The 72,089-nt window shown below is 34.9% G+C and overlaps 3 protein-coding genes and 1 long non-coding RNA gene across 12 annotated transcripts; 3 read left to right on the forward strand and 1 right to left on the reverse strand.

Annotated features, from left to right (window-relative positions):
- Window positions 1-7,461: 7,461 nt before the first annotated feature.
- Window positions 7,462-8,868, forward strand: LOC108341132 (uncharacterized). The gene is made up of 2 exons (XM_017578787.2): window positions 7,462-7,755; window positions 8,025-8,868. The coding sequence occupies exons 1-2, from the start codon at window positions 7,544-7,546 to the stop codon at window positions 8,437-8,439; spliced, it is 627 nt and encodes a 208-aa protein (XP_017434276.1). The 5' UTR covers window positions 7,462-7,543; the 3' UTR covers window positions 8,440-8,868.
- Window positions 8,869-9,834: 966 nt separating this feature from the next.
- Window positions 9,835-28,163, reverse strand: LOC108343823 (alpha-glucan water dikinase, chloroplastic). Of its 4 annotated transcripts, none has more exons than XM_017582229.2 (34): window positions 28,006-28,163; window positions 27,593-27,857; window positions 26,882-26,923; window positions 26,671-26,780; window positions 26,457-26,535; window positions 26,235-26,326; window positions 25,980-26,133; window positions 24,513-24,734; window positions 24,056-24,394; window positions 23,863-23,970; window positions 23,645-23,743; window positions 23,419-23,556; window positions 23,220-23,308; window positions 21,324-21,458; window positions 20,913-21,075; window positions 20,731-20,820; window positions 20,456-20,641; window positions 19,543-19,605; window positions 19,391-19,453; window positions 19,241-19,300; window positions 18,939-19,091; window positions 18,737-18,820; window positions 15,806-15,982; window positions 15,621-15,727; window positions 15,279-15,492; window positions 14,162-14,265; window positions 13,877-14,015; window positions 13,655-13,780; window positions 12,970-13,080; window positions 12,260-12,358; window positions 11,505-11,678; window positions 11,296-11,388; window positions 10,998-11,113; window positions 9,835-10,378 (listed from the first exon to the last, which is right to left on the reverse strand). In XM_017582229.2, the coding sequence occupies exons 2-34, from the start codon at window positions 27,827-27,829 to the stop codon at window positions 10,174-10,176; spliced, it is 4,371 nt and encodes a 1,456-aa protein (XP_017437718.1). In that variant the 5' UTR covers window positions 27,830-27,857; window positions 28,006-28,163; the 3' UTR covers window positions 9,835-10,173. The 4 variants fall into 4 exon arrangements, with proteins under 4 accessions (XP_017437718.1, XP_052731324.1, XP_017437709.1 ...); XM_052875364.1 differs by having other exon boundaries at window positions 26,671-26,798; XM_017582220.2 differs by lacking the exon at window positions 28,006-28,163 and having other exon boundaries at window positions 27,593-27,918.
- Window positions 28,164-43,350: 15,187 nt separating this feature from the next.
- LOC128194831 (uncharacterized) lies at window positions 43,351-44,016 on the forward strand. Its single transcript, XM_052871225.1, has one exon. It carries the CDS (start codon window positions 43,351-43,353, stop codon window positions 44,014-44,016), a length of 666 nt encoding a protein of 221 aa, XP_052727185.1.
- Window positions 44,017-52,504: 8,488 nt separating this feature from the next.
- LOC108325302 (uncharacterized) lies at window positions 52,505-61,031 on the forward strand. Of its 6 annotated transcripts, XR_008246482.1 has the most exons (5): window positions 52,505-52,605; window positions 52,686-52,818; window positions 53,118-53,173; window positions 53,847-53,982; window positions 54,229-55,099. It is a non-coding gene; the product is annotated as an uncharacterized LOC108325302 (long non-coding RNA). The 6 variants fall into 6 exon arrangements; XR_008246483.1 differs by lacking the exons at window positions 52,505-52,605; window positions 54,229-55,099 and adding an exon at window positions 60,830-61,031 and having other exon boundaries at window positions 52,612-52,818; XR_008246485.1 differs by lacking the exons at window positions 52,505-52,605; window positions 54,229-55,099 and adding an exon at window positions 57,352-57,766 and having other exon boundaries at window positions 52,612-52,818.
- Window positions 61,032-72,089: the final 11,058 nt, after the last annotated feature.

Below are 72,089 nucleotides of genomic sequence, written 5' to 3' on the forward strand. Positions count from 1 at the left end.
CGACACATGTGGCAACGATTATTTGTAAAATTGTTGCATAAAATAGATACGACAACGATTGTTAAAATAACTAAGGCCATATGTCCTTCCCAGAAGAAAAAAAACGTGGCAATTTTAAAATTTTGATTTTTGCCTCGGGAAGTAGATACGATAGTAATTATTAAAATAACCGAGATCAAATGTCCTTTCCAAAAAAAAAACTTCTAACCCTTTTGCCTCGGTTGTCTATGGAACCGCTGCTGAAATAGATACGACAACAATTATTCAAATAACCAAAGGCGTATGTCCTTCTCAGAAAAAAAAATTAAAAATAGCGAAATTTTTGAAAAATTTTGAAAATTTTGGCGCAGCTTTTAGCCTCAGTTCTTGATTAACCCATTCCAAAAGTAGTATATGCTTTGGTTATTTTACAATTGAGGCCTATAAGTTCGTATAATTTTCAAAAATGTCAGTGCATCATTATATGCTTCGATTTCTTGAAGACTGATGCATATTACACGAGTTAATAAGCCAAATCTCTACTAGTGAATATTGAAAGAGCCATTTTTCTCAACTAAGCTTATACAATTATTTAGGATACTTTCCACCTTTAGGTTGAAAAATCTAAGTTGTTTAATACATGTCTCATTGTTATTAGGTTATAAAGCTAACACTTTTGGGCAAATTCTAATGACACATTCCAACTTCAGGTTGCCAAAGAACATGAAACTTATTATTTTTTTGAATCGAATTATGACTGAAAGATCCCTGTCATGCATACTTCAGAAGCTCAAGCTATTAGGACATGGAAGAATGATTATCTATTAGGAGTACAAGTTCGGCTGAAGAATATGTCTTGTAAAACCATGAACACGATTCTTGACAAGTTTCGCTTTAGAGAGGTATTACTATTGGATTTCTATTTATTATAGAATGTGAAAGCCTTTACTATCTTATATGCTAGATTTTGTTTGTGTATGTGTGTACAAGTTTCTAATTGTCATAAGATATTCTTTGACTTTACTTAATTATTCATTATAGTGAAAGGAGTGTTCATTTATGGTCTTTGCTCAATTTAGCACCATTTCCTATAAATGATTTATGTATAGTAGCTAACCCTGAATGTTGCTGATAAATGTCTTAACAAAACATAGTGCCTAACTAATTTTCTTTGAAAAGATAAAAGTTTTAACTAAAGTTGAAGGTCATAGATGTTAGAAGATCTACACAAACACAACAATGAAAGCATCAACAGAAAAGAAGATGACAAACACATTACATACAAATTTATCATTATATTATTACATACGAAATTATCTATGGATAGTTACGTACAAATTTATTGATAAATAATTACATACAGATAACTATATACAATAACTTATCGATAAATCTGTATGTAATATTATACAAATAAATTCATATATATATATATATATATATATATATATATATATATAACCTAATATTTGTTACGATCAATTTACCTATAAATTTTTTTTCATTGATAAAACTTTATTATCTATGAATGTTGTGAGTTACTTACAAATTTTACTATAAGTAATGAGTATTTTTATTGTGGATGTTCTAACTTTACTTATTATGAGAATATGTGAATGATACTCATAATCCTTTTGAATATGCAGTTTGATCTTTGCAGTCGCGCTAGTGCAGATATGGGATACTAACGCGGCTAATACGTTGCGGTTTGTAGAAAACCGAAGCATATGAAAACGCGGTGGCACTTTTGCAATTTTAGCGAACTTATAGACCTCGGTTCAAATATATTATTACATACAAAATTATCTATAGATAGTTACATACAAATTTATTGATAAATAATTACATACAGATAACTATATACAATAACTTATCGATAAATCTGTATGTAATATTATACAAATAAATTCACATATATATATATATATAACCTAATATTTGTTACGATCAATTTACCTATAAATTTTTTTCCGTTGATAAAACTTTATTATCTATGAATGTTGTGAGTTACTTACAAATTTTACTATAAGTAATGAGTATTTTTATTGTGGATGTTCTAACTTTACTTATTATGAGAATATGTGAATGATAGTCATAATCCTTTTGAATATGCAGATTGATCTTTGCAGTTGCGCTAGTGCAGAATTGGGATACTAACGCAGCTAATACGTTGCGGTTTGTAGAAAACCGAAGCATATGAAAACGCGGTGGCACTTTTGCAATTTTAGCGAACTTATAGTACCTGAACTATCAAGCGAAATTGTTTCTAGTCCCTCTTTTAGACTAAGCTACATTTTGGTCCTCCTCCTTAAGGAAACCTTAATTTTTCGTCCTCCAAAACCAACAAAGTTAAAAATCAGCTGAGGTGGCTAACGGTGGTGTGTCACGTCATTTTTTTTCTAGGTCAATCTCCCTCCCTCTCCCTCCGTTTTCTCACTCCTACTCGCTTTGCTGAGTCTTCTTCTGACTCAGTCCAATTCGGCACCACAAGCCAGAGAGAAACTGGCCACCCTCAATGGCACCACGACGTCCATGACAACGTCCGATCTGACGTCTGTCGCATGCTCCATTCTCGCGCCGAGGTCATTTTCTTTTTTTGTCAAATGAAAATCAACGTCAACGTCCAATTAATTGATTTGTAATGCACGAGTTTGTGGTTTGCGTAGGTTTTGTTTCAAGTTCCGCTCGAAGTGAACATGGTTCTGATTTGTTTCAACGGAGACAGAGGTTATAGATACAACATCGACGCGCATCGATTTGAACAGTTTCTCAAAAATAGCTTTCCAACTCACAGACCTTCGTGTCTGGTGATTGGAGAGCTACTTGATATTGAGCATCACATGGTCTATAATGCATTTCATGTAAGCCACATTTATATGCCTTGTATTCTATTTAGGCTCATTGTTGCTTCATTATCCCTATTTTCTTGGTGATTGAATTTTATTGAAAGTGAAATTGCAGCTCCCAAGCTTTATCGTGGTGGCTACTGTTTAACTGTGTACATATTTTTATATTGGAGAAAAAATAGTCAAGATTGGATTCCCAACCTAGGAAGGTCGAGAGAGGAAGAAACATTGAGCTTTTGTTTAGATGACCTTAAATACCCTTATAAATAAGGTTTAATTGCTTCCTTTGTCCCCAGTTTGGTTGAATTGTGTCAAATTCATCCTCATTTTTAAAAAAGTTTCATTGTCGTCCTCACGTGGTATAAAAGTGTCAATTGAATCCAAACATAGAAAAAATTTGTGTCAAAGTAGTCATTTTTCCTATATCTCTGTGTCTTCCTTTCATATGTCACTTCTCTGGAGCTATGAAAAGCCTTAAATTGGATAAGGTAAAATGAATATCTGTACTTGATTGTATGAAAGGAAGACACAGAGATATAGGAAAAATGACTACTTTGACACAAATTTTTTCTATGTTTGGATTCAATTGACACTTTTACACCACGTGAGGACGACAATGAAACTTTTACACCACGTGAGGACGACAATGAAACTTTTTTAAAAATGAGGATGAATTTGACACAATTCAACCAAACTGGGGACAAAGGAAGCAATTAAACCTATAAATAAAGACCAGTCAGCTTTGTTTGAGAATCAAACTGTACTTTAGAAATCTTATGGATCGATTAGACTGTTATACTTTGGTATTGTTCTTGAAGCATATTTTACAGTTGGATCTCTTGTTTCATGTTATTGTTTGTTTCTTTGTACAGGTACAAACTGCTAGATATGAACACTAATAATTTAAAATCTAATTTTCACTGTAGGCTGGGCAGCCTAAACTGATAGCACTTGAGAAAGCACTGAAAGAAGCAATGGTTCCTACAGGAAAAACGAGGTAATTTTGTGGTCCTTTCTTTTTCTTTGCCACTTTCTTTTGTTTTATTGTATATGCCACTTGCTAAAGCTTACCACAACTTGTAGACTGGGTTTAGAAGAGAGGTACCTTTGTTTTAAATTGAATTCCTTCGAGTCGTGCAAGCCCCCTCCTACAACGAAATTTGCTCCATCATCCAAGCCCCTCCGTCGGTCCACCACTCCAACAACAAAGAGTTACACCACCACTACGTCCTATCTCACCTCCTCCAACCTGACTCCAACAGTGTTCGTGAAGCCCTCGCCAAGTCCAAACCTACCAGTAAACGCACGCGTCTCGCCTACTTCGACCACAGCGAAACCACCTCTGACTTTTGTCTCCACGTCCTCCTTACCATCCTCCACGACCTTCGCAGGTGCCACTCTCGAATCTGTATGTTTCGCCACGCCACTGCTGGGTGAGCCGTTATTTCTGTCACCGTAATTACCGCTTCGTGATCTTCGCGAACGTCGTGGAAGGCGCCGTGATGCCACTAAGGGTGGCCGGTTTCTCTCTTGAAGGCTTGCGGCGTCGAATTGGACTGAGTCAGGAGAAGACTCAGCAAAGCGAGTAGGAGTGAGAAAACAGAGGGAGAGGGAGGGGGATTGACCAGTGTGAGAAAAAAAATTGACGTGACACACCACCGGTAGCCACTTCAACTGATTTATTGTCGTTAGTTTTGGAAGACGAAAAATTAAGATTTCCTTAAAGAGAAGGAACAAAATGTAGCTTAGTTTGAAAGAGGAACTAAAAACAAATTCGTTTGATAATTTAGGAACTAAAAATATATTTAACCCATATAAAAATGATGTAACAACTTACATTTATGAATGAATTCAATAATTTTTTTATTCAAAAAGCCATTTTAATTTTAATTTATTTTACGCTATTATTAATTGATTTCTTTTATAAATGTTTTAGAAAATTAAAGTTCATCACAAAAATTATTTAAAGTTAAAAAAAAAAAAATCACCATCCCATGTTGTCAGACCTCATTAAAAACGCACCCCAAAACCCTTTTTAGTGGAAGCCAAGTGTCGAGAAGAGAGTTAGAATTTCAGAGAGTGGAAAATAGGTGGCTGCAAGGAATTGGACGTTCGGTTTTTGGTTGGTAGAAGTAAAATCTGAGTTTCAAAAGTTTACGCAATTCTCTGCATGCAACCATCTTCCTCTCTGATTTCTGAAACTCCATTTTCTCCTCCTTCTCTCTAAAAGCTCTTCCTTCTCTCTACAAAATCTCACTCTTTCTCTTCTCCGATCACCACTCAGGCACCGCTGAAGCACTCCCGACGTCAAGAGCTTCCGTGTAAACTGATTGGTATATGATTCTAAGCTGGTGAGTCTCTTTTTCTCTAGTACGTTCGGTTACGTCTTGCATGCAACTCTTTGGTTCTGGTCGTCTGAGTGGGTGGTAGTAGTTTGAGTGTTTCTGGTTTTTCTCTGTAGTTCAGTATCCCTAACAACGTGATCGTCGAACGTTAGTTCTGTGGTAGAGGGAAGTTTTATTCTGCTTCGTTTGAGCATTCATCTACGTGTCGAGGTAAAGGAAGCTTATATAATTTGATTGTATGTTAGTTTCTACGTTCGTTTTTAATGAATGCATGTTTGTTGAGTTGATGAATGTATATGAAGTATGATTGTTGATATGTTTTGACTATATGAAGTATGATTATTTACTATGATATGGATGTTTGATTTTATGAAAATAGATGTTGAGAAATGAATTGATATAAAGAATTCTAGTATGAAATTTCCCTATGAAAGTGTACGTTCATCACTGAACGGTCCTTGACCGTTCGGTTTTTCTAGTGAACTTGGTTGGAATTGAATTCTTTCATTTGGGAAGAATTCTAGTTGAGGACGAGCGTCTTCTTTTTGTAATACTATGCATAAGCGTTCGACCAAGGGTAGTCGTTCCTTGGTATTCGGTTATAAACTTAAGTATATCTATATGTATTTGCATATTTTCGTTTGTTCTTAAACAATACTTAAAATGGTATCTATTACATTCATCAACCCTTTTCTCTATAAGTTTAGTAGTGTTTGGTCTTATACCAAGTGCTCGTACTAAGCAAGTGCTTGGTCTTACACCAGGTACTCGTTCTAGTTTCTGTAAGCTAACTTCATAATAAGAGCGTTCGTTCAAGCCCAATAGGGTTCGCTCATCATGGTATTCAGTCTTTGACTGGCATTCTGATTTTCTTGATGTTTAACTCATTCAAAAGTTAAGTATATAAATTGATGTTCGGTCTCTTCACCAGATCCAATTATGTACCCTTATTTGATATCCCTCAATGTCTGTCTAAATTGGTTCTGGCCTAGAGTTTTAGTACTCGACCTAGGCTTATTGGTATTCGGTTTAACTCGTAAGTCAGTTCATCCAATTGGCTCACTTAGTATATAAACGTTTGGTTCTAATCGTCCTCGAGAAATATTATGTTAATCACCCCTTTCTTAAACCAATGATTCTCTCTCTCTCTCGGTTTTGATCCGCTTGGAACTGGAGACCTTTGGTCTCACTCCAAGCGTTCGATCTTGTTCAGAGTCGAAGTTAACGTTCGGCATTTGGTATCTTCAGAGACGTTTATTCAAATTGATCTTATTAAGGTCTTATTAATGAAAGATGATGAAATATGATGTGTACGAAATGAATGGCATTATGAACGAGCATTCCGGGGAGGAATAGCTCATGAATGAATATTCGAAATTTGGTAAAGTATGAATGTGGGCATGCTAAGTTGGCAGTTCATCCTGATATTTCGTGATTACTCGTTCTCACGTAAAGAAGGGTAAGTCATGAGTGGGAATGGCATGAGGTCCTAGTCCTTATGGTTAATTTGGACAGATAGGACTAACCTCGGGTGGCAGCTGTTGAGGGTATCCCAGTTACTACATCACCCGGCTGCACAAACGTCGTAGCTACACAGAATTCATACAGTCTGGACAGTTAGAGTCTAGTATTAGGCTTTGCATGTAAGAATGAATGAAATGATCTTGTTTATGTGAATTGTGTGAAATACATGTTAATGATTAAATTGAATTATATAAGCTTACCCTATTTTCCTGTCTTCTCCGTTTTGTACGTTCGGTATGTGTCCTTCTATTGCAATGATCATCCGTGTGGATGTGAGCAGAAGGAGAAGCCCTGTAGGAAGAAGCGCTGGAAGAAGAAGAAAATTTGATAGAGGTAGAAGTTAAGACCGAACAGTAGAACCGTTCAATCAGTTATAGGTCTCTTTGTAGTGACCGTTCGGTCATCTTTTGGGCTACTTCTTTTGTAGGCCGTTCGGTATAAGTCCTTTGTAAACCGTTCGGCCTAATTTCAACTTTGGTGCAGTTTTTAATTTTCTCGTTATTATGTAAGGTCGTTCGGCCATAATTGTACGTCATCTCTTTTGTAAGACTGATTTGTAATATTATTAATTTGTGATGTTCCCATTATATGATTTTGACACTATATTTTTGAGATGTTACAAATGTTATTTACCGTGGTAAAGAAAAATGGAGTTTGCTTACATGTATAATTTGACACGGAAATCTGCTCAGATTACGCAAAAAAGTAAAAGAGAAAGGGAACAAAATAGGTAATGATTAATGACTAAAACCCCACCCCACTCCTGCTTCCACTCATTTTCTGTGTGCTGTGTGCTCCTTCTGCCTATTTAAAATTGGCACATAATTTGGAAAGAGAAGACAGGCAGTGATGGAAACAGCAGCGCTGCACTTTCTTTACTATTTGTTCATAGCAGTTTGTTGGTGCAGTGGTAACATACTGCAGGCAATTGAATTACCCAAGTACACACTAATACTCTCCGAATCAGATTTTCAGATTAGACTCTACGATGAATCCACATGGCTATCATCCCGTGTTTCTGGAACTTCCTTCGACCAGTCCTACAGAATTGGATTTCAGAGGTTTTATCTTTTATTTCCCATTTCACAAATTCCATTGCTTTATTAATTCTACTCTGCATCTTAAAATCTCTTTTTGTTGATGTTTTTTTTTTTCTGCAAAACATGTGCAAGAGTATTTGCTTTCACCGCATCTTCACTCTTCTCCTTCCTTTTCAGATTAACTTTCATTCAAAAATAGATTTTGTGTACGTATGCTGCTGATAATGATGTGCTGATGGCTATAATAACATAATCCTTTTGTTAATAAGTGATTGTAAATGATGCACCAGGTTATACCAGTATATCCATGGCGCGAATTCAAATTCTTCAAAAATTGCATTTACTGCTCCAGCCTTAACGAGTGTGCCGTCTTCATCGTCACCCTCTGGGAATGCCTATATTGTAAGAATATTCATATCAACTCGCTTTCATGGGAAACCTCCGCTGCCCAATCCTGAACTGAAGCTGCGGATAGAGAAGTGGAAAAGTCAGTGCATAGCAGTTAGGAAGTTCAGTGGGTATGCGAATGATGATAATGTTAACAAAGAAATCGAAGCTCTTGTAACTACCCTAAACAAGCAATCCATAACAATACAAGATACCAACTCCTATATCATTGCCAACTACAATTCTTCCTCTCATAATACTACTCAACGCTTAAATGAAGTGTGGATAAATGTGTCGGGAATTGGGACGCAGTGCTGAGTGTTGTTCTTCGTTGAATTGCAGTATCTTCTTTTTTTTGTCATTGTGCTTGGAATGCAGTGGCGGACCTATGTGTACACCTAAAATTATTATTAAGTATCTGAAAAAAGTTAATTTTAGCCTCTAATTTTATATATTTGACTTGTCTCACTGATTTCAGGTCTTAGCCAGTGTTGAAATGGCTTGTCTCAATGATATCATGTGTGAAATGTCTTACTGTTTCGGCGTTTGAGGAGGGTTTAATGTAAATAAAAGTAAATTATAAAACATTTGATGGTTTACTTAGTATATAGAAATAGTTCATATTGAATGGTTTAGGATAAGAATTATTTGTTACTAATTGCTGTTTAGCCAGCATTTGGATGATGCTAAATAATTATTTGAATTCATTCAGATAACCACCATAATTCAATTCTTTGAATGGGATCATTCTGTGTCGCTTGTATTTTGAACAGTTTATTTTGTCCAATTCACATTTTATAACAAATTAGCCTAAAATAGTTATGGCCCAAGTTTGAAGTGAAAAATCTATTGCCAAAACAATGTCAAGGTAAAGATGTCGTTATGGGAGATAACGTTGGAAGGAGAAGCATTTTCAGCTTGTCTAACATCCGCACAACGCGCTTATAATAAAAACTAATACATATTATCAAGGTCAGGTGGGGAGATTTTAGCAGAAGATTTTGAAAAACAAAATACTGCTAACGAGTTTTGGAAAATATCTCGAAATTCAATAGTCTTTGATAGAAGAAACAATTACAGACTATGAACATGTGTGGCAATGAGTCAACCATTAACACATTGATAACTTCAAATGATGTGGACTAAGTTGTTTTAATTTTTTTTTCATTTTCAAGTGCTTATGCCAGTAGCTAAAGACAATGAGATGGATGGAGGTACAGATCTTAAGAATAAGAGTATAATTTTGTATGCACAAAAACCTGTGAACACATCTCTTTGCTGACGAAGTGAAAATAATTACTATTTCACTTGGTTGTCATAGCTTTAAAGAATCTGCGATTTCGCAATTATTCTCTTTAAAGAATAAGAATATGGAAATGTTTTTCGCCATGCCAAAAATGCTCATAATGCTCACTTTCTCTTTTTGGTATTCAGCCTTCACAGGTAAAAAGAAAAATTAACTTCTAAAGAAGCATGATCATAAAAGAATAAAAAGATATGAAAGAGGATAGAGGAGGAAGAGATAGAAAAACAGAGGTCAAGAAAAGATAAGATGTCCTGAAAGCCAACCTTCAGGTTGTCCCTAAAAGGGAGTCATTTCTTTTAAGATCGTCCTCGAAACTTCATATAGAGTACTAGCATCAAATACAGTGAAACAAACAGTCGAACTATCGAATAGTATAGTAAAGTAATGATTTTAACTAATGCAGAATATAAAGAAGGTACTTCGAATATTATTAACCTGATCCCGGTCCATACACCCCTCAAGTAAAAACACAAACTTGATTTAGAAGTAGCTTTAGATATAATTTATGGTGAGGAAAAAGAAAGCTATTTAAATTTTTCTTAATTTACATTATTCTGTGTTTATACACTTATAAATTATTCCTTAAAATTGAATATATCACGTGTATTAAATCTATGAAGCCAATTTTTGTAATCCGCATGTTTAAATGTTGAACTGGCAGATGGTGGCATGGGCACATTTGAAACGCCATATTGCACGGGGATGAAGAAAGTAGAGGTGGTTTAGATGATATGGGTGGTAGAAGTCTACATTTGTGGTCTGGTCTGGACAACATAGAGTTTTCCATCCTTTATGACACCTTCAATGTCCTGAGGAGAGCCATATAACCCTTCAATTTCATTTCCTGCGCGGGCGATGCTTGACAAGATTGACTGGCGAAAATTTCCATCAAGGATCAGTTGGTCTGATGAGTAATCAAGCACCACCGTCTCCTCTTCATCCATTGGCACACTGTTCAGAAGGGAAATTCAGTAAATCAATGTCAGAAAGCATGAAATGGAATTGGAAAATAATTACTTCAAGGGGTTCACAGGACAAATCTAATCTCCCAAATATCAATGCACGTACTAATTTCTTATATCCTAAGGGTTGGCATTATTTATGAAAACAGAAAGACCAGAAAATGAGATACATTAATCAGTATAGCCAATTATACTCTCTTATCCATACACATATCATTTGCTAGCCAGGCAAGTTATGTAAAGCTAGACAAATTCCATGTTCAATTGAAAATGACTTGTGTACATTGGATATAATTCTTGCCGCAATTTCATACCACAAGGGGAAAACAGTTAAAATGATTGGCATCGCGTTAAGATAATAAAACATGGATACAGTTCAATGCCATCATTTCATTAGCTATGACCCTGTTTCATAGAATAAAATTAAAAGGTAAATAAATTAAGTTATTCTAAAAGTTCAATTTTTTTATCAGGAAAAAGATTAATTTTATCTTATGCCCAAGTTAATTTTAACTGACAAGGTTAATTCGTTCTACTTTCTCATAAAAGTTAATCCAAACAAAGTTTATAAGGAAGACGATCATCGATGAAGAGTTGTCAAAGTTCACCTGTCATAAAGACCTGCACCAGCATAACCTTCTAGGTCTTCACCATTGGAATCAGATCGAAAAATAATTGACCGTCTTATAAATAGGCCAACAGGTTTGCTAGGATAACCCATGATCTAAGGAAGCCCAAAAAATTAGCAAAATAAGAAAAAACTCCAAAAACAAATGCCGTACTGGTAAAGATAAATTCATATGTTCATTATGATGTTCTTATATTTGACATAATCAATAAAAGAATGATAACTTGGGCATTAACCATACAAAATACTACAAAAATAAAACGATCTTGCAGAAGTACCTGAGGAGAGTTCAAATCACTCTTTTTGCAGACAAAACTCAAAGCACGACCTGGATAAGCTCCAACTAGTGTTTCTCCAAGTCCCTTTACCACCTATATCAAAACAGTACCACAGTTAAAATAGCTTCTTTCCCATATCGATCCAATAGTGAATACGTTTCCTTAAATGGGCGGAAGAATAGGGGAAAACATGACATCATTATACATACCTCAGCATATATCTCTGACGAATCCCCAGAGGACGGATTAGTCGTGTGGATGACAAAAGCATAATCAGCATTTACCACTTCCTGAACAAGGACAGCCATGGAAAGATACTCGTGGTCCAATTTAACTTTTCGTGTGCTGAAGTATGCCCTTTCATTCCACTTGGAGCCCCACACCTTTTTAATGAATCAAACAAATAAATGATATTGATTCGTGACCACTAAAATAGTACTATACACAAATATGAAGATTTTTTCACTAAAATTCGAAATAGATCTAATCTACATATCTAACATGTATATGTAGGAATATATTTATTTTGACTGTACATTGCAAGCATGTCCAGGTGTAACAACTTGGGGAGATTTTCAAAAATAAAGGACAAACAAGGAAAATCGGTGGATAGTAGACTGTGAATAAATTTTTAACCCACACAATGCATCCTATTAAGTATTTCTATATCCTGAATATCCAGGAGCCAACAAATTCATGATTGAGAAAAAAAAAAAACATAAAAAGATAACGTTAAATGATTAAGGGGAAAAGCATAGAACATATGTTTTCCAGAAGGCATCATTTGCAGAGTATGTGATAGAGAACTTAAATATTGGTCTCCAATAACATCTGAAAAATATTTCAAATTTATGTTGACCATAGTAAAATTGGGCAGTGGTAAAATACAAAAAAAAAAAAAAAAAAATCTCTCGCATAAGATATATCAAACCTAGTTCATGCAAACAAGGAGAGAAGTCTTAACCTTTTTTATAGCCTTCCAAGCTTGTTCCCATCGCTGTTCACCTTCATCACCCGGCCAAGGCATTCCAGAACTCTTCATTTTAGTTTTCAACTCCTCAACCTGTGAATATAGTTAATGTATAAATTCATTGGCTTCATCGATAAGACTCCACATCATTTACATGGAATAGTTCAAAAACTGCAGGATAGCCGAAGAACTTTAGACTAGATATCAACTTTTGCTATTCCACCAGGATTAACAGTAATATTTGCAAAATGAGAGATTTGCAAGAAATATTTGGAAGGGGTGAGAGGGGTATATGGGGTGTCATAACAGAAAAATTTAGACTCATGTTCATTAGAATGATTGTCGGAATCTCAATTCAAGTCCAGCTACTAGAGAGGGATAATTTAAAACTTAATTAAGCAGTTTTCTTCAACCAGTCAAGTACATAATAAATAGGGACCAATAATCGTACAGTTTGACATACAAGAAATACCAAAATGCTACACTAGATTACACGGAAACCCTGTGTAATATTAACATATCACATAACCATCAAGACCAAACCTTGTCCTGTTAAGTGGTGTTAGTTAAATAAATCAAATCATGCCACTAGGCTCTATATTCAGAGTAGTGGCCTTTTAATAGTATAAGCAACAATAAGAATCAAGATAAATAAATGTTTATTGTATCATGTAAAAGTTAAGCCAGTACTAAAAGAAACATACCAACGGGGGTGGTGCATTCAACTCTAAAACTGTTTCGCGAATCTCCTTGAGAACACTGAAGTCCCCCTCAATTAGCTTCTTTTTCAAAATATTGACCCTCTCAGCCACTGCCTGTTGGTTAATATGCAGTCCAAGATTTCATTAGACTACAGGAAAGGCTAGCATAAAGTAAATGAAAAATGAGATAAGTCATAGATGTCAACCATGAAGGTAAACAATCTTTGAGATTTTAATCCTATGGAATACTATGCTTTAGTATAAGATTTTGCCTCTTCCATAACCTCAATTTTACTCCTAGGTTAAAAACAACCACTAATGCAACATGAAGTGGGGGAACTCCATTTTTTAAAGGGTAGTGCACTTGAAATGTATTAAGGTTCAGTTATTATAAATTGTTATGAAAATTCAATTTAGCACCTTAAAAGTTCACAGTCAAATATATGCACTCATTAAGATTTAAGTTACCAACCTTTTTGTATACAAATTGAAAACTGCAATGGATCGAATACAATAGGTTTAGCAATTCAAAAAGCCAAAATCAGAAGCCAATGTGTGTGTATTCCAAATTCCAATTCAAATTACTAAAAGATCACACTAGTTGATATACATGGAAAATCCACGATAATCCCAAAATACTTCATTAAGCAACATGAAAAATATGGACAAAAAAGATAATATATAGAACCTGATTTGATTTATCAGAAAGAACATGTTCAAAAACTCCAAATGGTATGGCAACTGAGGTAGGAATTCCAATCCAAGAAGCTACTTTCCCCTTTAAATATGCAATATTACGAGATTTAGCTCCAACCTGGGAACATAACCTTGAGCAAGTTATTCTGGAGGAAACATGTATTAGAAAAATGCATATGTATACCGACACATGTAGGTCATTTTGAAAACTAACCATTTCTCCAGTGAATTCTTCAGATGAGACAGCATATCTACCACTAAACTTCTTTCTCGCCAGAGATATGGGAGACACAGAACCAATATCTTTCAGGTGAGTTGATTGGTCATCAGTAAACTCCCCCTCCTTGACCTGACTGTAAGAAATGCCACAAAATAAAGAAAAATCGCATAAGAAAGGAAATAAAACACGGCAATTCAGGTTGGGAGGTGAAGTAAATTTTTTAACAGGAAGGCATTTTAACATCTTTAGGACTTCAATCTAAAGCAGAAACAATGTTACCTATAAACTACATCAGCAGATGTAGGCTTTAAGCGCAAAAGCTTTCCTTTATTTTCTTGGAGGTTAGCAAGGATATTGGGATCAAAGCATGTAGCGAAACAAACCTGGAAAACTCAAAACTTCAGCATTTTACAGTCATTGCATTTCAAAATCTTCTCAGCAATAAATAGCTTATCATAAGCATGATAAATATGACATAACAACCACAATAACCTTATCCCACGTGATGAAATTGATTAAATGGCTCACAACTGCTGTGTTTGGTTAAAAGACCATAAGATAAATATGATAACTAATTTTTCTATTTTATGTCTCACATTAACAGGCATTGCACTCTATAACAGGTTAGCTGAATAAGCATGTCAAGTCTTTTAATCAAATCTTCATAATTGGTCAAGTCTAAATTTGCAATTCATATCAATCCTGGTAGAAACCCAAGCCACAAAAGAAAAGATGGATAAAATTACTGAAATGAGAAAGGATTTGTAAACTCTCTTTCACTAACCAGATGCTAAGACTTCATATAGAAGGCATTCTCTGCCCAAGCAACAGCCAAAAACTGCTAACATTCAGATTCCCGGATTCTACCCCTCCTTAAGTTTAATAACTGGGTCTCACAATGTGTGTGAATATCCTCGTTAGCCTAGTAAGGAGTAACTGACTCCCGACAACGTGAATACAAATTCCAGCACTCTCCCAATCAGTAAGTTCTCCTGGTCATTTACATTTTGACCTTTTATATATAAACCTTCCAAATCCTGGACTTTTGATCCAACTGTCCTTGAATTTCCCAGAAAAACCTTTTGTTTACATTATTAACACTACAATATCATCGTCTCTGAATGATTGGATGCTGAATTTAATGAGAATCAAATTTTGAATCAGCTGAGAACGAAGGTAAGTAGTTTTCAATATAAATACTGTTGTTGGAGTATGCTAATTTACTGAGGGAGCATGCACTCAAATGTCATCATAGTTAGAGAGTGACTGTGCGCTATTTGACTATAGATACACTAATCTAGTGCCAAATTGAACATGAAACACACAGGTTCACCATTTAATAATACCATCCTTAAATATAAGCAAAATAGTCTGGTTATCCAAAGTAAGATGATACCTTGCTGTTTCTTGCTCGAACAGAAACATGAGATAGGACATCAGGCATATCTGGTGTCAGGACAGCAACTGTACCATCTGGAATTTCTTCCTCTCCTTTTACACTCTTGGCTATCAAAATTGTTGGTCGCTCGTATGATTTGTTTTGAACAGCAAGCAACTCATTTACAACCTCAACATATCCAACAGTTTCAACTGGGCTAATAACTTGCCAGCTGTTTGAGACAATTATAATTAGATTAGAAGGTTATAATTATCCAAACAACAGAATGATTATGTAAGGTCTAGCCTGTTGACTATATTATAATGAAGATGAAATCAGGAACAAGCATGATCAGTTTACCTTCCAAGATTAGCTGTCTTTCGGAGCACAGGATCCAGTCGATTTAGAAGAGTAGACAAAGAGGCCGCAGATCCAGCTCGGATAATTTCTTCAGTAAATATTTCCACCTGCAGCGGGAGATTTTCAAGAGACAAACAAAGGCAAAATAGAGAGATAGAGAACAAAAGAAACCAAAAAATACATACAGCCCATTGGTCCACACCAAGCAGTGATCCAAGGTATTCTGCCGATGGTTGCAGAATTTCCTGGTATAATTGAGCCTTGTTTGTGAGTGCAAGGCGGGTTCTGTCAAGGACTGATTTAGCATACAATGCCCAATGAGTGTCATTACTCTCGCACATGCTTAAGGCAAGATCCCATCCCTTCAAAATAAAACAAAGAAATATTAATGGATATTTTCCTTTATCTTCATATACATATTCTTTTCCTCATATCCAAATGAAATAAATTACTTGTGTTTACCCATATATTACCATCAATAAAAGAGATTCATTCATTCAATTCCATTCCTTCATTAATATATTGCTTGTTGTGAGTGTGTGAGAGGGTGATTTAGTTATGTATCAACCTCAGGTACGTAACAATTGGTCCGACCTACCGCATAGTCAAGGGAGGAAATTGCTGGATCGAAGGAGGAGAGGGTAAGGCCAGCCGGAGCGACAAAGAAGAGTGAGAAACATCATGGAGGGGAGGATGAGTGCAGTCGAAGTCAAACTGGAGCACGTGGGGTTAAATCAAGAGAGCATGCAACTGTCCATAGGCGTAGTGGAGGCAAAGGTGGAGGCAATCTGCAAGGATTTACAAGAGTTGATGAGAATGATGGGAGGACGAACCCATCATCTAGATGGGAAGTCAGAAGGGAGTTAGGATTCTGTCAATGGAAAAGGAAACAATGAGGGCGAGAAGGATGGAGGACCAAATGGTGGTGGACCAAATGGTAGTGGTCCGAACGGTGGTGGAGGAGGTGGACCGAACGGTGGTGGAAAGGGTGGACCGCACGGCGTTGGGCACCAAGAGGAACCTTTGAATTGGAGAAGGGTAGAGCTACCCGTTTTCGAAGGGAGTGATCCACTGAATTGGATCAATAGAGCAAATAAATTCTTCGAGTTACAAGGGGTGTCTGAGGAGGAAAAGTTGCGTCTAGCATACATCAGTATGGAGGGTAGTGTCGGATTCTGGTTCAGATTCTGGAGGGAGCAAACTGACGACCGAACGTGGATGGACTGAAGGAGGCAATAGTGGTAAGGTTCGGAGGCAGCAATCAGGGACCAATCTTTGAGAGACTGGCGGCCATTAAACAGTCAGGCTCAGTGGAGGAATACATCCGGGAGTTTGAAATCTTGGTGGGACAGACAAGGGGAGTGACCAAAGCACAGCTGATAGGATACTTCATGGTAGGCTTACATGATGAAATTCGGAAGCAAGTACAACTGCTTGATCCGCGAGAGTTGATGATAGCTATGAGGATGGTGAGGGGCATGGAGGAGATCCAAGGGGGTGTGAAGGCTGGGAGCGGAAGTATGATCAAGAATCAATCTGGTGAAAAACCGAACGGTGTGGATACGTGGCAGGAGCTCAGTCACCCTAACCAGAGCCGAACGGTAACTGCCATGGAGAGCCGAGCGGACATCACGGAGAATGTGGGGGACCGGACGAAAGCAAAGAAATGTGAGGGATCTACCCTATAGGAATATGAAAAAACGGAGGAAAAAAGGAAGGTGCTTTAGATGCAGCGAGAAGTTCGGTCCTGCTCACCGTTGTCCGGACAGGAGCTTGAGAGTCCCGATATTGGCGGAAGATGAGGAGGGATGGCCACCACCCGAGCCTCCAGACCTAAATTGATGAGGAGCCATGAGATCAAGCTCCCCGTTTCCAACCTTGAGAACAAGGTTGTTTTGCAGCGGGGTGTAATGTTAGGGTATAAGGTGGGAGGTAATGAGAACGAGAAGAAAGGTAGGAGGGAAGTGAGGCCATACGGTATTGACCGTAAAGGCCGAACGGTGGCAGACATGTAGAGGTAAGGCCGGACGGTGGACAAGGGGGATGGTCAGACTGAACGGTGGATAAGGGGGAGCTACCAGGCCGAACGGTGGGAGGCAGGGAGCAACCAAACTGAACGATAGAAGGAAGGGAGCAAGCTGACCGAACAGTAGAAAGGAGGGAGCAGGAGGGCCGAACGGTTGGGAGCAGCACCAAACGGTAGAAAGGAAGGAGCAGGAGGGCCGAATGGTTGGGAACAACAGGGAAGCATCCTAACTGACACAGCAGTTAGGATGGGCGGGAAATTAATTAGAGTGTAAGGTCATACCTCAAGATATTATTACGTATAAGTTAAATATAGTAAATAAGGATATTATTACGTATAAATAGTAAATAAGGATAAAGATATTTGTATCAAATAATTATAATAAATAGGATTATTCGTATCAGATAATTATAATAAATAGGAGTAATTTTTATTATTCATTACCTCTTCGGCAGAGAATTAATTAGTATTAATAAAGGGGAAACCTAGGGTTTAAGGCATGCTTTTGATTATTGAGTTTTGTAAAGGAGGTTATACTCCACGATAATTGACGGAGGTTATGCTCCCAATGATTGGTTGACTGAAGGAGGTTATGCTCCCAGTTATTGTTTACTTGTGTTTATCCAGATATTACCATCAATAAAAGAGATTCATTAGTTCAATTCCATTCTTTCCTTAATATATTGCTTGTTGTGAGTGTGTGAGAGGGTGATTTAGTTACGTATCGACCTCAGGTACGTAACACCAGCTCTCAGCAAACTTACACAAATGCAAATTATTTTTGCTATAATCAATTAAAAATATAATTGATTTTTGAAATAATTTTGTTTTCTCAGTTATTTCAAACAAATCCAAAATAATGAGGTAATGAGATGAATTTGTAATTTTATACCAATAATACTACTTTGTCGATGCAATTAAATTCAGTTTGCATTGAAAACATTTTAAAGCAATGCACAACCCAAGTCTTCGTTGTTAGTGAAAACATTTTCAGATGACATACCACATCTACAGGCTTTAAAAGCCTGAGTCTGCGTTTTGAAATAACCCAACTAGTGAGTACGAAACAAAAATGGACAACTCACTATACCTTCAAACAGTAGATAAGATCTTCATTGTCATCCGATGAAAGTGCAAGATTTTCAAGAACCAAGGAGATGAAGTACATTATCTTCTGCAAAGTCCACACACCAGTGTATAACAGAATTTGATTTTAAAAAAATATGTATCAATACAAAAAAATTCAGTAAGCAATATTTAAAAACAATTAGACCCTCAAAACAGGGAATTACCTCAGGTGCAGCATTGTTTAATTCCTCATAACCCCTTTCCACTGCTGTTCTAACGGTAGAATCAAGAGCAAGATCCAAAAATATAAGATCTTTCAGACGACTTTGGGATTTACTAAGTGATGGTTGGAGTTCCTGGCGAGCCTCAAGCAATCCCTATTGAATAGAAGCAAACATATATTAATAGGACTGGCGCTTTGTATTTCACATCACATCAAATCAATATCAATTTAACATTATTCATTAATTAAATATTCTCACTTTTTCCTCTTCTCATACATAAATTATATAATTTCAATGTATACCTCAAGAAGTGGTTCAACATTCTTATCTTCAACGTGCTCCATGACAAACTCTAGTAACCCCTGTTTGTGGTAGATCAAATAAATATTTGTTATATTTCAGAAGACATAACATCATCACAAACGGATTTATAAAGAATTAATAAACATTACTGGAAAACCAGCAGGCAAACCCGGCACTGGATTTATCTGCACCCCAACCATGAAGCCCTGACCCTGAGAAACAATTAAGTGTAAATTAATTGCATGAAAATCTCAAGATATAAGAAAAGGATGAGCAACAGAGATCTTAGCTGTCTTGTTACCTCAGATTTGTAGCCCATACAATTTGCAATAGCAGATTCAAGATCTGCACCTGAATGAACTGCCTGCATATAATGTAATCAAACCAAAATCAACATAGGACAAAATATAATCCACAAGGTAAGCCAAATATGTCAAGGGTACTATACTATGGTGGGAAATACAGGAATGGACAATTTTCTAAGACCACCAAAGAGGTAACTAAAGGTGGAACAAATCTTCAAATCAGTAGCAGTATTAGATTAATACAGAATGTGAGGTAGAAGCCCAATGAACCTTTCCCTCGACTTCTGAAAAGCCCTTGCAGCTTATCATTGGCAACAACAAACAAACCTTATCTGAAAAAAATGAACTCCACTTCTGATAGGCAAGGGAAAAAGGAGGGGGCTCTTGCAAGTATACTACAGGAAAAAAAATAAAAGCAGAAGCAGTTAACTGGCTAACAGTTAGCTGTTATCTGATATGAGATGACGACTTTTTGTAAAATTCTATATATTGTCATGTTAAGGAGAGCTAGGGCAGTCTTTTCGAATTGCTGTTTGTGACAGGGAGAACCTTGTAAAGAAAGGAAAAAGTAGTTTTCCTTTTTAAGCTTTGGTTTTTACAATGTAAAATGAATAATACAGTACAAGACTTTATCGTTGCTTCTTTTTCTGCCTTGTCCTTTCATCACTGTTTCTAGGTTCCTAACAACTTTATTTACTTATGTTATCATGTATACACAGAGATAGCAACTATTCTATCACGATCACTCCCAATTTATAAGCGGAACCATATTAGCACGACAATAAGAATTTATAGCAAAAATAATTGAATAGAAACCAAGATAATTTTCATTTAATGTACATTCACTAATTGAAAAAAAAAAAAGGAATCAGAAAAACACATAATTAAGACCGTATATATAAATACAACCTTCAAAGTCCTCATGTAGTTTCCCAGATCACGCAGAAGACCTTCCTTCTGATCTCTCCTAAAATTTGGTTCAGAATGAATGGCTCGGTCATAGCTCAGAAGCCGTTCTTTTGTTATTCCGTTGTCATTCAATGTTTTCCAGTAAACACCAATATCAAAGTCACTATTTATATAATCAATTAGTGCCTGAAGAGAACCAAAACAATAAAGGTAAGGAAGATAAGGCAAACCATAAGGAATTACAAACAGAACTACAACTACATTTAATACATTACCTGACAGATCACAACATCATCAGGGCTAGTATTATTGTGTAACTTCTGGTGCCATTCCTCCATCATTCCACCTTTGCAATCATTATTTCTCTGTAATAGAAATTTTGCATAAGATTAATCCATATGCAGCAAAGAGGGAAATATGCAGATGCTATAGAAAAGAAAATAAAAATCAAATATACCTGAATAACAAGTATTTCATCCCGAATCCTTTGTCCAACATCTCCTTCACCTCCACGACCAACAGTAGACAAGATCATCCTCACAATTTCTCTATACTGTGGATAACTTGTATAAACATCCTGGAGCAAGTCTGTAAGCCTATCCTGTGCTTTACTTATCTCACTGTTCCAATCAGTAAGCAATACTTACTAGAAGAAGACGATCAAGCATATAAACAGGACAGACATAATCATAAACTATATAGAAAATGAACAAGACGGTTTACAAAAGAAAGACAATAAACTAGCCAAATCTAAAGCAGAAAGTTAATTGTGATTCATAATCCTTGTTTCCCAGAATGGTTAACATTATTCATTATCCAGAGAAGTTCACAAAACAAGTGATGATAACGATTTCATAAGGAAATCTACCGTGGTTTCACATTGTAATTTTTGTTCCATATGAGCTGCCTTGTAGCCATGAATCTCATCCACACCAAAATTCCCGCAAGACCCAGTCGACCAGCACTTCTAGCTTCATCTATCAAGTCCGATGCAATGTTAAATCTGAAGGGGAAAAAAGGATGAGTGAGCATCTCATAACCAATAGAACAAAGTAACAACCTAATAAATATTTTGTATTTGTTCAGTTAAATGCATCAAGGTTCGTTTTGAAAAAGGGAAATTAAAAACGAAAGATTCCAAGCTTTTACACACACTATTCAACACATCCATATTATTAAGTGAAATTTATGTGTCTCGCTATTCATTGGAACCTACATGAGTTTCATCTACTACTAGTATATTGAGAAGAGTGTGCCAGAAAGAACGTTGTTAAAACTTCTCTAAGTAAAATGTTATTATCTACTAGTATCAATAAGCAATGATACATGACTGAACCCCAAAACAGACAGAGCCTTTGACAGGGAACTTAAAAGTATGAACAGTCAACAAACGAAAAAATCCAATGAGAGAAAAACAGAAAGGGGAGAAAATCTAGTTCTGTTCAAACTAAAATCCACTAAAGAAACATAGGATACTTTGTTTTGTAAATGCCTGATTATTTCTTTTCATGTATTTCATTAATATTGAGAAGAACTATCTTAGCTTTGTTCTAAAGTCAAAAGAAGGGGAAAAACAAAGGTAAAGGTAGTAGGTAAGTTCATATTAAGCTGAATATACAGACGTCCTAGTTTTCTTCCCAAAAGAAGCATGTGATATCCCAGACCCTAGTGAGTATATCGGTGAACCCACAGTAAGTGGTCAGGGAATAAAGGTGCCAATAAGTTGAATATGCAAAATAAACAAACAAGCAAAAGTTAAATATTAGTCCGAGAATATCAAAAAGTAATCGTCAGGACAATTTATCATCTGACAATTAACAACTTTTTCTACGAATCTATGACACCACAAAAGATGCATTTAGGGACAAGACTTTCAATCATTCACCAATAGTTCCATGTAACAAAATGGTAACGCCGTCCCCTCTGACATTCATACCTTTGATATTGGCTAACTGATCTTTTACAACGCACACATATCAAAAGGTGATGACATTAATTTGGAGCTGCACTTTGAAATTGAAATCTATGACACTATATTTTTAGAAAATAACCCACATTAAAAAGCCTTATATGGAGGTGGTGATAAGATGAACCAAATATATAGTTTTTTTACTAACAAAATATAAAATTTCTGAATGCTGTCAGAAAATAGGTTACCTACTTATCCATTAAAATTCCATTGCATATAAATGGTATCAAATTAAAAATGATATATCCGAAATTATGTTAGAAAGGTTTTGGTTATACATATCTCTCACCTATACAGTCACGTAAATCAAATTAAGGTACCCAGTCAACCAAATCCAATCCAATAAAAATAAAGTTATTTCACTTAAACCTCTTTTCTTCTTCCATTCATAGTTTGATAGATGTCTAACACTTTCAACATAGCAATTCTTTAGTATTAATATGGTTCACAACATGACAGATCTAAGATTAATCTGTCATGGATACAAAAAATAACATAAAATGCATAAATAGTATTTTCAAGAACCCAATAACTCAACGAAACCTTTGGTATTACATGCTCAAACACAAAGACATAGCATATCGCATTGGTAGCTGGTGATAAGAAGCTCAAATTGCCGTTAAGAATACAACTATCAGTGGAGGACCCTTGGCCAGTCTATAAGCCACATGCTTTGCCACAATAGTAACAGAAAATAAGGTTTGCTAAGATCCCGTACAAAACCCTATTTCTAGTTCTAAATGACAGATAACAATAATTCAATAAAGTAGTAAAAGTTTTTAAGGGATTACTGACCGATGCATGAAGGACTTTTGTGCCTCACTTTCCTTTTCTGCTATTTTATCCAACAAGAACTTGGCTGTACCATTGCCATCACCAAAATCCTTTTAATGGAAAAAAAAAAAAGATATATTGTTGATCATGATAGCATGGTGACATAGGCCAACATAATTGGAGAAAGAAGAAATACAAACACAATTTCAGAAAGTGAAACCTTTCGTATCTGCTTTTTTCCAGTAAATTCAATATAAAAATTTGATCCATTGTTCTTTATCCAGTTTCCTTCCGATAAAATGACAAATGGTATTCCTTTAAAAGTATCATCATCAACCTCTATATCCAAGGACTGGACCTGAAAATTAAATTAATGTTATTAAACTTTTAAATTAAAATCCAAAGGTCTAAAGACTTAAAATACTTCGGATTGATATTGTAGACACCTCAAAGGAAGGATGAGACAAAGAACCAGCTTTGAAAGGTGTTTCAGCAGCCTCAGTCAGAGCAACAGATCCAGTGGGCAGAGCATTTCTAGGTGGTAACTAAGATTGCCAATGAGTTTATTGTAAATAAAATGCCTTAAAAAATATGATGAAACAAACAACACAATTTTAACACCCAGGTGCACCTTAATCTGGTATATAGTACAATAAACACTCACCAACCACTCTTCAGATGTTCTAGATAAGGCCCAGTGAAGTGTAAGAGGTTTCTTTGAGTCTGTAGCCAGGTGAACCTTAATCTTACCAGCATCTTCGGTAACGAGAACCTTAAAGATATGAAAGACTATCAAAATCGGATGGTCAATAAAAGACCTACCAGCTCAAAACATCAATTTGGCAAAATTATCTCACCAAAAGATCATTATCATCAAGCTTATATATTGTCTTGTTCAAAATAGGACCACTTTCATATTCTTCCCTTGCCTCGGCATACTGTTCAATTACTGTCAAGACCTTTGGAACATCTTTAAATTGTTCAACTATATTTTCATCAACAATTCGGTTGATAATCTGCCTCAAATCTTTCTTTTTCCTCTGTATTCTTTCAGCACGGAAGTATTTTTTTGTTTTCAACTGCTTGGCAACTTTAGTTTGTACTTCTCCTTTGATAATCTTCTTTCGTATCTCATCCAAAGAAGCACCCTTCTCAACCTCCGCTGACAACTCTTTTCTTGCTTCCTCAAATTCCATCTGACAATTAAGCAGAGTGCCAAAAAGTTCTGTTAGATAAAATGAATTACAATTTCACAACCTACGTAATTAATATTCAACAGAAAAGTAGAAATTAGAGAGGATGTCACAGAGTTACAAGTTGTTGTTCCTGAGAGTAGTTGGGCTTCCCAGCTTTTTCCCAACGAATATAAGCTTGAATTTGTACAAATTCATCAGGGATAGTCTTTGTTTCAGAAACAGAAGGCTCCTTCACTTCAGCAGCTTTAGTATTCTTAGTTAACCTTGCACGAAGATCTTGTACAGAAGTACCCCTAGATACTTCCTCCAATAGTTCTTGCCGAGCTGCTTCATATTCCGCCTAACATAAATGAGGATGAAGTTATATACTAATCATGTATGTGAAGGAAAAATGCAGTAGTTCAGAGGAGAGCAGTAAAATATGACAGGCTAATGTTGAATTCCAGCAAAAGTAGAAGGCTGTCACTAAATCCATTTTCCATATAATCTTAGATTATCCAAAAATGAACTATACAGAACAAATTGCGATCTTAAACTTACAAACCAAAAGGAAGGAATCATAATTGTCATTCTTTTTACAAAAACACAAGAATCAAATCCAGTAAAAGTAACCCCCACCCACCTCCTCCACTTCCTCTTTACTTTTCAATTCTGGCAATTTCACGTAGAGAATTCTTGTTCAAGAGAATAATTTAAGGAGCATGTAAAGCAGTGCTTTTTATAACAGCCATGAACAATCAAATAATAACAAATTTGGATAGAAGATCTAACTCCCAGAGCCTGTTGTACAAGGGACTTTTCCTTTTAACTTCCCCCCATATAACCCCCATTTTATGGCAGAATAACCACCACTAACAAAATGTTCACCATGACCTAAGTCCTAATAACTGGCTAATCATTACAAAACCAAATGATGAATATAATAAACAATATTTTAACACAATTATCAGTTTATTTAGAGTGGTTAGCATATTGTAGAGCATGGATATCCAAAGAATAGTTTAAAAATAATAAAAAATATCAAATATCTTGTATGCAAAAGTGTTCTTCCAGAGACACTCTATGGTGTAGTGAGGTGCCTATCCAACAGGCACAAGAAAATAATCTTAGCTATGTATCATGTTATAGAAGAAAGAGATGATGCTTTTGGTAGTTTATTCTCAATCACAAGTGCAAAAATGCTCTTTCTTCTGAATAATATTTCATGTAAATAAAGACAAAATCCAGAGAGTGGGTCGCGTAGTAACCCAATGTGATAGAATCAACTTAAATGAGGAATAGGAGTGGGAATGTGAATAAACCTGCACAATACATGAGCATAGGATTTATACGAGATTGCAAAAACTAATCTTTTTCAGTGATTGTTATGGCAAGCATAACCAAGAACGTTTACCATGGATACATTCAGAAGAACATTCTTCGAATGAAAAGCAGAAAATTAATATAACACAATTGGAGAGCAAACAAACTAAAGGGAGAACTAGGAAATTATAAAAAAGAATCAGCTGAAAGCAACAAAGTAGGCAGCAAACTTCAAAAACTTGCAGCTAAATGCAAGATATGAAAGACCATTTTTATTACTGACCTTCTCTTGCTCTGGAGTGTACATCTGCTTACCCTTTCGTTCCCACCTAAGATATGCTTGAATCTGTACAAGGTCTTCAGGAACTGAAACTTCTTGAGATAGCTTATTTTTTACTGGTAACTTAATGTGAAAGTTCTCACCATTATTTTTAAACCTACATTTAGAAGAAAAAAAACAAAAATAACTATGTCTAAGTTTACCGTGAAACTATTATTCAATAAAGGCGATAAAAAATCAAGGCTATGAAAAACACACCACTTATTTTTGGCGTCATCAAGTATGAGGAATTCAATGGATTGCGCTGCAGGATCGTAAATTTCTATTTTAAGGAAGGATTCCGAGTCAGCCTAATAAGAGAAAAGCAAGAAAAAAATTTAGTCAAACGATATGGAAATCTATATTTAAAGATGTCAACTCAGTTTACCAACATTCCGATAAAACTTTTTTTTTATGTTGCAGTTAATGTTGAAAACTTACTTTCACGAAAGGAGTTCTAAGAGCTTTGTTCTTGTAAACTTTAGTTCCTTCCGGGCGACGAGAAGGAAGTACCCACTTCCTGAAAAAAAAATAAAAAACGGGGGGAAACAAATCTCCTTCAAATTACAAGATATATTAAAGACTATTATTAACTAACCCAAACACCTAAAATGCTTGAGGAATATCAAAATAACTTAACTAGTACAGAACATACCCTGGCTGATCACACACAACTCCCCAATGTAAAAGCAGAGAGCCACTACTATATGAAACTTTAATATCTACTTGTGTTGCAGCTCCTGGTTGTGAAGAACTAACACTAACCTGCTCCATTGAATACCACTATCATTAACTAATAATGTTTTACTACAATTTCATATTTACCATCCATGAACACAATTCAATATTACGGGCCACATGAATACCTGCAAGTCAATGTTTCCATCAAGGTTGAACCTCCCAGAAAGCTGTTCAATGACCAAAAAAGGCAGTCAACACAACACTCAAATTCCAGTTAATAAAAACAGACAAGAAAAGGAACACATTGAATATTATTGATTAAATTTTATACGCTCACAAAAACGCGTAATGTTGATTTATGCCCAAATTAACAGTTACATGACAAGCTACTGTCTCTTGTCATGTTCATGTATGAGCATTCAATCCAATGCCTCAAGAAAATAAACGCAATTTCTTAACGTTCTGATAGAGACATTATAAAGAGCGAACATTTCCATGAAAGTTACTGTTTCTTTATGATTACATTTTTTACAAAGCTTCATTCATGATTAACTATCCAGTAATTTTTTTCTCAGCAGCATTAAATAATTTAAATAATAATAATAATAATAATAGAAGGAGAGACTCCAAGAGTTACTCTTCCCTATCAACCTTTACGTTTTCTAAATTTAGCATTTAACCACTAATTTAACAAAATGAATCCTCCCTTTTACTTTTTATTCTTAATATAATTTTGATCCTTAAAAAATGAAGAGTGTAAAGAGTAAGAACTATTTTAGAATGATTAGTTCTCCCTTCAATATAAATAATAACAATAATAAATATATGATGATGATAATATAATAATAATGATCAGATTGAAACGACGTAATGATGTTATGGTGATTGGAGCATACCTCAGAAGCCGGATTCGTGGTTAACACAGCGCGTGGAATAGCGTCGACGTGGCGGTGCTTTCCCATGGCTAATTTGCATTTCCTCACACACAGCCTGTTCCCGCGAAAATTTGTACGAAGCGCGAGATTCTTCTTTACTCTGTTCACACTAACCGGGAAGGAACTTACCTTACTTTGATGTTCCGCAACCGTTTGCGTTTGGCAAAGCACCGTTTGGTGGAAGATACTTTGGCTCATCTTCACGGATCCACTCCTTATTATTCCTCTACACAAATCCAAGGAAAGCGTTAACATCCGTCAATCATTCAAATTCACAATGAGCAATAGTCGCGATGCCAGAAACTGTGAATAAATAGGAACGAGAAAGAGAAAGGCAAATTTGGAAGGAAACGGAGAAAGAAAAGAAAAGAAACCTTCGTCTTCTTCAATCGGTGGAAGGTGAGAGTGGCTTCGGTTGAGATTCGAGAAGAGTGTGAGATTGGAATCACGTAAAATTAGAAAGAAAATCTTCACTGTGATGATAGAGAGAGCTTGGAAGTGTGTGTATGGTATCGGTTGGTTCACTTGGAACGCCGAGAGAAGTAATATCAAGGGGAATGGACACGTGGCAAAGTGATATTGGACGGGATGGGGCTGGAGAAGTTGTCACGTGCTTCATCGCATGATGACATAGTGTTTGTGAGAGAAACCCGTGGGGCCCGTGAGAGCTGATACTTTCTTCTTTATGATATTCATAACTCCTTTCTTTCTTATTTGCCCCTGCTTTTCAATTTAATTCCAATAGTACCGTGATTCACACGGTTAGAATTGTCCGCATCAAGAGGAATTCCAAATTAAGTAAGCCTCTTGTTTGTCAACAGATGAATTTGTGTAACCTTATTGTGATTTTACTATTATTGAAGTTACTTCAAAATGCTTAGTTCCCATTGGTTTATTCAGCGACAAGTTATGAGGATTTAACGTTCGCACAATTGGCACCCATGGATTCACCACGCAAGAAGTGGAAAAGGTTAGTTTTTCTTTTTTCTGTCCAATCAATTAAATTCATTTTAGAAACTAAAATTATCTTATATGTATTGATACGTGTAAGCGACATAGGCAAGTAAAAATAAGATTTTGCATTGCTGTCCATTGAAAACATGATACGTTGAACCACTTGTAAGGCTCTGTCTTGAATTGTTCAGACCTAAACCAATTTTTTATACAGACTTAAATAATATTAATTTAAATATTTATATTGATCTTCCAATTTTTTTAACTGCTAGTCATTTTATCTATTTATAACCAGACATGTAACATTTTACTTTTTAACGAATAGTTCCTTTTAACATATATTATGACTTTGTTAGCTTTATAAAACATTAAGTAATTCTCATTGTGAAAAATAGTTCCTGGTGTAATAATGGTTGCAGATAATGTCAATAATATATTACAAAAAAAATGCTATAAGAATATATATATATATATATATATATATATATATATATGTGTGTGTGTGTGTTTTGATAGGGATTTTGTGGGACCAAGACACTAATCTCTCTAACGTGATTTCGATGCTTGAATTGTGTGTTCCGCTTGTCTGCTTTCAGTCTGAGCCACTCGGTTGTCACAGTATTGGTCGTTCAATGGACTTCAATCTTGACCGAGGGGGGAGGTACCTACAAAGACACTCTGTCGCTCAAGTTAGTCATATGTTAAAGGAGTTTTTGCTCATAAATGAATGTTTTGTATTTATTCTAATTGAGTATTGTGAACTCAGTCGAACGTATCTGGCTGTTAGCACTGACCTTATATTTATAAGTCACCTCATGGATCCTAAACTCATCCAGGCCCAATAAAATAAAAACATACTTTAGATTTGGCATTAGATTCGGTCAGTTGCTCATAAACAACTTATCAATATCTTTAATCAGATATATTTGATTATTTTATCCTCTGTTGTATCGGATATAGTGTATATCGAACGATTACTAATTGTTAAATGTCCGGTCACTACCACAATAATGGTCAACCAGGCCATCATCCACTACATCAACTAAGGTCAACCGCGTTAAATGGTGTTGGGCCATAATTGGGCCAACACTTAAGGTATTATTGGGCCAATAGTCTAGTAGAAGATAAAATAATCAAAGATATCTGAATAAAGATATTGATAAGTTGTTTATGAGTAACCGGTCGAATCTAATGCTGAATTTAAAGGTAAGTCTGTTTTTATTTTTATTGGGCCTGTACCTGTTTAGGGTCCATGAGGTGACTTATAAATATAAGGTCAGGGCCAATAGCCAGGTACATTCGACTGAGTTCACAATACTCAATTACAATAAATACAAAACATTCATTTGTGAGTAAAAGATCCTTCAACAAACGCCTAACTTGAGCGTCGGAGTGCCTTTGCAGGTACCTCCCCCCCCTCGGTCAAGATTGAAGTCCACCGAACAGTCAATACTGATGGCAACCGAGTGGCCTAGACTAGAAGCAAACAAGCAGAGCACACAACTCAAGCATTAAAGTCACGTCAGAAAGGTTAGTGTCTCGGTCCCACAAAATCCCTACCAAAACATTTTGGCGCCCACCGTGGGGCCGAGAGAAGTTGAAGAAACCCAATGGTGACCACGAGGAGCATGGAGGAACAACAGAACACTAGATATTTGATAGCACAAATGCAAGCACATATACAAGCACAAGCACGAACCATACAGGCACAGGCGCAAGCATAGCAAGAACTGCAGCTGAAGCACGCAGAGGAGATTACGGCACTAAGAGCAGAACGAGGCTGTGCCGAACGGTCAGCTCAACACTCGGTCTCCATGGCCGAATGGGGTAACAACCATCAGAATGAAAACGATGGAAGTCGTAATCGACAGCCATCTCAGCACACCAACCCGAAAGGTAGAGGAAGGAGAGAACCATCGCCTCTGCAAACCGTTCGACCCTCTAGTTTACTCCCTTTTACGGCGACCATCATGCAAACTCCAATGCTAGAGAAGAATCCTCCTATATTAGAGAAGTATGATGGCTCGACAAATCTCGACAATTCATCTCAGGATCTTCACCAATGCAATGGCGTTCTACACGAACAACGATCCGGTCATATGCAGAGCTTTTTCCTTATCACTCAAGGACGAGGCGTTGAGTGGTATAACACTCTTCCTCCAAACACAGAGGACTGCTTTGCCACCATGGAACCCTCTTTAGAAGGAAATACGCCTCTAATCAGAAACAGGAGATAACACTGGCAAAATTAGTTAGTACTAAACAGGAGAAGGATGAAACCTTGAAGGCCTTCATGAAAAGGTACAACGAAACCGCACGGCGAGTTAAAGATGTTAATCACACTTTTATCATCAACAATTTGCCTTCATGTTTAAGACTGGGATATTTTGCTGAAAGGCTATATACTCGACCACCAAAACCTATGGATGAACTTCAAGAAAGGATCGCTAAGTTTATTCGTATTGAGGACATGAGAAACTCGAGGAAGAAACAACAAGAAGTCTCTACAAGTGGAAGCAAGAAAGAAGGCAAACAGTCATTCAACAATAACGACAAGAATGAAGGTACGTTTCACAAGGATTTCATCCGAACACCTAAGTATAATCATTACACCCCCATCAACGCACCAGGGTAAAAGTTCTTGAGGAAGCTCTTAATACCGAACTTCTTACAATCCGAAAGAAGTCTTCTCCAAAAGACGCTGACGAAAGGAAAAGCTGTCGGTTTCATCTAAACCGAGGACATATTATAGAGGAATGCGATGTGTTGAAAGATGAAATAGAAAGGCTCATCCGAGGTGACCATCTGCATAAATTTGTAGAAGAAGAAGGAACTCGAATAAGAAGTCCTCCCAGAGGAAAATCTCAGTGCAGGGAAACCGAATGATTCTATCAAAAAGTCGAACGAAGGCATAGACATAGTCGCAGCAGTAGTCGCAGCCACAGTCACAACCCTGACCGTAGAGTTCTTCGGCATATCAACTATAAGATATAATAAAAAGTCCTTCCTAACATGTGGAATGTGACAAATCTCAAGTTTACTTTAGTTGAACATTACTATCATGTTTATTTCACTTTCCTTAGACATAGACTTTTGTTGTTTAAATTCTTTTGTTTGGATAAACGCTTACGACATCATGATCACATTTTATCACATGTAGTCGGCCAATCAGCCTTACTAGGTCGTCCACAAAATTCAGGGAACGTTCCAAAGCAAACTCTTAGGTTCAAAACCGAACGGTGAAGACCGTCCCCCATGGATTATAAATCGAGTGGTAAAGATAGTCCCCCATGGACTATAAATTGAACGGTAAAGACAGTCCCCCATGGACTATAAACCGAATGGTAAAGACAGTCCCCCATGGTCTATAAAACGAGTGGTAAAGACAGTCTCTCATGGACTATAAAACGAGTGGTAAAGACAGTCCCCCATGGACTATAAACCGAGCGGTAAAGACAGTCCCCTATGGACTATAAACCGAGCGGTAAAGACAGTCCCCCATGGACTATAAACCGAACGGTAAAGACAGTCCCTCATGTACTATAAACCGAACGGTAAAGACAATCTCCCATGGACTATAAACCGAACAGTAAAGATAGTCCCCCATGGAATATAAAACGAGTGGTAAAGACAGTCTCCCATGGACTATAAAACGAGTGGTAAAGACAATCCCCCATGGACTATAAACCAAACGGTAAAGACAGTCCCCTATAAACTATAAACAGAGTAGTAAAGATAGTCTCCCATGGACTAAAAACTGAGCGGTGTAGACAGTCCCCCATGGACTATAAACCGAGCAAGGGAGGCTAGTCCCCTATGGACTATCATCTAAACGGTAAAGGCGGTCCCCAGATGAAGGCTCACTCACAAGTATTCAACCATTCAGCTTCTCAGGTATTCGCCCATACGACCTCATAGGTATTCGGCCACTCTATCACACAGGTATTCGGTCATTCGGTCTCACAGGTATTCGGTCATTCGGCTTCGACTGCTCGGCCTTCCATGGCCTCAAGTGTTCAAACATTCGGTCATCCGGCTTCATAACCTAAATTATTTAATGTTAATTTGATTGACTACATTTTCTTAATCACATGCGGATTCGAATTGTTTTTCCTCTTTAGTACAGGTGACAACATCCTACATAAAAATCGTCTAGCCTCTCTCAAAGCTCATAAGTCCTACAATTAATCATGGCTAAAATCCGAACGATTAACTCGGACTTGGGGGGCATGTATCGGATATAGTGTATACTAAATGGTTACTAATTGTTAACCGTTCGGTCACTACCATAATAATGGTCAACCAGGCCATCATCCACTGCATCAACTAAGGTCAACCGCGTTAAATGGTGTTGGACCATAATTGGACCAGCACTTAAGGTATTATTAGGCCAGTAGTCCAGTTGAGAATAAAATAATCAAAGATATCTGATTAAAGATATTGATAAGTTGTTTATGAGCAACCGATCAAATCTAATGTCGAATATAAAGGTAAGTTTGTTTTTATTTTATTAGGCCTGTATCAGTTTAAGATCCATGAAGTGACTTATAAATATAAGGTCAGGGCCAACAGCCAGGTACATTCGACTAAGTTCACAATACTCAATTACAATAAATACAAAACATTCATTTGTGAGCAAAAGCTCCTTTAACATACGTCTAACTTGAGTGTCGGAGTGCCTTTATAGGTACCTCCCCCCTCGGTCAAGATTGAAGTCCACCGAACATCCAATACTGAAGACAACCGAGTGGCCCAGACTGAAAGAACATACAAACGAAGCACACAACTCAAGTGTCGAAGCACATCAGAAAAATTAGTGTCTCGATCCTACAAAATCCCTACCGAAAGAATATATATTTTCTATAACGTTTTCATTGCATTGTTGTTTTTTTCATTCGATAACTTTTTCAATATTTGCCGCTCTGAAAATACACCATCACCATCTTCATTTGCACCGTAACTAAAAACAAATTGAAGATTAAAATAATATTTGTATAATCCATGTTAATACAAGCCAAACACAATTTGATAACATATAATTAATCAAACCTAACACCTGAGTCTCATAATATGAAATCTGTTACATATCTAAGTTTTTTCACGCCAGCATTGTAAGTCGAACAATTGATAGAAAGAAATATGTTTAAATTATAATCGATATAAAGTGACTTTTAAAATATGAGATCCAAGTTATATTTGAAAGGGGGAACCATTTTGAAAGCACGTTTTAGATTGAGGTCCAAAGTTAGCATCTGGAAGGGGTAATGACTAGGAAAAGGCAAAAGCAAAAACTGAAACATATGTATGTGGTCATTTCTGTAGCAGACAGCGGACAAAGTAAGGGGAGAATGGGTGATGTTTGTTTCTTCTTCTTCTGCATGCATTTATGTGGTGGATCTAGATTAGTGTTTTTTTGTTTTCAAAGGGGAAGATGCTAGCTTAGTAGTCTTCAAAAACAAACTTTTCTTCTTTTATTATAATTCTGATTCATGTAGAAAGTTTTTTTTTTTATATATAAATAAATCGATTTTAATTGATATAAAATAAAAGTAATAATAATAACCGATGTAAATGTCATTTTTTAGGACTGGTGACAATCTATAAACATCAAATTATTAACATGAGAAAAATATTTCACTATTTTTTTGTTTGTTTATATATATATATATATATATATATATATATATATATATATATATATGTGTGTGTGTGTGTGTGTGTAATCAATTGGAAATACTATTTCGTATTTAAAATATATTTTTTAAAAGAACATTTTAATTATATAGATTTTTAATTGATTAATTATAATATTTAATTAAATGAATTAAAAGGACTTTTGTTAATTTTTATCGTTACATTTAAGTTGTTGTATTGTAATTAATAATTCAAATTTAACTTTATATTAATCTAAATTTCAATATTATTACATATATATAACTCTTAAATAATATTATAAAAATATTTTTTTAAAATTATTTTCTATTTTTTATTTTTAATTAAAAATTTGGCGCAGCAGACTAAAGAAAGTCATAGTTTCATTTACTATATTTGTGAATCATAAATAGGAATTACAAATGTTATATTTCAATACTATAGATGTACATTCAAAAGGGAAGAAAAAATATTAATTTATTTCACCTGTTAATCTATATTTTTGAAATATTTTTAGTCAAAATTATAATCTAATTTTTAAGATTTTACTAAATTTTGAATTTTTACACTCAATTCTACATATTTTGTATAGCTCAAAACTCAATAATCGAATTCGGAGTGTTTCAAACCAAAAAAAAAACATAATTAAAGTTGAAGGATTGATAAACTTCTTGACATTTGTTTGTCTACAACCTAGTTTTTAAGTTAGAAAATTATTTCTTAATAATGTTTGATTATATTAAACCTAACATTATTTAATTATTTTTAAAATTTAGATCAAACTTCTAATGTTACAAAGATAATTATAATTAAAATTAAAAGCAAATTATTTCTTCGTAGGAAGTTATAAGACTCTTTAATCTCCCCTTTAAGATATCCAGTTCTTAATTTTTATTATTATTATTATTTCTATCGGTCTCATCACATCACATGACCTATAAGTAATATCATTTCCGTAGTTTCATTCATGTGACGAACCCAATTTTGTAAATCCAAGAGTTGCTTTTCTAGATTCTGAAATGCTCCTTGTATGTAAGATACACTTGGAATCATACTCTTTTATCTCGTTGATCATTAACACATCAACGGTTTCCAACAACAGCCCCACTTAAATATCTTGGACACCTTATTTAACCACGGTTTCTTCATTATAAATTTTTTATTTAATATTCACTTATATCTTGATATTATAATTTATTGTTTTTTTCGTTTCTGTAATAATTAAATATCATATTATCGCCGTAGAACTTTCATCTATGATATAAATCAATTAATTTAAAAAATCAGAAGAAGAAAAAATAGTACATGAGGATCTTAAAAGTGGACAAATCAATTACTAAAACATGCATTATCACGGACAACTTGTCCAAGCAAATAGATTTAGGTGTTTGAAAGAGTAAAGTAGGGTTTAAAATCCACAACTTTCACAAGCAAGGAGCTGTAAAACAAAGTAAAGTTGATTAAAAAAATAGAAAACTAAAGCCCAAAAATCTTTACAGCACTCTCAAACTTTATTATTAATCAAAGTTTACTAAAATTAAAAAATTAAAAATTAAAATTTATTAAAGGGAAAAATATACTTTTTATATTTTCTCTTATTATGAAAATTTATTATACTTTTATATCCTTTAAATTATATTTTGTTCCTTTCAATTATATTTTGGTTAGAGTAAAATATCAAACACTATGAAGATAAGATGATGAGAAGCGTGAATTTGATGAGCAATCAATACATCCAAAAATCTAATCTGTTGGTGATGAGACTTTCATATATCTTTTTGCTATGTTTATGGTTCTTTATGATTCAAACTCAAATTAAAAATTAGTATGTTTTATGCGAGTGCATATAATTTTTTTTTTATAAAAGTATGCCTTAAAATAAATAATAAAAAAAATGGACTCTAATAACACAAATGTATACATTAATGAATAATGAAAATAGATCTTTATAGCGATAAATTTGAAGTCAAGAAAAATGATAGAAAAATGTGTTGTAATATTTTTGGGAAAGCAAAATGATTCGAAGATGATTTGTTGTGGTTCCTATGAAAAGGAAAGGTAAAAATGAAAGGCGAGAGACACTTGCCTAAACGCAGAAGCAAAGGCACAACTCATTTGCTTTATATTTGTCGAGAAATGGCTGACTACATCATATGATATGGATCACTATGCTCAGTAAGTCACCAAAGATATCATTGGCGGTTAGATTTATCCACTCACAATAGTGTGGCAATGGTATGGCTCATCCCTTTCAATATATACCATTTCATCTAAAACAGTAGAGAAGGCTAGAAATAGAAGCAAGCAACAATAACTTCCTTTCAAATTTTCATTTGCTTGGTTAGAGTATTTAAGAAATTATTTCCATTATAACTTTTCATTATATATGTTTAAATGTCATTTCTTAATTTTAATTATCTTTAAATTATATAAATTTTGTAATACTATATTATATTATATGACTCTTTCATCATTTGTATTGGGGATTACGTAATCAAAACATTTAAATGTGTACATTTGTAGTCCATGCAAATGAAATGATATTGCTCCCCCAGACGTCTCTTGTTAGGAGCTTCTCATCTACCTTCGATATAAGTCCCAATCTTTAACAATTCCTGGCTGTTAAAGAGATTAGATTAGTGTCTTCCACTGGTTGGATGTGATTTTTGCCTTATATTTTGGGTCAAAATCTTTAACCTTTATCTTTCGTTGGGGAAGGGAACGGGTAACTGGAAGCTTGCGATATAACATTTCCATGCAATTTTTTTATCAACTTGAACTGTGATAATATATACTGCCAATGACAGGAACTTCATTGTTGAGTAAAGTGTAAACACTATGACCCCAATGCATTAAGTGTAAACATTATGGCTCCCAATGCATTAAGAGAAGGTTGTCCCAACAATATATTAGAAGAGGTGTTGACGTCTCCTACCAAGTACCTTATGGTTCTTGTGTTGTTCATTACTGTTTCGGTTATTTGGGGCTAAGTTACCAAATGCTTCCACAATTTGTCTTCTTGTCTCCTTGCCGTCTTGTCTCGCTCCAAACTCCGTTGTTCACTCCTGCTGTCCGGAGAACCTATCAAAGATTCTCCGATGCCAAAGTCAATACGGAAACTGTTGGCGATTTGATGAAACAGTAATGAATGCATAGTAAATGCAACCTATCTACCACTTACCTCTGACCTCTATTTATAGTTTTTGCTATGGGCTTGGGATTAGTGAAAAGTTAATCACGGTCCAATTCCAGTCCAATAGCTCTAATCCTAATTTACCTTAATCTTTGCCCTAACGACCTGATGTACCGCTCGGCCGGTCTTGATCCGCCGCCCGTACGGTAAACCAACATTACTCACCAGAGTGGAAGAACAGACGGTCAAGTTACACAACGCGTGAGTTGAGTCTCTAATGCTGTCGGGAATGAGAGATGGAAGAAACACCAGTGGTTGTTTAAGTCTCGGGACTGTTTTAGAACCGGCCGGTCCATATGGTACAATTACCTTCACCAAACGGGATTTACAAATATATGTATCATTGGGTATCGACCATTTCCACTACGAATCCAACAATTTATTGATATAAGGGCGCATAATCTCATTAAGATTTTGTAGTTTTTTTTTTAATTTTCAATAAAGGACATCGATCGAGTTTCTCTAGTCTATCAACGTTTTCTTAACGTTGAACTTTTTTATTTTCATTGTGATCATCATTGGATCATCTTGTTTGGAGTCAATGGCATGGAAAATCAACATTGGTGGCATGCATCTTCTCCTGGGGGCCAACACCACATTTACATATTGCATTACTCACAAGTGCTTCTTTCAAGTTGTTGTTGAGGATCCATATCCAACAAACCCTTTTGATATTGTGTTATCACTCCCTATATAAGGGCAGTTTAGGATCAGACTGTTGATCCTCTCACTTTGCACCTTTATATCAACTGTGACAGTTGTCAATCAGTAATATGTAGTCGATAATATTTACCGATAAAAACTAAAATCCTTTAGTAATTACCAACATATATATTTGTTGGTAATATCATGTATCAGGTATGGGACATTACTGACAGATTTTTCCGTTAGTAAAATTCATCCATAAATGTAATATTTGTTTACGATGTAATGAGCTATATTCTATGCAATCGACCAGACCTATCAAGCATACAATATCATATCTAGACAGACATATAATAAAAGTGCAGTGAGTTGTATTATATTCTATGCACTCAATCATACCTTCTAATCTTACAATATATCTAGACAAACATACAATAAAAGTGCAATTTTGTATATATAGGGCACCGAGACAGATTTGCTAATACCAAACCATTCAGAAAAATATCAATTATAATACCAAGCAATCCAAACAAACATCAATTACAATATGTGTATAAGTAATGTATCAACACATAATAAAAAACACATAATAAGTACGTAAAAAGAAATCCTAATAATCTACATAATCATCAAAATTATTGCCTTTTTTCTTGAGGGTCTTCTTAAGGGCGTTGTTCTTGCTCTTGCGATTATGGTTGAACTAGGGTAAGTTGGACCAGAGTAGGTTGCTATTGGGACAATGTTGGACTGGACTAAGGTTGTTGAAGGCAAGTTTGGCATTCATAGGCAAGAATTTAACGACCAAATTTTGTAAATTTTCAAACTTGTAGCTTAAATCATCATAAGTCTGATCACGTGCTTCTAACTTTGTGTGAGGTATGTAATATCCTCTTTAACACTAGTGGAAGAAGATGATTGATGCTTAAGGGTACATCTTCTAACAGTGTAATTTGCAGCAAGTTGTCATTCCTTATATAGTCTTCCTTTACTTTTTTTTTCCACTGAGAACCTCAAGCTAGCATTGTGTCATAATGATGTCATCTAATGACCCTTTCTCATATATGACATGTCAGAGTCTAGTTTCAAATCTTTGTTGTTAAAGAAAAAGAATGTGAAATTAGTTAAATATGCTACAATTTTAAGTTTAAAGGAAATAATAGTAAAAAGATTTGCTTACATGTGTTATTTGAGATCTTTCATCGACAAACTATCAGATCCCTTGCAAAGATGAGTTTATTGAAATACCTCATCAACAAAAGTAGACTGTCCCAACTCCTACGCCTGTAACAAAATATGAGGTTACATATATACATAAATTTTAAAAGACTTAAGTTATATCATAATATGAAAACAAAAGAAACTAAGGTTTATACCATACGAATGATGTGCTTATGAGTGGTAATGGAACCACCAGTGTGTAGGGTCCCACCCTTTTTCTGAAGCAATATTCTTTTAGGTTATAGCACAGTTATTGCAATAGTAAAGAGAACTCCAATGTACTTGCAAATTATTCCAGATATCTTCCCCAACCCAATAAGGGTGTTCTCGTGCAATCCTAGCATCTCTAAACATCTTAGCTAGCCAACAAGATGCTTTGGTGTGAATTTTTTTTTTTAATTTGAGCTTCATGCTCCGGTCTCCACTGAACCTTCATTTATAACATTCAATCAAATAAATAATCATCTTGATGACATGATATCCATGGTATTTAAAGCATAATAGTAGTGGACATTTATTTTGCATTTGACTTAATATACATGAATAGGAAATGAGAATAAATTGGTGACGTTTCATCTTAAATCCCTACCAAAAAGGATCTTTATCTTCTAGAGGTATTGCTCCTCATGCTGGTGAAGCCTTTAAAAATTGTTTCTTAATATATGGTTTGGGAAGCAACTCTTAAAGGAAGAAACCTAAATATGAATGCAAAAAAAGTCATAAAAAAACCCAAGGTAAAATTAGTCATCTAATACAAATTAGTTTTTAAGATGATATCATATATTAACCTCGACCCTAAGGTTCAATCATCGATCAATCATAATGAGGACGGTCAACTTTATCATTTGAATCATAAGCATTTGATGTATTATTGTTCTAAACATTGACCTAATCAGCATTGGACCTATTGATCCAATTGGTATTGGGCCTAATACCACACAATCTCCTTATCATCGCAAAGCGTAAGACTAAAATTTCTTTAGCCAAATCCAAACATTGACTCAATCAACATTGAGCTTATTGATCCAATTAACATTGGGCCTATTGACCCAATAGTATTGGGCTTATTGACCCAAATAGTATTGGGCCTAACACCACACAATCTCCTTAGCCTTAGCATCGTAGAGCGTAATGCTAAAAGTTCTTAGGTGAACTACTTATTCACCATCGAATGCATTAATAGGTCACCCATTTTCTTGTTCATTGTCTTAAAAATTCAGTAATGAATAACTCGGAAGATTATCCTTAAGCATCTTAAGAGGTCATCAATTCACCTTTTGAGAGATTAATGCTTTATTTTAAAGGATTTAGAGGACTTTGAATTTTTCACACCATTTATGTTAAAGACTAGTACTTTGTGTCTTAAAAGATCGCTGTTTTCCTTACAAGAGACTAGAGCTCCATTTTCTTTTTAGTAGATTAGATCTTCTTTCTCCTTTTAAGAGACTAGAGCTCATATTTTTTGGTGCCTTAAGAGATCCTTTTTTAGGAGATCCGAGTATTTTGCTTTGGAAGTCTTTTTAAGGGTTAGCTCTTTTAGTCATCTATCACCCTTGGGAAACTAAACTTTTTTATCACCATTCATAAAAGTAGTGTTCTATTATAGTTTTTACTAAGGAGGTTAAAACTCACTTTATTGAGGAAACCAAGGCTTCACTTTATTGGGTGAACAAGGCTCAACTTTATTAGAAGACCAAGGCTCCACTTTATTAGGTGACTGAGGCTTCATTTTTGTCTTTGAGGAGTCTGGTTGCTCTTTTTATTTTTTAAGAGATTGGTTGCTCCTTTTGTCTTTTTGGAGACTTGGTTCCTTTCATCTTTTACTTTTAGGACATTTAGCATACTTACTACTAATACATTTATTATAAAAGGAAAGCACATCATGTTTTATGTAAGGCCAAAAGAAATGATCATGTAATATATCCAATGTCTTTTGAATCTCAAAATGTCCCATTAACACCTACCCACTCCCCCTCTTCATGAGCTTCTTTGACAAATAATTCTCTCAATAAACCTTTAGGCACACACAACTTAATTCCCTTAAAAAGAAAGTCATCTTACTTATAAAAATCATTAGAAGATCCTTTTTCACAATCTTTATAAATTTTGCCAAAATCATGATCATCATAATACAATTCCTTAAATATTTCATAACCAAGCACTTTAGTTTCAACCATGAACAATAAGACATGTCCCTAGATAAGGCATCAACTATAACATTTGTCTTGCCTTGCTTATCTTAATAACATAAGGAAATTGTTCAATAGGGGAATGTCTCTTATTGAACTTGCCTTGACTCTTAATGTATTTAAGGAATTCATGATCACTATGAATTACAAATTTCTTTGGAAGCAAATAATGGTTCCAAGTGTGCAAGGCTATCGCTAGGACATATAGTTTTTTGTCATAAGTAAAATAGTTTCTCATTGCCCCTTTTAACTCTTTACTAAAATAGGCTATAGGATGTCTTTCTTGCAAGAGAACACTTTTTATGCCAACATTTGAAGCATTATACTTTATCTCAAAAGATTTTTCAAATTTTGGTAAAGATAAGATAGGTTCATGTGTGAGTTTGTGTTTAAGACTATCAAAAGCCTATTGTTGTTCCTTTCCCCACTTAAACCATCAAAGGTTACCTTCCTATCATATTGTCAAGGTCTTCCCAACAACAAATGACTCGCCTTTATAAGTACCACATCACATACTTCCTCATTGACATATTTACCTATAAAGAAGGAAATCTCCACTCCCAATTTTTCCCTATTTTTCTTAGATTAAAAGTTATTTTTAAGTTCTTTTAGTTTCTAATTTTCTAGAATTAGGTTAGTTTAGAATTTTTTCTTTAATTTTAGGATTTTGTACATATAGTGTTAATTTTGTGTTTTAGATGATAAATAGTATTTTTAAATAAATAGTATTTTGCTCTTTACTTTAAATGTCAAATTAAAAATGTTTTTAATACAGTCAAATTAAAAATGTTTTTAATACAATTTTGTTGTTATAAGCTTCCATTTTCTCTTTTTGCTAATTTATCCTTTTCCATTTTTCTTTCTTTTTGCAGGAAGGCCCCTGGTCAAAGGGGCCAAAATCTAGTCAAACTGGATTGGGCTGATGATGTTGGCCTGAATTAAAAGTCCAGTATTGTTTTGAGGGTGTTGCTCCCTCCACCACCACGCCTTTCTCCCTCCACCTCCCCTTTACTATTTTGCCCCTCAGTAAAATTTTATTTTTAGGGTTATTATTTTTTAATTTTACTCATTCATAGCCTATTTCACTAATAACCTATCTAGTCCCTTGCATGAGTAAAATACTTTTCTTTCATTTTAACATTATACTTATTCCTCTCTGTGGTGTGAGATACTACAAGTTGCAAAGGTTGGTGGTGGTGGAAAGAATTATCAAGCAATCTTTCTCTTGTGGTGGTATAGAGTTGCTCTCGTAGTGTAGTGCGTGAAGTGGTGCAATACGTGAAGTGGTGCAGTGCGTTTGTGGTGCTTCCTCCAGGTGCGTAGTACAATAAACCCTCGCATAAAACCTTAAACTAAAAACGAAACCTTTAACGGAAGACATCCTTCAACGGATGTCAACATCCGTTTAAGGTAAAACGGATGTCGACATCCGTTTTACCTTAAACGGATGTTGACATCCGTTGAAGGATGTCCTCCGTTAAAGGTTTCGTTTTTATTTTGGGTTTGTTTTATTATTTTATTAGATATTTTAATAATTTAATTTAAATATTTTGATTTATTATTTTTGAATATATTTTTAATGTATTTTAATAACGTATATTTATATTAGTTTATGTTTAAATTTTTAATTTTGGATGTTATATATAATTAGTTTTTAAATGTAATAATTTTGTAAAATATATATTTTTTATACATGATTTTTGTATCTTTAATTATTTAACAATTTTATAATTATATAAAAAATTACTTATTATTTTATTTATATCAAATATATAATTTAATTATATTAATATTTTTATATTTGTTTGATTAATTATTAATTATGTTAATAAGGCTCATTATAATTTTGTAGGTGATTATTATTTAAAATGGATGAATATCTTCATATGGATTCTGAAATTGGTTGTAGTTTGAAATCTGATTTGTCTTCATCAATTAGCAAAGTTGTAGAGAGGGATTTAACAAATAAATTTTCAGCAAATGAAATATTTTGTTCACGGGAGCACTTAATTCAATGGGTAAGAGGGATGACTTATGATTTAGGATTTGTTGTGGTAATAGAAAGATCTGACATAGCTACTGGTGTACGGGGAAGAAAAACGTTCGTCATACTTGGATGTGAAAGAGGGGGAAAATATAGGAAATACAAAGCTGATGCAGTGGCTAGTGTATACGGCACTCGTAAATGTGAATGTCCGTTTAGATTAAAGGGTAAATCATGTTCAAATGGGGCCGGATGGGTGTTGAAGGTGATGTGTGGACATCACAACCATGAGTTGGCTGAAACTTTAGTTGGTCACCCTTATGCTGGCAGGTTAAATACGAGTGAGAAGTCATTACTGGTTGATATGACAAAGAGTAAAGTTACACCTGCAAATATTTTATTAACACTCAAACAAAATAATGATCGAAATGTCACAACGATTAAACAAATCTACAACGCAAGGCATGCGTATAAACGATCATTAAGAGGGTCCAGAACTGAACTACAACAACTTATGATGTTGTTGGATCGGGATAAGTACATTCATTAGAGTAGGTGTGCTGGTGATTCAGAGGTTGTTACTGACTTGTTTTGGACACATCCTGATGTAGTCAAATTGTTGAACTCATTTAATGTTGTATTTATGATGGATTCCACATATAAAACAAATAGATATAGACTTTCGTTGCTTGAGATTGTGGGTATGACGTCTACAGAGTTAACCTTCTCAGCAGCATTTGCTTTCTTGTCTACTGAAAGGCAGAGTAATTTCACATGGGCTTTGGAAAAGCTGAAAGGTTTATTTTTAACATTTGAGGGTGGTCCTAAAGTCATTGTCATTGACCGAGACTTGGCTTTGATGAATGCCATAACAAATGTATTCCCTGAGTCATATCAGATGTTATGTCGGTTCCACATCCTTAAAAATGTTAAAGCTAAATGCAAAATGTTAGTTCATTCTACTGAGGTTTGGGAAATGTTGATGGATGCATGGGAAAATGTGATGGATTGTGCTGATGAAAACTTGTTTGCTGAGTATGTGAATGGTTTTCAATACGCAAGCAGTTCATGGCCTTTGTTCTTTGAATATGTCAATCAGACTTGGATTATTCCGTACAACACATATTTTGTAAAGTTCTGGACGAACAAAGTAATGCATTTAGGGAACACAACCACAAATAGGTATGTTGGAATGGGCTGAAGCCCTTTTGGGTTGGTTTAATGAAACGTAGCGTTTACGCTGCTGTGATGAGAAGCAAAGGGGTTAAAGGTAGAAAGCTCGATTAATTAAAGGATTTTTCCTAATTTCTTCATCCTCGATCTAGGGTTCCAACAAAGAGAAGAAGAAGCGAGCTCCATAGTTCGTGACGGTTGAAGCAATCATTGGCACGTGACCGAGGAAGCAAATAGGCAGGAAGATAGAGCTGATCCAAGGGCTGAGAATAATGAAGTGGTTAGTGATCAGAAAGTTGGTTGAAGGAAAAACGATTTGAGAAGCTTCCAAGTTCGTTATCGGTTCTTTCCCCTTTCCCCTTTTTTCCCTCTTTTTTGTTCTTAATTTCTCCTATAAAAAGGAGTCTTGTAATGTAGTAGAACACAACATTGAGAGTGGTGGGTGACAGACACCACATTTAGGAGTCAACATTTCGATTCAGTTCTTGTCTTTAGTTTTAGATTCTCCAAGCTTTCGTAGAAGTAGAAACACTTGTTCTCTACACTGGAGTTCTTGGAGATTATCATTAGTGACAAACTTTGGATTCTCTGGACTCTGGTATCTTATACTTTTGATTTGAGTTTTCAATAAAAATTTTATGTTTCAATTCATTTTAGTTTATATCTTTTCTAATTTCCCTTTTTAATCAATTTACATTTCTGTGCATGAATTTACTTTTCCAGCACTATTATTGTTTCTGCGTTTACTTAGATTGTTGTATATTTCTTTCTTGCACAGATTTGGGCCATTTGGTTTTCATTTATGAGTTTGATGATGTGTCATATTGTACAGTTAGTGTTCTGATTTTTATTCCCGTTGATTTTAATTTTAGATTAGTATAGTGGTGTGAATAACATATATATGTATTCTATCTTTGCTTTTAGAAGAAATTTCTAATGACTGTTGTGGTTAAGGATATATTTCTGGATTGTACAACTATTGGATTGAAGAATTGAGTGAGACTCACCATTTCAAGTTCTAAAATGTGAACTCAAAGACCCCAAAGTAGGCTTTATATTACATGATGTCTTCTTGAGAGTGATCGAGACCTTTTTCATCAAATCAATGTTTGTTAAGTCTGGAAATTGTCTTTACTGAATTTTTTTGTATGATTCTATGCTTTTTTTGATTTGATAGATGATAAAATTAGAATAGTTGCTTAAATTCAGTTCTGTTTAGTTTAAGTTTCATATCTTCTTCAATATTGTTGTTTTTGAGATTTATTTTCATATTTTGCATTATAACTTCTCATTAGTAGAATTAGGATTTATCATTTGCATGTTTTGGTCTTTTCATAAACAATTTACTTTCTTATTTTGATTTTTAGCATATTAGATGATATTAATTTCATTAGTTAGGTTATGATTTTCCTTCCTTTGCAATCACAGAACAATAGTTTTTTGTGTAACTTTAGGCTTTTGCTTATTAGGTTTCATATATCCTTTCTTCATTCATTGGTTTTCTTTATTTGTCTTACATACATCATTTAGATAGATATAATCATGCATTATCAATTAATTTCTTACATTAGATCTCATTAATTTTTCGTTTCCCCACCTAGCTTTTAATAAATAGTAATTAAGTTTTAGTTCTACAATTTTAAACTTAAATTAGCCAAGTCCTTGGATTGATCCTGAGGTTTTCCCTTTTACTACATTAGTTGGGAATTTAGGTTTTTGTTGGCTTTGATGCGACTATAAAAAGCTCTTTGAACACTTCACTTTCTTATCCATCACTAGTTCTTCATACTCACTCCACCATTACAAAGTATAAGGACTACGACATATAGATATCACCAAACCAAGCTTTTCCACTAGTCGTTTACTTGTTACATTTTTACAACTTCCTCCACAACCATATATCTAGAATTGAAAATATTTCTTCTTTGGGTTTCTTCCTCCTCTTAATTCCTAGTACCCAACAACCTCCTGAGCATAGAAAGAGCACCCTTCAAATGTGGTACTTAACACTTCATGTCCTCCTCCTCATTACTAGATGATTTAGATGATTCTCCCGTAGAATGTTCACTAATGTACTCCTCATTCTTCAACAATATTATAGTTCTCCTGTTAGGGAATTCAACTGTTATATGTCCCCTACTCAAAAATTTAACACATTATTTTAACGTAGAACGTGAAGAATCATTATTATTAGATTGAGAAGTTACTTTACAACTTGAAGACTCCTTTTCCACAGATTTAGGAATGGTAAAAGTACCTCCCTCTATGAGGTGGATGACTTCTTGTGATGGCTCATTCCAACTTGATGATCGGAGAAGAAGTAGCGGATGAGGTGCTTGTGGTTTGGCAGCAACGAAAAGTGATGAAACAGTGGGTGAAAGTGGTGGAAGAAGAGCTCTAAGTGAGAGTGGAAACTAGCTCAGGCGGCCTTCACACTAGAAGGAAGCTAGATGGTGCAAGGGAAGCTCATTTAGGAATGACTTTTGTGTAGAGCAAGGGTTGGGGATGGCAATGGAGTTTACTCTATATATTCCATCAAAAGTGCCTTTCTACAAGAGATGAGGAGTGAATTTATACATGATCCACCCTTATGTGCATCAGATTTACAAGGTTGATCATCAACTATGATCTATGGATCTAAGGACACGTGGAAGGGTGCAACTCAGGTGTTGGGTCATCACAATCACATGGACCACCTGTTGAATGAGTTGTTTGACGTTGCCTGCGCTTGAGCGCTCCATGGTCTGCACTCCAATGCGCGAAAGAGCTCCTTGGATTTTGTTGATCATTGTGCGCTTGAGCGGTGGAGGATTCGATGCTCAGGCACCACCCGGATATGGATTCTTCAAGTTTTCTATCCCTCTCCATGAGTTGGTATGGTTCTTGTTGATTCGTCTGGTTGGGCTTCTGGCTTCCATTCAAAGTGTGCAAATAAGGCTTGTCCCTCTTGTGATAGTTCTTCCAAGTCTTATTGAAGCTTCCTAGCGATACCCCCGAATAATGGGTCCGTGACTTGTCCTAGGACCCAAGCCACACTAGTGCAGAACGGGCTATAGACGTCCGTCCTCCAACGGACGTCTATGCGGGTGACGTCTATGTAGACGTCCGTTGTGCCAGGCCGGACGTTTATATAAACGTCCGTTGTGTCAGGCCGGACGTCTATATAAACGTCCGCTATGTCAGGCCGGACGTTTATATAGACGTCCGTTGTGTCAGGCCGGACGTCTATATAGACGTCCATATAGACGTCCGGCGCCTCGACCCTTGACGTATACTTGGCTGTATTGTTAGTGGTAGGGGCTGGGGGGTTGGACGTCCGTTTGTGCACTGCCGGAACGGCCTAAGAATGTAGCCCAAAAACAGTCAAAGGGAGGTAAATCGAGGAGGGAACGGCGTAAAACGTAGCCTAAAAATAGTCAAAGAATCCGCCCAAGAACACGCAAGAGACTGGAAAAAAACGTACCGAAAACGATTTTTAATCGGTTCAAATCAAAGGTATTTCATCACAGAGCAATGTAATCGGATTGAAAGTCAATTTAAACGGTCCAAAAGAGAGAAAACGAACCTGGAAAATCAATGGCGCAGACAGCGTTCGCGGGGGAAGACGAGCGTAACTGCTCGCGGGTTCGCGTTTACAATATTAATACTATTATAGACGTCCGCGCCCTCCCAGGATGGACGTTCAAGTGGCTGACATGGGGAGTTGAAACGAGCCAATTCTGCACAAGTGAACGTCCGCCCCCATCCCACGGACGTCTATACTATTATAAACGTCCGCGCCCTCCCAGGACGGACGTTCAAGTGGCTGACATGGGGAGTTGAACCTGTCAGCCTCTTGAACGTCCGTCCTGGAGGGGGCCGGACGTTTACTGTATATAGACGTCCGTCCCCCTCCAGGACGAACGTTCAAAAGGCTGAATCTTCAACCCTCCCGTCAGCCTTTTGAACGTCCGTTAGAGTGGCCGGACGTCTACTATATTATAGACGTCCGGCCCCCTCCAGGACGGACGTCTCCACACTGAATTATTTACATTTATGCCACCGGTCAATTATTTACGTTGGGGTTTTGGTGGACGGACGTCTATGGGGTGACGTTAAAGATCAATTCTGCACTAGTGCCATCATCTTATAAGAGCTTCTTCTCTTGAGTTGTTGTTCCAATTTGGTGGCTTGATGAATAAAATCCTCCAAAGTCTCATAATGGTGCATTTCCACCACATCTTGAATCTCTTTATTTAACCCATTCAAGAATCTAGTCATTGTAGCCATAGGTGCATCTTCTATATCAACTTTTATCAAGGTAACCTCCATCTCTTATACATATTCTTCAATACTTTTATTTTTTTGTGTAAGTCTTTGTAATTTGTTGAAGATCTCTTTTTTATATTAAGGAGACACAAATATTTCCTTCATATCTACCTTTAATTGCTTCCATGTAGAGATTGACAACCTTTTCCTTCTAACTATGTCACGGTAATTTGATTCCACCAATTCATAACATAATTTTCAAACTCCAAGGATGCCCATAAGAACCGTATCGTAATCCTCATAATCATAAGAGTTGAAGATTTGGTTACACTTCATTTCCTATGTTAAGTAGAATTTTGAGTCATTAGCTCCATTAAATTTAAGGATTATAATCTCCATCCACATCTTATCTCTTCTAGGCATGTGGTTCCTAAAATCCTCTCATCTTTGGCTCGCCTTGGTCTAAAACCATGCTTATTATCCCTACCAATCATGTGGTTCTCAAACTCCTCTCGTCCTTGACCCCTCCTTGGTCTAAAAACATGCTCCTCTTTATCATTATGAGAATAATGGTCTGAATCATCATGTATCTTTCTCATTTAGACTTTTGTAAGTTGAGTGTGTTGTTGCATTTGAGCCATTTGTAAGTTGAGCTTTCTTATGTGTAGTCATAATTTTTGTAGTCTTAAGTGTTGGAAGATTACTATTTTGGGAAGAAGTCATGTCCTGCAAGAAAATGTCAATAATAATAATAATAATGATAATAATAATAATAATAATGATAATAATAATAATAATAATAATAATAATAATAATAATATATTAGGACCTTATCACTATTCTAAGTGTTTCACTTAAATTTCACTTGTATATCACACTTATAGGCTTTTTCTTGTATGCACTATCTTACCTTTTACCACTCAATTTCCCTTTAGCGTTTGATAGGGAACTCTAGTAGCTTAAGAAAAGAGTGAATAAACAATGTGAAAAATGTTGCAAGATCTAAATATTGACTCAAAAGTTTCAAGAAAATACAAAAATCTAGACACAATTTTAAGGTCTTTTAAAAGACATAAAACAATAAAATAAAAAATAATAGGACTACTAAAAAAAGTTAAATGAGACAATGTGAACACTCTAAAAAAAGATCGAATATAATTCAATAGATTAACCATCATAAACAAAAGTACAGTATAAAAGCAATAGTATAATATAAAAATTGTTGAACTAACTTTTTTTTTTACTCTTGGATCCTTACTTTCTTTTTTTCTTTTCTTTCAATATATATATTTTTCTTTTGACTTAGATACACTATTTTTTTTTTCAATATTGCAATTCAACACACAAACAAAGAAAACTAAACAAATTTTCCTTAAAACATCAAACCTCATGCAAGATCAAGGTTAATTGAGACTTTAATTAACAAAAAAAAAACACAGAAGTAGATAATTTACCTTAATCAAATGTAGAAATGCACATTTTAAACAAAAAAACACAAAGAACAGGAAAAAATAAAAACTCAAAAGAATTGGATAAAATATTAGGGTTTTACTCCTAAAATTATAAGAATAAGAAACCAAACAGAATTTTAAACAAAACACAAAATACAAACATTCAATAATTTTTACGTTTTCTTTAATATGACAGAAAATAAAATAAAAGAGGATATTTAAAATAGAATTGTGCTCTAGAAACCAGATGATACGATTATGTCCAAGAAATAGTACAATTGCTTTTGAATTCGAATAACTAAGAGGAAAAATAAATAAATTAGATAAGAATGTGAAATAAGACAACGATGAGAACACCACAATCTAGCAAATTGATAAGTCAAGTGAATATTTACCACAAAGATGTTAATCTTTGATAAGAATCAGAGTTCTAATCCAAGAACCAAGAGACTATTGTGTAAAAGAATGCAAATGCATATATTAAAAGTGTCTACATGTGTATTCAGTGTCCTTATATATAGGCACAAATGTTTAAGCCACCTAAGAAATCTTACAAGAATTCCTAAAGAAATCGAGCCTAAAAATAACTTGAAAATTTAAAAACAAAAATGAATTGTTTGCAATTAAAAGAAAATTACAAATACTTTAATTGTCTAAACTATTGTATAATTTCTCTTCAGACCACGATTTTCATGTCCTTTAAATTCTAATGTTCATGGAACATCATGAGCCTCAAGGAGTTTTTTCTTCCAATTTTTGCTCCTTGACCTTATCATAGGTCCTATGAATTACAATGGCTCTTCCTCAAGTTATTCTTCTATAGGATCAAGGGATAGTCCTTTATCAATATCTGTTAGTAAAACTCTATCGATAATTACTGGTTTTCTTGTAGTGATTTGTAGAAACTCTCCCTTCTCTTTTTTGTATATTGACCAAGGAGATTAAAGTGAGGTGGTGAGGTCAACTTGTAGCAAACTAGGCACTAAAACAAGTAATAGTTGATAGAGAAAGGTGGGAGCATAGTAAACCAACTTAAGATTGTGTTATTAAGCGAGGTAGGAAATACCCTACACATGAAAACGTCATCAGTTGTATATAAGTTGATTTTGGTAATGTAAATATTTATATGTTCATTGAGATCAATGGTGTCATCGTATATGTCTATTGTAAAGGCCTTCCAATTAGGTGGGAGGGATGTTTCCATTATACCATCTACGAAAGAGTGTCGTCTTGCTCTTGAGAGTAATGTGGATGTGTTAGCGGTAACAATCATGCGCTGATTTGTACCTTACATACTTTTTCTACAAATTTCAATATGTGTCCAAGGTGGAGACGTCATTTGTGTTTTGCTAGGTTGAGATTGACTTTTCTCTCCTACTACCTCTTCCAACTTCCTCTTCATTTTATCATTTCCTACTTTTGGCACATCCATCTCTTCGACAAATTAGCTAACTTTCTTTATAACTCCATAAGCATTGTCATCTGGTTGGAACCATCACTAGGTACTTATGTTTTTTCGTTTCTTGCATGTTTCTAGTACACACCATATGTATAGACATAACTCAACCCCATGATGTCAATTGTTCTTACAAGATTGAGATATCCCCACAACAACATGTGTCCACCTGTGTGTTCTTCACGCTTTGAGTTGATATGTTTTAGGTATCTCTTTGTCGATATGTCTTCTTTTGATTTGGTAGTGAGAGTCCTTGGCCGAGAAGCATGCAAAAGCCTTTGACGCTCAAGTTATCAGTGTGCTATATAAATGAATTTACTGACATACCTCAAAAGTAATAATTATCTATGGTATTATATGAACCATAACCTTTATGGACTTATATTCTATAGATTTATCCTATTTTTAAGGTTTCTCCATATGATTAGTTATCCTTAATGTTCTTTTGTTTAATACAAGTTATAACTCTTAAGGTGATATTGCTTGCATGAATGCTCGGTGACATGTCAACCGATGTCGATAATAAGGCCAAGGTCATACAAAAATAGTATATTATAACAAGGGTTAAATTCTGGCGGTTTTAAAAACCTCATAATTTTCGGCAACTTTTTCCAAAATCGCAATTAAGTTTTTAATTATTTTTTTTAAAATATATTTCTGGCAATTTTTCTTCTAAACCGTCCTTAATTTTTGAATTTATTTTTTAATAAATAAATGTTTACGTTTTTAAAGTTATATTTTTAGCGGTTTGTTAGTAAAAACATCCTGTAACTGCTAAAAAAATTCCCTCAAATCCTTCTTGTTACCTCAGGTTTCCTCTTTCTTCTTCTCCATTTTCCATTTTGTTCTCCAGTGTCTTCACAGCTGAGCATTTGCTTCTCCATTTTCCAGTTTCCAGTTTCCATCTTGTCTGTTTTCACAGTCCAGGACCGTCTTTTCTCCACTGCAGTTTTTGACTTGCACTCCATTTTCGCGATTCGTTAGGGAGTGTACGACGGTATCCTTCGTCGTTGGTCCCTCACCGGTAAGTTATATTCTTCTGCAATCCCTAATTGCTTGGCCTTTCGTTTGAACTCCGTTTTTCAACCGCTACACTATTCCGAAAACCCTATAAATTAGAGAACCTAATACCTATTGGAATTTTGCGAATCTCGTTTGTTTGCTCTACCTTTCTCTTGCTTTATATGCATTTTCAATTTACCTATTAGAGCTTGACTATGACCTATGTTTTGTTAATTTGGCCATTTCGCATAAAGCATATTTGATTTCGCTTTAATTAAATAGGTTATGAAGTTATTTGCACAATGTTGTTTCCTTTCTCAGGTTTTTATGTGTCTGATAGAGTTTGTTCCACCATTGTGCAAAAGAAGCAAAAGAAGGTACTCGTTTTTTTCACATTCTCCTAACATATTTTATAATCTTTTCCTTCAAGATAAATAATTTGCATAAACTATAATTGGACCAATAATTAATTAATTAAAAAACGACAAAGATTAATCAGAACCCTTCACATAATTACTCCTGCTTCATGCTCAGGTTTTATGAATCATTATACAATCAACTTTCGTAGATATTTTAGTAAAAAATTGTAATGATAGTAAACTAGACAGTACAAATTCTTCTCGCCAAAACTAAGCATTTACCTTTTTAAGAGAGATTCCTCACTTTGTTTATTTGTCTTTATGTAAACAGAACAAATATAGGAGTGTGTTTTCACCCTATTAGTGGATTAAAGTAACAGAATAAATTAAATTAATTTAAATAAAATATATGACAGAAGTTTAGTGGTATATGACAAGTTCTTTTGCCCCCAAGGACTTAGAAGTTCTTTTTTGTATATCCATTTATTTTATTTATGATTTTGGAGTTGACTTTTATGTTAGCATTCATCCAATATTATCTCCGAAAATATATCATTTTCAGTAGTATTGTTTATCACAGGTTCTATACCAAGAAAACAGCTTGAGAAGCATAAAAGAACTCCATGTGAATGGATTTGAGTTCGTCCCTAAAACAATTCATTGAGCAGCTTGTAATTTTCTTTTCTTGTAGAGTCATGTGCAATTGTGCCTCTTGTGGATCGAGGAAGCAAACACTTAGTGAATGGGAAAAACATACAGGTTGCAGAGCGAAAAGATGGAAACATAGTGTGAAAGTGAAAAGTACAATGCTACCTCTGGAAAAATGGGTATGAAGTGTTTCTTGCTAGATTAGAGGGATGCCTAGTATTCTGTTGGGTGGTTTTTAATTAACAGTGATAGCATTAGTCTTGTGACATGGATTTCTTGATTACTGCCTATATCTATTTTATTTCCAGAAGTCTCCATATTCTGAGTTTGAATACTTTGTGTTTATTAGTGTCTATTATTATGCTCTTGTTTTGTTACCATTCTGTACTTATTTCTTGTTGTTGACTTGACATGAATTACTTCAGTTGGTTGAACACATTCCATTAGAGGGAGTGTTAAGAAGTGGAAAGTTTATGAAAGGAGGAAAAAGAAGAGTACCGAACGGTAAAGGACCAAACGGTAAGGGAGGAAGGTGTGAAGGACCGAACGGTATCTACACTAATATCGAACGGTGTGAGGAAAGAGTGAAGGACTGAGCGGTATCTACACTAATACCGAATGGTGGGAGGAAGGAGTGAATGACCGAACGGTATCTACACTAATACCGAACGGTGGGAGGAAGGAGTGAATGACCGATCGATATCTACACTTTTGGTTACTTTGTGTGGTGTAGGTTCTCTTTGTGAGGTGATCCAATATCTTAGAGGTAGCCTTCTAGGTGGTGGAGACCCAAAGGGAACTTGAAGTCTAGAGTGGTAGCCAAAAAGAAAGGAGAGAAACACTTTAGGAGGAAGCTTTGATTTGTTTGTAATTTTTTGGTTTTGTAATCTTTTTTTTTTCTCTTGTAACTCACTGCCTTGTTAGGTGTCTTAGGGGAGTCTTTGGTGCCCAATCCCATCTCCTAACAAGAACCTTTATTTCATAGTAATTTTCGTTTTTTTAGTTGGTTGGTTGGAGGAACCAAAGTTCTTCTAACGTAATCATTAGGTCGCATAGCTAGTTTATTTGCTTTCTTTAATTATGATAGCTTAGTGTGTCAACTTTAATTTCAACTTTAGTTCCCTTTGAGAAATTTGGTTCAAGAGTGGCTAAGGTAAACTTTGGCTAGGAAAGGTTTGGTATTTAAGAAATCCATTGTGATTCACCTCCCTTTCCTAGAAGTGAACTTGGGTGTCTTTTGCCTCCTTAAGAGTCTTAAGGAACTTTCTTTGAAATTTAAGTATTTGTTTGTTGCAATGCATCTTTTTGAAAACCTTTAAGGATGTCTAAGACTAATTTCTATGAAATTGGAAGTGACTCTAGTGAGGATATAAAACCCACTTTGAAAATTTTAGCAAAAGAGCTAAAGTCACTTAAAATTTGGCAAAGGGAAGAAACTCTTTTCAAAGAAAAATAAAGAATTGAAAGAGAAGAGTATCTTGCTAAGTTGGAAGAAGAACTTAGAACTCTTAATGAAAAACAAGAAAAAGTCCAAAAGGATTTAAGGAGGATAAAGAGAAGAAGAGAGGAAGACAAAAGAAGGAAGAAAGAACAAAGGGAGAAAGAGGAGCATGAGAAAAGAGAGAAAGAACAAAGAGAGAAAGAGGAGCAAGTAAGAAGAGAGAAAAAGGAGGAGGAAATAAGAAGAGAGTATGAAGAGAAAAAGATAAAAGAAAGGAATGAGAAAGAAAAGAGAGAAAAACAAGAGATTGAGATAAAAGAAGAAGAGGAAGATTTACTAAAGCCTCCTACCACTCCCACAATTAAGGTTGAGACTAAGATGATGAAGGGAGTTTTACAATCCTTGAACTTTTCTCAATACATCCAACCATCTTTCATAACTCCATTTTTTACTTTTGAAATTGCAACTTCTTTTTCACCTTCCACTATTTTTAACTCCTCAAATTTTTCCAAATCAAACTTTGAATTGATGTTACCTTTTAGGATACAATTAACTCAAAGTAAACACAAACAATTTTTGTAGAGTAGACCTTCTAAGTTTTGAAGTAAATTCTTTTAAAATTAGCATAAGGTTTTATTTAAATCTTTCATCTAGATACATGTTGTTTGTGGCTCATAAGATTATTGGTTTTGAGTTTGATGACACTTGCATATGGATCTTTGATCATGGTGGAAAGATACACAAATTAACCAATAATAAGAAAAATGTTTTTGTCATAAAAGAATAAGAAGATTTGAGGGCAAATCCTTTTCAAGAGGGAGGGGATGATGGCATGTCCCTTGCCATGACTTAGCACATTCATGAAGTGTTGGAGGCATCTATGAAAGATGGACCTAGACTTTTTCTTTTGGGCCATCTTAAGTCATCATGAAGATTTAGTAGAGTAAGAATAACTTTGGCCTTATATTTTGGGCCAAGTAGTCTTGATTTTATTTGGGTTTTGTATTATAGGCCTAGTAGTGTAGGATTTCAATTGGCTTTGTATTTTGGACCAAGTATAATATGATTTTGACCAAACAAGTCAACAAAGGGCCAAGGCCCAAAGTTGACTATACTTGGACCTTCAAAATGGGTGTGTTGACCAAGGGGTCAAAATTTTAGCTAAGCTTGGAGAACATGGGAGAAGAATTTTGTCCAAGACATGTGGAAGCTTCCCATTGGAGAGTTTTCCTCCTAGTTAGTGGCCATATGTCAATCTAGAAATGGAGAGTTTTTCCATAGGTAGTGGTCACATGTCACTCTCTCATTTGAGAGGATTTTTGCCACTTGTCTCCCTCCTATTGGAGAGGATTTCTCCTTGCACTCCAAGCCAACCAAGGTGGCTCTTTTAGGTTAAAGTTTTAGCCTATTTTGAGACACCTTAGCCTATAAATAGAGGTGCTCTCCATCATATAATCACCTTTGATTTAGAGTAAAGTTATGCTACCATTTTTGTACAATACTACTCTTTTAAGGTCACCCTAGGCTAGAGCAACTCAAGTGGCCTCCTCTAGCCACATTCCTCCAAGAGTTGGCCCAACCTCTCTTAGAAAACCCTTAAACACATCTTCCATCACCATACAACTCACCAAAACCATGAGCTATTAACACCTTTCACCACCACCAAATTCCGCAATCTTCATCCATGAACTTATGGCTTGATTTGCTTCTAGATTTGGCTTGTCCTAACTAGAGCATTGTTATCATATTGCTTGACCAAAGAGACGTAAAAAATGCAATTAAAGTATGTTCCTTTGACCAACAAACGTTTAATGAGTCTCTTAAAATATCTTCGTGCTCAAATTTTATGAATTTGAACACCATCTCTTGCTTGACCAAGAGACATCGGAAAGATAATTAAAGTTTGTTCCTCTAACCAACTAACGTCAATCACGCGGTTTTATTTATGATATTGCCATCCATCATTTTTAACTTTAGGTGCTTAGTTAAATATTAGACGTTGTATGCCTATTTTACACTAGTGATATCCAATACCAGCCTCATGTATCGAGAAAATAATCACAAATTCTTCCTTCTTAACGATTCTGACGAGCTTGATGTGTTTGAGACAACAAGGTACTTCTCATGATACAATGAAATTGTTGGCTACAATGGCTCCACCTTTACTCAGAAGATCATGAGAGAAGAAATGCATCATGCACATAGACCCAGAATCAGCTTAGACATGCAAATGAGAAGCTTGCTTCCCAAACAATTCCATGGCATAGAGAAGTAAATAATGAAGGAGAAGAAACATAACCAGCCTAGCTCTCCAGTTGGGTGAGGAAACACAGGGAGAAGAAACCCAATCCAGAATAAGAAAACCCAATTTGGAAATACTTCCCAAACATAATATCGAAAGTATTTTTTTAATGTATTTCAGTTTTTTATTCCGAATGTAATTTTATCTAAATATATTTTGGATTATCCAATATGTTCTAAATCCATAAATACGTTTAGAAATGTATATTTCAAAATAATGTTTTTAGGGTATTTTGTAATGTGTATTTTGAAATATTTTTTTGATTTTTGTATATTTCAAAATATAATTTATTAAATTCATTATGGTGTAATCTGATATATATTTTTTAATATATTTTAAAATGTAAATTCTGAAATATATTTTAAAATGTAAATTCTGAAATATATTTTAAAATCTAAAAATATCTTTCAGTGCACAATTCTAAATGCTTTAAAAAATGAAAATGCATTGGTAATTTTTAGCTTTTTAGTATAACTTTTAATAGGACTAGTTTGGCGTTTCAGTTCTATTATGTTGCAGAAAGAAAAAAAGGGAGGTGTAGAAAAGAAAAACAAACATTCACTTTTGGGTGTTAATTATATTGTGGACAAACCTTGGTATTCAGCTGATAAGAGCCCATACATCTTATTGGTCACTTTCAAAAACTCAAGATCAAAATTGTATGTAAACAATTAAATAGTTTTGAGATTTTTGCTTTTAGAAACACGTTCAATATAGAGCAGTTTTCTAAAGATTGATAATAGTCTCATTATGTGTTCTTAATATGAATTTTCCACTATCTCTTTTCAGCTTTGTCTCATCAATTCGAGGTATAATAATAATAATAATAATTAATAATAATATATTACTATTTGGTGTGAGAGGGAGCGTGTCACTAAATAATATTTATCATTTAATATTTGCACGTGAATCATTCTAAACAGTTTTAGTGAATTTAATCATTATGCGATTTAAGAATTGTTTTTCTAATCTCTCACACTTCCATTTCATACACTAATTGCATTCAACAAAGATCCACCTTACAAAGTCGTTGACCATTTAATGGCTTTTACATGATTACATTCAAGAATAATATTTGGTTTTAAAATTATTATCTGTAAATCAATTTTTTATCATTTTTAAATATTTAATAATTCAAAGTAATCTTATTTAAAAACTTACTATATACTATCACTCTCAGAACTCATTAAAAATCCCAAGTAGTGGAAGCCAGGTGTCAAGGAAAATGGTTCAAATTTTCAGAGAGTGGAAGACATGTGGCTATAGGAGAGTGGACCGATCGGTTTTAGCAGGGGTATTTAAGTTGAGATTTTGAAATTCGGTCCCACTTTCTGCATGCACCTTTCTTCTCCAAACTGCTGAACTCCATTTTCTCCTTCTTCTCTCTACAATCTCCACCTTCTCTCTAAGAAATTCTCATCTTTTCTTCTCCTGATCACCACTCAGGCATCGTTTTGAACTCTCCCGGCGTCAAGGGCTTTCGTTTAAACCGATCAAGTGGTGGTTTCAAGCCGGTGAGTTACTTTCTCCTTGGAATGTTAGTTTTCTGTCACATGCAAACCCATATTTTTGGTTGCATGAGTTTATCCACTCATTCTGAGTATTTCTGGTCTTTTGTTTGGTTTAGTTTCATAAATCGTGACCTTAGGACTCTAAGAATTCTGGTGGTGATCTATTCTCTGCAAACTGTGAGCATTCGGCTAAGATTTAGAGGTAAGAGAAGCTTATAATTTAATTAAGATTCTCGTTTGATGATTGTTTACTTGCTGGAATGAAGTTATGTTTGATTATTTGGTTGATGTTGAAATATTGCATGTTTGTTTGGAAGTGTTGATGATTGATGAAAGCCATGAAATGGGTAGGAATATAGTCTGAGAGTGATTCTGTAATAATCTGCAGAATTATGTAAATTGTAACCGAATGTCATTAGTGACCGTTTGGTTTTCCTTTGTTGTGTTCGGTCTTAACTGGATTCTCCTTATAAAGAGACTTTAAGTTACTGACCGTTCGGTCTCCTATTGGTAGGTCAGCACACTAAATATTTAGTTATGTTTAGTTTTCTATTTCTACTTAATTATCAGTCTAGTCAGGGTATTCAAATGAGTTAAGTAATCAACATTATAGTCGTTTTCAGTATGTGAATAAATGTTAGGTTGTTTTCGTGGTCGGCCTTATATATTTATATTTGTTAGAGTGTTCGGTCTCTACAGTACTAGGTCATAGACTTGGTGCTCGGTTTCAGTAGTACTCGGTCATAGACCAAGTACTCGATCTTATAATATTCTTTAATATATTTACATCAGGTATTAAGAGTGTTCGGTTAAACTCCAAAACGTTCGGTAAGTTAATAGTGCTCGGTGAAAGCTTGTAGGGTTTGATTTAAGTTCTCAGGTTCCATCAAAAGTTATTATAATTTCGGTTAAGTCTAAAATCAGATGTATTCTTTAGTATTTGTTTCCTTCTTAGGATTCTTGTCCAGTAAAATACTATTCTGTAGTAACTATCGAGTTACAAGTAAACGCCAAATAGTATCAAGAGTGTTCGACTGATTATGAGCCTTATCTCGCATCGACCGATCGGTCCTGTTCTGTGTATAAGTGAAAGACCGCTTGGTCTTACACTAAGTGTGTTGTTAGATTAGTTTTAAAGGTGGTCTTTCGTTCGGTCTTATTTTGGATATGAGAGTTGTCTTTCTTAATTTAGTTTGAATGTGGTAATTGATAGAGTATGATGATATTGAAAATGTGATATGAATGGAATGATATGGATGTAAAAGAGAATTCCAAGGAGGAATATCTCATGAATGGTATTGGAATGCTAAAGTATAAATGTGGACAAAGCTTAGCTGGCGTTTATCGTGATATTCCGTGATTACTTGTTCTCACGTAGAGAAAGGTAACTCATGTGTGGGAATGGCAGGAGGTCCTAGACCATAAAGTGAATTTGGGCGGAACAGATTAACCTCAGGTGGCAGCTGTTGAGGATATCCCAGTTATTACATCACTCGGGTGCAAAAACATCGTAGCTACACAAAATTCATACAGTCTGGACAGTCAGAGTAAAGTGGTTGGTCATTGCATGCTTTGACATATGATTATGGTTGGAAATGTATGATTGGATGATTGCATGATTGATTATTTGATGTATATCAAATTTATGTGAAATAAATGTTTTATAAAATTAATTAAATTACATAAGCTTACCCTGTACTTTTCCTGTCTGGTCTCTTTTGTTGTTCGGTCGTATTTTCCTGTTGCAATGAACATCCTGTGGATGTGAGTAGGAGGACAAGAGTTGCTGGAAGAAGCTCTGGTAGAAGTGGAAGTGAAGGCCGAACCTTATAACCGTTCGGTTATTATTGATGCTTATGTTTTGTAGAACCGTTCGGTATAGGTGATTTTGGAAACTGTTCGGTCTAGGCGGTAGAATTGTAAAGTTTAAATTCTGTAATATTTTGGTAAGGCCGTTCGGTAAGAATTGTACTTCTTAACCTCAGAACTAAATTGTAATATTGTTAATATGTGAATATTCTAGATATAATTTTATACTATATTTTTCTAGGATGTTACAATCATTAAATGATTTAGTGCATACACATAAATTCTTATTTAATTTATGTAACATAGTACTAAACTTTAGTCGATAAAAATATTCTATATATTATGAGTTTTAAGTTTTAAAATTAAGTATTTGAAAAAAATTATTCTTTATTTTTTTATTTTAGTGTATATAAATACATCTTATGAATTTATATGAGTTTGATTCTTGCGTTCCAAAAATCTTAAAATTTAAAAATATGTAAATAAATTTTTCTGTAAATTCATATTTAAGATATTAGATTGAAGAAAATGTTTTGATCGAATATGAACTTGTTTTATAATTTATTGGTACTGAATTTTCTTTATGTATCTTTTAAAGAAAATCCAACTAGTTTATCTTGATCTCTTACTTGAAAATCTACTTTATGATAAATCAAATTAAAAAAAATATAACTATTAATCTTTTCAAAAGGGTTATACTTTATAACAGTTAACATAAATTTTAAATAAGTGAAATTATTTAGACATATTTCCATCCCATTTAACCAGAAATGAAGGAAGAAAAAGAAAGAGTTGCATCGCCATGTATCCATGTGGCATGAAATGACATGTGGATGCAAAGTGAAATATTCAAAGTTACGAGTTTCCACGAAATGATTAAAATACACGAAATGAATATTCTCTTCCATCAAAATATCGTGCATAAGATTCGGTATATACCTTGAAGTATTTTGATTTCCACTTTAATCATAATATAAAAAAAATGGTCAACCTAAATGAAGCCCACCCATTCATTAACAATGTTGGTCACCCTCCACTCAATGTTTAAAAAATAACTTTAAATTCCTTAAAAAATGTACACTAGTAAATTTAATCATTCTTAAATAATTATTATCTCCCATACTAGTTATACACGCTATATGGGTCAAACTAAAATTGAGCTTAAATTACTTATATGTAATATATAAAACGAAATATAACATGTATGAGTTTATAACTTTGAATTGGTTTTAAAATCAATTATGGTTTAATCATCATTTTGATTTGACAAAGAAAAAACATGGTACGAAAACATTTGTATGTAATTATTGTCTTTAATATTTTTTCTCGTCCCTCAAAAGTGGATCAACGTTACTATGCTAAGTAAGAGCCATATATTTTGACCATCAATGTCTCAATTAAATTAAATTATATATAAATTAAAGAAAAACAAGCTAATTGGTAGTGACGTGAAGCATGCCATCTATGTGGTCCGAACCAAGTGCACAAAGTCAAATAAGAGATTCAATTATGAGCATGTTATGAAGTGAATATCCCGTTTCCACGTAGCAACATTCATTAGATTTTCTAGATTCCTTTTGCTTCAAGTTTGACTTTTTCTATCACTTCTCATATATGAAATTTTAGCTTCTATAAAATTATGACTATAAATTTAGTCTTCTAATTTTAAAATTAAGTAATTTTAATCTACTCTTAATATATTATTAAATTATTAACGTATTCATGAAAGTGGAATATATTAAATTGATTGTTAAATCTATTACAAAAATGAGCATATATATGTAATGTTCTTCAAAATAATTAGGTTATATATTAATATTAAAATAAAATTGTTTAATTTTAAAATATGATAAGATTAAATTTATAATTTGAATTATTTAAAGACTAAATTTATGAATTTATGAAAAACAATATATATAGGATAAGAAAAATTTAAGTCTTAGTTTAAGAAAGGTCTACGTGATTGAAATTACCTTTTTACCCCTGTCGACTTCAACTTGATCTGTAACATCACAACTTTTCTACATGGAAACATAGATTGATGACTTTTTGCATCCGAACAATCTGTTTAATTATATAATTCATCCCTGTGAGATCTCGGAAATTTAAACCATGTTTATACTGTCAAATCTGTCATTTATTGCACTGCTGAGTCACCTGGCTGCTTCCATAAAAGCACCGCGCCACACGTCCAGTGCATTAAAAACGTACTTTACACTGCATGCACGAGCGCCATGTGTCACGTAGAAGCTTCGGAAGTCAGAAGTGGGAGTGCAGGTGTCAGCAGAGGAGACGCTCGTTCGTTGGGCGTGAAAATTAACAAAACTGAGTTTCGAAAAACGCTCTCTCACCTGCACGCACTCTTCTTCTTCCTCAGAACCAAAACCCTTCATTTTCTCTAACTTCTCTCTAGAACCAGTTCACCTTCTCTCTACTGTAACTCACCATCTCCTTCTCCGATCACGTTTCAGAACCGTAGAAACACTCCTGGAGACGTGAGCGTCATTCTGGACCGAACAGAATTTGGATCGGAACTGGTAAGTCCTCATTTCTAAGCGTTCGTCCTTTTGGTTTCATGCGAACCCTAGTTCTGGTTGCATGCATGAGTTTTAGGTCTGAGTCGTTTATGATTTTTGGTGTTTTAGATTAAGTGAATTTGTTGAGCGAAACCTGAGGGTAGAACGCTGTTAGAGGAAGCACTAAATCTTGCTTGTTGGGAGTACACTGCTATCCAGGTAAGGGAAGCTTAATAATTTAGTTTATACGTATAAGATTGTGTGCGAGTATGATAGAAATAGAATGTATGAGATGTATGCTGTGGTTGAGTATGCCTGAACGATCGCTGTTATGCCTGAGTGAATATGGTATGTGTTGATTGATACGTATGAATTGGATAATGGATGATTATTGTATAGTATGAGTCGTTAATATGAATTCTATAAAGTATGTGAATTAAATGATGAATCGGAAATTATAAGATCATGAATCGTATGAGAAATGTTGAGTTAAAATAGATGAAAAATCTGAATCTGATAAGCCTTTCTATGATAAAATACGTTCGTCATCATACGGTCTTATACCGTTCGGTTTTCTAGTCAATTGCTTAAAAAGGAATTCTTTTATTTGAAAAGAGTTCTGAAATTTAACGAGCGTCCCATGAAACACTATGTTGAGCGTTCGGCTCAGCCTAGTGGTAATCTTGTAAATTAAATTAAGTTATTATCCCTTACATTTATAAAACGGTAGCGCTCGGTCTTACACTGAGCGTTCGTCCTAAATAGCGCTCGGTTTTACACCAAGCGTTCGTTCTAAATAGCGCTCGATCTTATATCTAGCGTTCGTCCTAAGAAGTGTACGGTCTTATACCGAACGCTCGTCCATACCTTTGACTTCAGAACGTACGTAAATAGCGTTCGTCTCAAATTATCAGTAAACGAATATTCGCTTTCGGTCATTGACTGACAGTCGATCCTGTTAAACAAATTGTCCTCAGGATAACTAAATAATCATCTTTTTGTATCTTTATTCCTTTGAATTTGATCTAAAGTCTTTGAACCTAAATTATTCTGAAACATTTATGTTATATCGTTAAGAGTCGGTTCACTCAACTGATTCTAGTAAAAGTCACGTTCGTCATGTAAAATGCGTCAACCTTATTCTTTTTGAAAAGAAGATCTTTCTGTCTCACTCTTGACGTTCGTCCTCGTTACGTAGAGGATTGAACGCTCGTCTTTTTATGGAAGTGGAACATAGAATGAAAATGTAAATAAAAGGAAGTATTAAGGTGTGCGAACACTATAAGAAGTGAAATTATGATTTTGGTATTTGAACGAGCGTTCCATGGAGGAACGACTCTGATATATATTGAATATTAAATTTGGTAAAGTATGACTGTGGATAAGTTAAGACTCGCTGTCCATCCTGATGTTCCGTGAGTACTATCTTCATGTAGAGGAAGTATGTCATGTGTGGGAACGGCAGGAGGTCCTTAGTCCATAAGTTAACATGGGCGACGTAAGAACGGACTGACCTCGAGTGGCAGCTGTTTGGTGTATCCCAGTTACTACATCACTCAGGTGCAAGGACGCTTGTAACTACACAGATTCATACAGTCCGGACGGTCGGTCTATATATATGTGTTTGAATGATCTGAATTGTTAGTATATATGTTGACGTATGAATTAAATTACTTAAGCTTACCCTTTCGTTTTTCCTTGTGTTGTCGTCTTGTATATGTACGTTCGTCCTGTCATTACAATGATCATCCGTGTGGGTGTGAGCAGATGGAGGTGCGTCACTTGAAGAAGTGCTTGAAAAAGCATGAGTCCAAGCAAGTTTCTAAGTGAAAAAGGGTGTATTTAGTATCAAAATTACATCACAAATAACGGTATTGTCAACTGTTAACACAACCCCAAACTTAGAACTTTGCTTGTTGATGACAAATTTATGAACACCGAAAACGGCGCCACAAACTTGTTTAACACTCGGCAAGTGTGACCGAATTGTATCAAGTAATAAAACTAGGTAAGACCAAGTATTGTTTTCCCAAAGGACTCACGGCCTAGTTAGTTATCTGATTTGTTGATTATTTAAGACTTGTGAACGATTGATTGTAGGTTTTTAATGCAAAAGACAATAATTAAACATGTATGCATGAATTTGATCAATGGAAAAAAGAGTAAAACAAACACGTAATGAATTATATGGATGAGTATGTTGTTGGGGTTATCAATTTCATTTTATCCACTCTCATATACTTTAGGAATTCATCAATCTTTTCATCAATGTTAATGCCACTCTCTAAATTACCTTGTCAAGAAGGCCTATCCTTAATTACGAGTTCATACAATTCCTAGCATTCCTAGTAATTAGTTCTGAAGTGCAGGAGCTCAAAGGCAACCAATATGCTATTGGGAGAAATTCCCCGGATCTAGACTTCCCCGTACGTTCCCATATCGACAAAATCAATGATCATGGCAATGAATGAGTTAAACAAAGCAAGCATTAAGCAAAGAAGAAAAACCCTAACTAATGATGAAAGAAAGCATGTATCTTAAAATAAGATGTTAAAATATTAATTCCATATATGAGAGTTTCACAAGACTACATTGATTCCCCAACAACAATACAAGGTTTAGTTCACCATATTCATGGTGAAACTAGATGAACAATAATGAAAGAATGAAAGATAAAACCCTAGAAAGGTGAAAAGGGAGCCTGAGCATCCAAGATCTTCCTTCAAAGGGGTGGAAAAGAGAGTGTTTGCTTCGTCCCAGCCAAAGATACAAACCCTAGGAACACCTAAAACTTATATAATGTTCGTAAAATTACAGAAAATTAGGCCCAAGCCCAAAATAGTGCCGCTCAGCGGTAAACTACCGCTCAGCGGTAAGTGCGTGAGTTGGTTTCCTTCCCTCAGCGGCCTTTGCACCCCTCAGCAGAGCCAACGTGGGTTTCTGAATGCCGCTCAGCGGTAAACTGCCGCTGAGCGGTAATTGCGGCTTCTCCTTTTGCACTTTTTGATGTCTTTTCTGATTCCATTTCTATCCTTCTTCACTTCTTTCACCAAATTCACCTTAAAACCTGCATAAAACACTGAAATCAAGCATAAACCTGTCCAACTCTCTTATTTCTCAAAATATGACCAAAAGCATGATTTCAAGCTAGTTTCTAAGTGTTAAAGGTTGCTTTTAGTATCAAATTTAAGCATGATAATAACAGTTTTTCAACTGCTATCACTTGTCCTTAAGCAAAACAGATTGTAACTCAGCTTTTCAAAATAATCACTACAATAACTCAACCTTTTTCAAAACTTTTTCTTTCTGATAAGCAATCACTTTTATCAACTCAGCATACAGATATCAGTCAAAGTGTGCAGATGCCTTAATTCAATTAAAATAAATATTATGCTCATATGTTTCAACAGATGCTATCCTTAAGAATGATCAATCAACCAAGCAGAGATGCAATCAGAAATTCAGAGAACTACTCCTCACCAAAGAAAGTGTTTCACTCAAGCACTCAAAAGTGTATCACTCATGTACTCAAAAGTGTATCACTCAACTCACAGGTGTATAGTGAGGTGTTGGTGTTTCCTTTACTCTGCTATCACAATGTCACACAAAATTAATTTTGCCTTTCATTTAACCAAAATCAAACATACTCACAAGCAGGTTTTCATCGCAAGGACTTTTCTTGGCTTGTAACTTGGCTGGACTAAGAAGAAACATGGTTTTTCAGGAATGCAAAATCCTTGAGTTAAGAGAGATATTTATGAAATTAACAATTACACACAGGTTCTCTTTTCAAGAAGATCTTTTTCTTACTCCCAACGTTTTCCTGTGTAGTGAGCTTTTCTTTCTTTTCTTTTCATTTTTCTTTTCTTTTGATTTCTCTTTTTCTTTTTCTTTGTGCTCACTGCTTATTTTTCTAGCAACCCCAAACTTGAACCTTTATCAATACCTCACAAATATTCTCAACTCAACTCAAGGTAGAGAATTTAAAACAGGGTTTTCAAAACATGCTTAAGGCTAAAGGTTCAAAGGATGAAACAAACTGTTCTCTTTTTATTTAGAAAAATTCATGAGTAGGCTAAAAAAAATTAAGGGATAACAAAAGATGGCCTTGATCATATGAAACCTGCAAGCAAGTAGTTCAATCACAAAAAATTTGGGCAAAATCATTCATGCTTCCAAAGTAATAGCAATTATTCACAACAACTCTGAAGCCCAAAACTCACACAGGTAAACTCTCAAGTCCTAGAATTCAGAAAAACATCATGCTCAGTATCTCAATCAAATTTTACCTCAAGCACCTGTTTCATACATTGTGAGCTATCACTTGTATATTATCACATCATGCATCATCTCAACATCAATCAATACACTAGAATATCACACACCAATACTCATCACAAAACACATAATAGTTGAATCAAAGTAGTGTAGTTCATTCAAGAAAAGTACAATAACAAAACAATTGATTAAAAAGAAAACAAATAACAAAACAAAAGATTAAAAAGAAAAGTTTAGAAAGCTGGGTTGCCTCCTAGTAAGCGCTTCTTTAATGTCACTAGCTTGACCCAATAAAGCTTAGTCTGAATCTTTAATGTTGATGCTCTTCCTTCCTTCATAACACTGAAAAAATCTCAGCAATTCCCTATCCGCCAACTTTTCTCTCCTAGAATAAGGAGCTTTAATCTCAAGGATCCCTTTTTCTTTAATGTTCTTGACAACCCATAACCTGTTCTTGAATTTCACTGGTGTGCCAGGTTTGGGTTCATCACTTTTCATCTCAGGATGCTGGTGGACCACTTTTTCTTTCTTTCCTTCTTCCTCTTCTTTCACTTGTGGAGAAAAACAATTAAGCCTCTCTTTGACCAACCTGGCAGCTTTATCTGATAAACTAGTCACTGATAGAATTTCATCTGTTGTTTTACTACTAGTTTTCTTTTCTTGAATTGGCTGCCCAGCTTCAAAAACATTGAAAGTTACCTCTCTCTCTTGGTCCTCTAATGTTTGTAATCCATCATCTACATGAATGTCAACCTTCGTTGTCTTCATGAATGATAGTCCAAGAATGATTGGTATCTCTACATTTTCCTCCATCTCCATTACCATAAAATCGACCTGGAATTGAAGCTTATCAATTTTCACCACCACATCTTCTACCACACCATAAGGGTGTTTGATGGATCTGTCTGCCATTTGTAAGATTTTTTTTGTCGGTTTGACCTCCAGATCACCAATCTTCTTGAGCACAGATAGGGGCATTAGATTGATACTTGCTCCTAAATCGACTAGAGCCTTCCCTATATCATAATTCTTAATGGTGCAAGGGATGGTGAAACTCCCCGGATCTTTGAATTTGGGAGGAAGTGTCTTCTGCAATATGGCACTACAATTACCTTGCACTTCAATTGTTTCCTCATCTAGATATTTCTTCTTTTTGAGGAATTGCTTCATGTGCTTAACATAAGTAGGAATTTGCTAAAGTGCTTTGGTCAAGGGTAGAGTAATCTCCAATTGCTTGAAGATCTCATTGAAACGCTGACACTGCTTCGCTTTTGCAATCTTTGAACACTCCTTAGGGTAAGGAAGAATTTTTCATTTTTTCTCTTTCCTCTCTCTACTTCTTCTTTTCTTTTCTCTCTTCTTTCTCTTTTTCACTCAAACTTTCTTTTTCTTTTCTCTCTATTTTTCTCGCATCTTCTTCCTCTCTTTTTTCCCTTTCTTTTCTCTCACTCTCTTCTTTTTCTTTCTCTTCTTCATCATTTTCTTTTTCACTCAACCTTTCTTTTTCTTTTCTTTCTATTTTTCTCTCATCTAAAATCTTACCACTTCTAGTCATAATGGCATGGCACTCCTCCTTAGGGTTAACTTCAGTATTAGCCCCAAAACTTCTGTTAGGTGTCTCCTCCAACTTCTTGGCCAATTGACCAACCTGCATCTCCATATTCCTTATAGTAGCTTCAGTGTTTTTCTGAGTAGAAAGACTGGCCTGTATGAATTGTTGAAGAGTCTCCTCAAGTTTTGTAGTTCTGTCAGATAGAGAGGGTTGTTGTTGTCACTGTTGTTGTTGCTGTTGTGGTGGTTTATTGAATTGCCCACCAGTTTTCCCAAACTGACTTTGTCCATTGATAGGATGAGATTTCCACCCTTGATTATAATTGTTGGCACGAAACTGGTTACCCATGTAACTAACTTCTTCATTGATATTCTCAAGCACAACACATTGACCATTGATATGATCACCACCACATTATTCACAAAGTTGTTGTTGAACTTGTAAGACATTCCGGCACTCCTTTGGTGGCTGAGAAAGTTTCTTTGTCAACACCTCTAACTGTTGAGTGATAATCTTATTTTGAGCAAGCAAGGCATCATAAGATTGTAACTGTAACACTCCCTTAGGTTATGATGAAGTTCCTCTTTCATTGTGTATTTTATTGTCATTGGTAGCCATGTTTTCAATTAATTTATAGGCTTCCTCTAGAGTCTTGCACCTGATATTGCCTCTAGCTGAGGCATCCAACATAAATTTGGATGAAAAATCGACACCAAAAGAGATCAGCACCACCAAAAATCGAAAAAGAGCTAAGGAGAAAAAAACAAGAAAATGTAAAAATGAACAAGGCTATCTCAAATGGAATTTTTAGGTGAAAAAACCAAAATTTGCAAGGAGACAAGTAAGAAAATAAATGGTTAAGAATAAAGGTTCAACACTCAAAAGAATTCCTAAGGAAAAGCTCTAGAAAATATCAGAAAAACTCAAAAATTACTATAGTAGAAAATATATTTTTTGTCCTTTAGCCAATTTTTGAGCACATGTGGCACTAGACCAACTTTGTAGCATCAAATGGAATGGACCAGCTGCTGGAAGAGAGGTTGGGACATGGATTTCAGGTGTAAAAAAGCCATCAAATCATCATACAAATGCACGCCAAAAATAGTGATGGTAGTGTGAAATGTACCTTATTTTTTTACTTTTTTACTTTTGCTTTTGGTACTTTTTTGTTACTTTCTTTTTTTTTGCTATTTTGTCTCTTGCTTTTCTTGTAACTTTCCATAACATAAATCAAACAAACAAACACCCTAGATCTCATTTTAAAGATGCCTTTAAAGGTGTATAAGGTCATACACACAAAATGGTAAAGAAATTATACTAGAATCAAAAGTTTGGGAATAAACTCAAAAATGACATGTATGAAACCTAACTTTATGAATTTTTTGATGAACTAAAAACAAATATAAACTCAAATATGCAAAGAAAAAGCACTCTAAGGTTCCCAAAAAGTTCAGTTTCGAAAAACACACAAACATATATTTTTGGTGATTTTTTCAAGGTTTAACTTGGAAATAAAGACAAGTAAAGGACTAAACATGACTTCTAGACAACATCGATATATTCAAAAGTTAAAATGACACCAAATAACATATATCATCCATAAAAATAGTGAGGAATGATTCAAAAACAGAAAAGGCACATAGAACATAAAAAATACAAGAACACCTAGTGGAAAAGATGAATGGTTCCGAGAGTAGAGCAAAGTAGAACCATAAAAAAACAAAAATGGTAACAAGATTATGACAAGTAAGAATAACAAATAAACACATAAAAATAATAAAGATAGATAGGGAAACCAAGGAAATTTATTTCTTGAAGAACCAAGGATCTTGATACCACATGATAGCAACCTCCTTAGTTAGGTTGAGCCAAAACTAGGAGATATGCATGGAGGAGTGTTTCCTTTGATGAACGGTGCAACAACGTGGTGGTAAATAGTCCAAGGATGACGAGCTAAGGTGTGGATGTATAGAATCTCATGGCCTCCAGAAGATATGGTGGTGATGGTGTAGTGTTTGATGGCTCCAAGAGAGGAGAGGCCAACTTAAGGAGGAAGGTGACTAGAGGGGCCTCTAGAGGGGCCTCTAGGGTTGCTCTAGACTTGATCTAGGAAATGTATGGTGAAATTTGGGCAACATAACATTTATAAACTTCCAAGATGAAATACAAGGGTGGAGACACCTCTATTTATAGGCTAATGGTTTATCCTTCTAACCTTAAAAGAATGATCTCCTACCTTTGCTTTCATTGGCCAAAATTGAGGCCTTCTAAGGAGTGGACAAGTGTCCAAAAATCCTCTCCACTAATGGGAAAAGATGTAGCCACTCACAAAACATAATCATCTTCATTCCTAAAGTGTTATGTGGCCACTACTAAAAGCAAATCCTCTCTAATGGTGGAGGAACATGTAACCACTACCAAAAAGAAACCTTCTCTACTCATAGGGTTCCGTGTGAGCACTTCTAATGGAATCATGACACATGACACACATTTTCCACTTGGTTTGGATGTCTAACTTAATGAAAATCTTATGCTACTTAGGTCTTAATACAAACCTACACTACATGGCCGAATACAATGGCCTAGATATCCTACACTACTCTTCAATTCATGGCTCCATGATGACTCCAAAGGTGGCCCATCAGGTAGAGTTGTTACTATCTTCATGGATGACTTCTATTTTTTTGAAAATGCTTGACCATGGCTAGGAGATTTGTCATCATTAAGTCTAACTCAACTACATAAAATTGACAAATTGGCTTGTAAGGTGAAGTTTACACTCATTTATATATTATGAATTAACTTTTATCTCTAGTCGATGTGAGATTTTCAATATAAATAAAATTATTAGTTTTTTAACATTTAAAAATACACACA

The sequence above is a fragment of the Vigna angularis genome, chromosome 1 (assembly GCF_016808095.1).
Source record: "Vigna angularis cultivar LongXiaoDou No.4 chromosome 1, ASM1680809v1, whole genome shotgun sequence".
NCBI classification, from domain to species: domain Eukaryota; kingdom Viridiplantae; phylum Streptophyta; class Magnoliopsida; order Fabales; family Fabaceae; genus Vigna; species Vigna angularis.

Bases quoted from the DNA above. Each gene is read 5' to 3' on its own strand.
- LOC108341132 (XM_017578787.2), top strand. From the start codon at position 7,544: ATGGAAACAGCAGCGCTGCACTTTCTTTACTATTTGTTCATAGCAGTT. The intron at 7,756-8,024 runs GTTTTATCTTTT...ATGATGCACCAG, and splicing joins TACAGAATTGGATTTCAGAG to GTTATACCAGTATATCCATG.
- LOC108343823 (XM_052875361.1), bottom strand. From the start codon at position 27,886: ATGTTAACGCTTTCCTTGGATTTGTGTAGAGGAATAATAAGGAGTGGA. The intron at 20,642-20,730 runs GTAATGTATTAA...GGTTCTCTTCAG, and splicing joins ATGATGTTGTGATCTGTCAG to GCACTAATTGATTATATAAA. The intron at 19,606-20,455 runs GTTGTATTTATA...CATTATATGCAG, and splicing joins ACTACATGAGGACTTTGAAG to GCAGTTCATTCAGGTGCAGA.
- LOC128194831 (XM_052871225.1), top strand. From the start codon at position 43,351: ATGGATGAATATCTTCATATGGATTCTGAAATTGGTTGTAGTTTGAAA.